The following is a 70,556-nucleotide window of genomic DNA, read 5'->3' as shown; positions in this document are numbered from 1 at the left end:
AAAGCTTTGTCTTTGAAGTAGCCTCTTTGTGCAAGAACTGAAATAAAATGACAAATAAGGAATTGTCAGTTACAGATGCACGAAAAAAAAATCTGCCAAACTTGAAGAATACATATTCACAAAACTATGAAGAAGTATTTTAGTCAAAATACAAATTACAAAATACAAATTACAATCAAATTTTGACAATTCAAAATGAAAAAAAAAAGCACAGGGAAATATGTATTTTATGTCACCATACTAGGCATAATAAACTAGTCTTATCCCTGTTACAGTAGGTATCTTTCATACAACAGCAAGGAAGATAAGAGCTTTTTAAGAGGAAAATTTGAGTGTAGCATCAAAATCGGCAAGGAATTCAAGGGAATTCAGTATAGAATCTGAAACTATTATTAAAATTAGTAAAATTCAGTTTTCAGATAAAGGAATACTGTTAACTTGACATTACTTTCTAACCACAGACTTGAACTTCTTTTTTCTTCCACCAGACAGGTGCCTTTCTTTTTTCATTTCAACCGATAAAATATTTTGCATTTTAAAAGCCCCACCTGTTAGAAATCTAGAAAAATTAAACTATTTACAGACTAGCTTTATGCTGTAAAAGACCCATTCCCTTTTCTTTGTTTAGCCTTCTCTCTCCCTGTTTAACATCACCAGTAATAATAAATACCATTAAACTGTATTCACTCCTCAGGATCCTAATATTTAAGTACTCACAGTTGAGGTAATTTGGATTTGCCAGACATTGAACAAACTCCAACTCCAGCTGGAACCGAAGTCGATTTCCTGTATCATCTAAGGCATGAAAAAAACAGTAAGAATTGGACCCACACAAAAGATTTGAAATTAATTTTCTCAGTTTGAGCCATACAAAGAGAGATAATGTGTTTAACCATGAGAAAAAGCAGTAAAACCCCATAGTAAATATGGATTCATTTACCAAAGCCTTCATTACGTGAATCAGTGTTGGGCCTGCATTAATAAACACAGTGTTTTGGGGTTTTTTAGCACCCAAGCAAGTGCAAAGCAGAGAGGAATGTCCACTAACACTTTTTTTAGAGAGTGAAAGAAAAAGGAAGAGCAAGAAGCCTGGCATATTTGTACAGGAAAAATTAAGGAGGTAAGAACAGGGAACCGCCAACAGCCCACTGAAATCCTAGTTGTATGTATTTTTAAAGTAGTGCAAGGCATTTTTTTTTTTTTTCAGCAAGGTATGTTGATATAATACACAAGTGAGAATACAGCATTGCTCCCATAGTACAGTGTACACCAATCACCAGGGATACGCTGTTGGGGCTGATACAGGATCCAGTGCCGTTTGACATTTGACATGACAAGAGTGCTCACCCCGATTGTTTGTAGATTACACAGAACTAGAGGAGTGGCTCTCACAGGAGAATTGCACAGCCATTCAGAGGGACCTCGGCAGGCTGGAGGAACAGGCCAACAGGAATCGCGTGAAATTCAACAAAGTGAAATGCAAAGTCCTGCACCCAGTGAAACAGCACAGGCTGAGGCAACCTTCTGGAAAGCAGCTTTGCAGACAAGGACCTGGGGTGCTGGTGGGCAGGTTATGACCTGCAATGGGCTGCTGCAGCAAAGCCGCTCGCAGCACCCTGGGCCACATTGGGAAGAGCATCACCAGCAGGAAAAGGGGGGTGACCCTTCTCTGCTCAGCACTGGTGGGACCTCTTCTGCTAGGCTGCACCCAGCTGTGGGCTCCCGGGGACAAAACAGGCATGGACATACAGGAGCGAGTCCAGCAGAGACAGAAAGATAATAAAGGGACTGGAGCTTCTGACAGATGAAGAGAGGCTGAGAGAGCTGGGACTGGGCAGCTTTGAGAACAAAAGCCTAGCGGATGATCTTATCAACGTGTATAAACATGAGACGTGCGGGAATGACAACAGAAACAAAGTGGTGCCCAGAAAGAAGACAAAAGGCAACAGGCAGACTGAAATAAGGGAAATTCCTTTTAAACATGAATTTGGGGTGTTGTTTTTTTATTTTTTTCTGGGGGGGGTGGGGGGTGGTTGTTTATTTGTTTGTGGAGCAGTCACAACCCACGTGGGCAGAAGCTGGGTGCTCTGTCCCCGGAGCTTCCAGTGCCCAGTGCGGCATCGACAGACACTAAGGCCAGACAGAAGGCTGCTGAAAGGGATGAATCTAAACAAGCCTGCCTTTTTCTAGAGAGCTACCAGGCACAGCCAGTAGCCCAGGGCTCGCGGAGGGCTGTGAGAACCAGCGCTGTCCTCAGGAACATAGACGAAGGACAGACTGGGATTGAGGGAAGGCCTTGTGCTTTCTGGCTCGCAGCCCCGACTCCTGACTCAAGGGCAAACGTCAAAAATGAAGCCGGGGTCCCGTACGCAGCACCAGCTACTGAGGAGTTTCGGGAAAGCGGGGTTTAGTTCTACAACCACGGCTGCGCCCTCGGGTGCCCTCCCGCCGCCTCCCGCCCACCGCCGCGGGGAGAGGAGGACCGCCGGTCCCTCACGGAGCAGAAGGCTCCGGGGCTGGCCTGAGCCGGGCGGACAGGCAGCAGGCCCCTGCCCCGATCCCCCTTCTCCGGGGTCGCGGGCTCAGAACCCGCCCAAGACCGCGCCGGGCCTCCGAGCGCCCGGGAGGCCGCGGAAACCACCACCCCTCACCTGTCTCCATGGCGGCCGCTTGGCTGGCCCGCTCACCCCGGCACAAGATGGCGGCGGGGGCGGCCGCAAGCCCGGCGGAAGTCGCGCTGCGCACGCTGGCAAGGCGGCGGCGGTTGCCTGGCAACGGGCCGGGCCGCTGTGTGGAAGGCCGCAGCGGGGGCGTCGGGCCTGCCCGTCGGAGGCAGGTGGGGGCCAGGAGAGCAGCCGGCCCTGGTCCCCACGACGCGGTGGCCGCCCGGGAGCCGCCCCGGAGCCGCTCGCTCCGGGAGCGGGGTGCAGGAGCGATGTCTCCGGTGCCGTTTCCCAGGGTAAAGAGCGTTCCTGGTGGTAATTCTCATTCATCGCTCTCAAACGTTCGATGGCAGGATTCCTCATCTCCCGATCGTATTTAGATACCGATATAAAATCCCTTGGACAAATGCTGATAATTCTAAATTTTAAGTTTCAAAAAAAATTAGTTCCATCAGTTTCAGGAGGGAAACGCACGCTGCCCAGAGGGACTGTTTTCCTCAAAACTGCTACACAGAAACACCTGGATGAGACCCTAATTCCTGCCCCGTAACAGGGATCATCCATTTACCAGGGTAGGTAAGGCAGTACCCACTGGTTTTAAGGTGGCAGGGCATGCAATACCAGTGGTTGGAAAGAATATTCAAATATTTTAATATTCAAATCAGAACTCAGACTGAATATAGTAAAGGAAAAATCCTCCCATTTCAAGTTACTCTGCTGTCCCATGCTGTGCTGCAGCTCACCTTGACCGTTGAAGTGGCAGAAATCAAAGTACTCAGAAATCAAAGTACAAACTGCAGTGTGTTTTTTTTAACTGACCAGAGTTCAATTTTACATCAGTCAGTGCACTCTGAAAACTTTGCAAGCAAAACAAATGAACCTCTGAAAACTTTGCTTACCACCTTTATGTACCAGTCTCCAACACTCTGCAAGCTTTCACCATCTGGAAAAAAAAAAAAATCACGGGCAGGGAACAGCAAACACGCCTTAGCAAAGCGCCTGAGAACCCACTGAATACATACCTACAGCAAACAGATGGAAATCTGGGTTGCTTTGTGAATTTGCTAACCAGAAGAGAGAGAAAAAAAAAACAAAAAAAAAAAAAGGGGGGGGGGGGAAGAAGAAAAAAGTCACATGGACAGTGCAATCCAGTGTAGGCATAAAGGTAACATCCTGACGACTACATTTTATAGGCTTGTTTCCTAACCATAAAATAATATTCCTTCCAACAGTAATATGGCTGGAAAGGTTAGAATTTTGTCAGCGTTATCTGAGTATTACAAATCAGCCATGTGACCTCTCCTCTTGCAGATGAGCAGGGAGGACCTTTTAAGAGACCATTTCTCATGGCTTTGTACTGCCCCAAAGCACTTCAGCAACTCAATTTGTACAGGACATCAGTAGATTAAATGCAACTGATCTTCCAGATGTGAGGGACTTGTTATCAAATGAGTGCAGAATTCTCTTCCAGATGTGGAATCAGTTTGGACCAAGACATTGAAAAGTTGGTTGGAAGAAAAGCCCTAAGAACTACTCATTTCAGTAAATAATTTCACACTTATGATAGCATGATAGCTTATGATCATGCTCTGTACCTAAAAAAAAAAAACCAAGCAGAAATTACTATTTGACATTTTGAGGTTACTCAAAAGAGGCGACTGCTTTTCTAACTGTACAAAACATTTTAAGTTAGAATTCAATACAAATGATTTTAAAAATCACCTTATTAGTATTGGGATGCACCAACAGAATTGAAAATAAACTAAGTAAATGCATGAACAGCAGAACTTATGAAATCTGATTTTCTGTGGAGGTTTTATAACGCCTGAAGCGCTGACTGAGCTCATGCAGAGCCCCCTCAGCAGGACAGTGGGTTTGTCTCCAGACAGTTTCACCCGGGGAGCAGCCTGCCCTGAATCCCCACTCAACATCTCAAGGCTGGCATTTCCCATTCCACTCACCTGCTGCTGCTGCTGCTGCTGCTCTTCTGGGAGGCAGCAACATGGCTCAAAGTGCTCATTTTTACTGTGGTTTAGCTGTTGCTGTCATTAGTGAGTCCTCAGCCCTCCATGTTTCTCAGGAAGGCCTCATGCTCTGGATCTGAACAATGCTCCAGCATCAGAGTTAGTGACGTACAATGTGAGTAAACAATCTTTTGAAGAAAATGCATGTTGGAATAATGATTTGTTCTGTCACATAAGGGGCTTTCACCATATGGACAATTCACTTCCAATTTCATTAGAAAGTAACTTCAGGGTCAATGTTCTAGTAATGATTTTTTTCTCCCAGATAGATAGATAAATGCTTGAGCTGGGAAGGATAAAAAGGTGATCTTGTATTTGCAGAATATTCTTTTTCACTTTGTGCTAGATAAGCCATTGTTGATCACTTCCAGAGCAAAGGGAAATGGAAAGGAGAGACTCAACCTTAAAATACTCAACTATGTTTTGATTTCTTTTTCTTTCTGCATATTCAACAGAGATTTGAGCTTGGACTTTGTTTTGTTTTTCATAGTAACTTTACAATAGGCCAAGTCGATTTCAGTCAACCTCTGCACTCAGTTCTTCATTCATTAAAAAAAAAAAAAAACAAAAAAAACAAAATTGTATCTGGGTGAAACCAGTTAATAAACAAACACCCCAAGGGTGCAGACAGAACCGTGCTGTTGCATCAGCACCTGGAGAGGAGCCTGGCTTCTCAGCCTGTAAATTTATTCCAGAAGGTGCATTTCTGCCTTGTGTTACAAACTACATTTTCAGAACTTGGCTGAAACAAAAACTGCAAAGTGTAGCACTGCCAAGCCAGCTTAGGTTCACTGCTGCAGCAATTGTGTGATTAGGCACTTGTGCAACAGTCACTGTATGCAGACTTACCTGAAACCTGACTGACTTTTTTCCTAACTTTTCTTTTTTAAACGTTTTTTTTTAAAACTGATTTGCTATTTTCATTTGTTGAACTACTTTCAGCATTTTAGATAGCAATTTTCTATAATACTATCTTTTCATATGCAGTATGATTTTTTTTCCTGGGAATTGCATTACAAAAACCCTCTAAAAAGGATTTATGCATAGTTTTTCTTAATAAAATAGGGTTGCTTTTTTTAGACAAGGTTTTAGTGGTTGTGGAACACTACCATTACTATATCAAAACATAACAAGTCACTCCCCAGTAAACACAGACTTTGGGCTAAAAGCAGAGATCAAACAGACCCCCGGGTCTGCATTGCTATTCTGGAATGTGATTTCTCTCCCAAGACTGACTTCAGAGCAGAGAATCCTAAAAAAAGCTTGGTCACAGGAAAAAAATTACTATGTAAGTTTGCCAGAGCTAAGTCAAACATCTCAATCCTTGGCCATCAAAACTAGGAACAAAATTGAAAGTCAGGATCATAGTATAATAACTAAGAACATTCTCTAGGAAAACTTGGAATTATTTTTGCTTTTAAAATATTAGTTGAGTCAAACTCTCAGGGTGTAAAGTGTTAACATATATGACTGTGAACCAGGAATTCTCCATATTGTTGCCAAATCAGGACCAGTTGCCTCAGTTTCTGCTTTTATAGGGACTAGACCGCCATCGCTGCTGCTGCTGCCTGTCTAAAAACTGCTTCAGATTTTTACAGAGGATTTATATATAAAACACATATATTATCTAGCGTTGTTAGATCTCGAAGGCAAACACTGGGGAAAGGAGATGTTGCAAAGGGTTTATCTGTGATGCCATAATATAGTGCATTTACACCAGGAAGAAAAGGAGATCCAGCAAGGCTTCATGACTGAAAACCCATCAAGTAGAACCGTATTTTATACCCAATGCAAGGAACTCAAGACATCCCCTCATATTCATATATTTTCCCATCTGCTTTGGAACAGAGTGCCAACTTGTATTGACCCAGATAATGACATCTTAAAGGATTTTACCCATAGAACACAAGACAGAATTCTGCAGACTGGAGAGTATCCTGCTTCAAATATGGTTAAATAACAGAGAACAGAGTATGCATTATGTTATTTTTATAACAAGCCAGTACAAAGTCTGCAATTTTTTTACTCCAATGTTATAATTGTAATTCAATAGAAACAAGATCATAGTTATCAGTGACTGAAACAATTGTCAGAACATATTTAATTAAAGGCTCAACTGTTCGTTGAGTTCTATTTTTTGAGGTCAAGAAACTGGCAGGTAATGTGCATTTCATAAGCCAGTCTATGAGAGTCACGGGAGAACAATCTTCATCTGAAGACTGTTAAACACCATCCAATGGAGCTGTAAATTTTGTGAAATGGCCTAAAAAGACTTAAAAGACTGTGGTTTATGGAATGGAGGTTATATATGCTGCAATGTGTATTTATGTGACCATGGTTCTCCTCTACCTTCAGACAACTGTTAGAAAGCAAAGATAAATTCAAGATTAATTGTCAAGTCTCAGAAAGCATTTTATGTTTTTCTTTAATAAATTGGTTAAAAATACATCAGTCTTCTCTTCTTAGGACATCTGGAAGCAGATGCGTTTGAGGTCAGGCATTTGTTAGGAGCCATATGTGTTGAACCTGAGAACAATGGTCCAGAAGGAACATCTTCACAAAGGTATTGCTTGTCATTTAAACTCTTTTTAAGGTGCTCTAAGGAAAAAGTTCTGCAGGAACCTGAGCTGCAAGCTCAGATCTGAAGGAGGTTTAGACTTAGACTTTGGCATGTCAAAGCTCTCAAAACCAAGTTATACTAATAATGTAGAGAAACGGACTTCAAAATGTTGGGCTGGTAGGTGCTAGTTTAATGCATGACACACACTCGTGTACAACAGTGATCCAGATTCTGAATAACTTTCCACAGGTATGAACTGGAGAAGCAGCTGAAGTTTATGCGCATCTGCCAGTTCATGTCAGCCAAGAATTAAGATATGAAATCCTAGGAATTGAAATGCAGATAATAAATGAGTAATGTTGATTAAATCATTGGGGCTAAATAGAAAACTCAATTTCTTTGTAATTTTTATATTGCCATCTCAACTGCCTGACTTAAGAGAATCAGGAGGGGAAAAAAAATAATCACATTCTCCTATTCTTGCGCAGAAACATCTAACTAAACTCGAAATAGCACTGCAGTTACTTTTATAGATTAAAAAAAAAAGTTGGAAATGCAAGGTCTCCAATAATGAAAATATGCTTAGTGAGATTCCTTCCTGCTGGCAAGTAAAACTAAATATTCTGTACACTCACCCACAACCTCACCCACTCATCATGAAAATAACTTTAATTCTTGGTCATTGCAAAGGGGGTGCACAAATAGTTACAGTTTCACTGATGCCTACATCAATATTTGGCAGGAATATAAACCCTCTCTTTAGTGGCACTTGCTAACCTGCCAGTGCTTACAGTCAGGATTATACAGCATCAGAGCAAAGGAAAGTGGTGAATTCCTTAGGGAGCAAATCTAAATATACTTCTTGTAGGCAAGGCCCGTAACCTTTGATTGCTGGGCCTACACCAAAGTATGTTTGAATTGTGTGTAGCACAGACCTCAGTAACACAAAGTACCCAGAGTTTATGGAAGCACCTCCTGTGCTCTCTTACAGCTCCTGCTTTCACACCAACGCCTCCCTCCCCATCCAGTGTCTTCACAGCATTTTTCACAAGTGCTTTGCACCAATATCGTCTGTGCACCTTCTCTGAAAACCAGTCGTTTGAACAGCAAATAGCTATAATTTTATTTGAGGTGTCACTCTGGGAGCACTAGAACTAAAGCAGCAGATTTCCTATAAGCAAATTTCTAGGGATGAATTCTGTGTAACAAAAATTCTCTTGTGAAGTTTCTCTGTAACTTTTCCCATCATTATGGCATAACAAGGTCTCTTCTCACCAGACACATTTTACCCCAAGACTGTCTCCCTGTCCAGGGAACTGAGCTGGAATCAACCAGCAGGTTCTGGAGATATTTGGACATACACATGGCTTTGCAAAAGCTGTTTCCAGTGGTCTGTTGAAGGGACCAGAGCGGGACATAAGTAATCAGAGTGGATGCTGCCTTGTTACCTGCTTCTGAATTCCTCTCTGCCAAAAGACCAAGCCTGGACCGTACCTCCATGTGACCACAGCCTGTGCTGAGATGCTGCAGTTAACCTTGCCATGAGGCAAATTCCTTGGTTTTGCACTGGTAGAGATCTCAAAAACTGGCTGTGGAATATGCTTCTCTAGAGACTGAGTCAGAACTGCTGATTTACCACAGAATTCTAGTTCAGTGAATGGAATACATCAAATTGCCAATGTTTTAGCTTCTGCCAAAGTCATAGCCAGGTTCTGAGAGATCCTTGTCTGTGTTCCTGTTCCTCCATCTCCAAGGCACAGGAAACTGGAACACTTTAAAAACACTTAAAGAATCAGTTGATTGCACTCAGATGATCTAATATTACTACTGTCCATGGCAACACAGACCTTTGTATGTGAATTTTGACACCATGACTCAGTCATCTGATAGAGACCAGCACATAAAACATTTTTTTTCCTTTTACAGCTGTTCAGGGCGTCACCTCATATCTGTGGGCCCACCTCTATCTCCAAACAAACTGTGTGTCCTTTGTAAGTGATCTTCAACAGCCCTTTCATTTTAAGGAGGATTTAGAGCTCAAATTCCACAAAGGGGAATAAACAAAAATACACCATCATTTTGCTTTATTTTTTAAAACCATGTGAGAGGGGAGATGCAGCCCCATACTCTTCTGGTCCTCAACCTGAACAGCAAAATGCCCAAGTGCTCAGGAGCTGAGCTGCTTCTCATCAACATTTACCAAAAGCACAGGATTATCTGGACACCTCACTTGAACTTTCCCCTTAGATTCAGCCCTGGAGCCTGTGGTCATTCCTTGGACACCTGGCTTCCCAAGGGGAAGAGCCATCCCTCTGCCCTGTGGGGAAACAGTGCAGAAAAAGGCTGCCTTGCTGGGAACAGGATTCAAGGACACCATTTTCTGTTGCTGGAAACACCAACATCATCTCTGTTCCTTGCATAGAAAAGCTCATTTTAGTATTTTGGAAAACAGAGAGAAAGATGGAGAAATCATTGCCAAACTTTGCCTTAACTCACAGCGTACTCATGGCAGTCACTCTGCACTTTCCTTGCAGGATATCATAGCTGTTCGGCAACAATTTTCCCTGTTGTTTTTCACCTACAGTTGTCTTAATAACTGCCACCAAGCACGCCAACTGAATCTTTACTAGCTCTTGTACAGAACAGTTTAGTAGAGAGAAGATGTTATTTGCAGATTGTTCTTTCCAGTCTGGGAACAGGCATCTCCTATATCAGGAGGATTCACAAAAGGAGAACATGGGTCCTGCACACTCATCCAACAGCCATATTCCTGGAATCTATTCTCAATTCTAGAAGAGTAGTCAAAACAGTCTTTATTCCTAAAATTGCTTGCCACCACCTTCCAAGTGCAAGAACTGCAGCAGTGAGTATTAGCACAGCTGTCCAGACACCGTGTACATCTTTGGTTCAGGTCTCCAGATTCTATTATAGGCTCTTTCTGAAGGAGGTTTGTTGCAATGGCCCCAGCACTCACTGCCAGAGGGTTTTATAGTATGCAGTCTTCTATTTACAGTGACCCTGCCACACAGGCGTTATAACTGCTTCACAAAGCATATGAACTTGGAACTCTCACCTGCATAACGTTAATAAGTAGAGGCATTCACACCTCCCAGTATTTTTCAGGGTCTTTTTCTGATCTGTTGACTCCTGCTGTTACAGGGCATCAAGCTACAGAAAAAAAAACCAAACACCCAAACCAAAGCAAACCACTTACCCTTTGTAGTTTCCATTCCTTAAATGTTCCTTGGGAGGCAGAAAATCCTGACTTTCTCCCTGACTTTAATTTATTGTGCAGATTCCACCCTACTGTTGGATCAGTTCCAGCTGAGTGGAGGAACCCCACACAGCCAGGACAGGTGCTGCACTGAGACATAGACGTTAGCAAACACTTGAGAAGTGTTTAATGAAGGACACCTGTACCTAATTAACTTCTAGAATGTTAGTCATCATAACTTTAAGTCACCTCAAAATAAAAAAAACAAAAACCAAACAAAAACCAGGACGAGAAGAGTTGGGTCAAGATAACCTGCCAAAAGAATTCAAGTTTTATTTGACCACCCTTCAAAGAAGGCTGAAGTTATGCCCCAATAGGAGCTCCCAGAGGGTTGATTTTAACTTGTGTGTTTTCAGTATCCAGGGTGACACGTGCAGGTTTGCTTCTGTATTGATCTGACTTATGTAGACAGACATGAATGAGAACAGCCACAGGTGAGCTCTGAAATGAGGCCTGGAGAGACAATCCTGTGTGTGGGTAGGATGCTCCCAATAAAGTTTTTGTTGTTTTTCCCCCAGCTTTTGTTATTCAAAGAGGAGCTCAAGTGTCCTGCCCTCCCCCCCCCACCTCCCCCAATCCCCACTCATCTTTTTCAGAGGAAATTCTGTTTTCCCCAATTGAGGGATAACTATTCTTAGTGATGTGCACAAAAAAATCCTGGGTTTCTGATTTTGACTGTACAGCCAAGACAAATTATTTAAGTAAAATAGATACTTGCTCCAGAAGTAATCATTCTTTAATTGAAAGATTTTGTTAACTTTGTTTCTGATGGAAAATTTGATCTTCAACTGGTTTGCTAAAATATTTACTAAGACCCAACCCATGTTATTGTTCACAAAGAATAGTTCACAAATGAAAATACAACTAATTGGTTTTAGTATCTGGAACATTCAGTTCTTTCAAGAATACGGTTTGTCTATAAAAATAATGTTTTCTGAACACTGTAACGAGGCTCATGTTCTGACCTGGAACAGTTCATAAAAACTCATTGAAGAGCTGTGAGCCAAATAAGAGTAGCAAGTAACTTCACGTGGGTAAATACAGTACTGAAGGAAACACGGGAAGGAAAACACCTTTTTTATTACAGAAAAAATAGTCTCTTTTTTATGACAAGAATTTACAGTCTCCATTTACACTGTAATGAATGGGCAACTATTGACGTAGTGCTCCGGAAAAACCTAAATGGGCAAAGAATACTTTCAGTATAGTCAGCTCTATTTTTGCAGAGGTCCCAAATGTTCTATTAACATTTGATCCCTGATCACCCCAGAGCAGCACCTTACACCCACGTTCTACTCCGTGCTTCCGAGTGGCAAGGGCTGCACTTACCTCTGTTACACATAGGGCACAGAAATGCCTTAGAATTTCCCTCTGGAAGAAGCAAGTCCCCCTTCACCATGAAAAGCTACAGGAGTGAACTGCCCATGCAAAAGCACAGGATGAAGTAGTATTTTATTTTCAGCATATGGAGTTCACAGTCACCACACTGGAATGCTAAAACCCAGATTAAATAACAAAGCATTTGAGAGAAATCTACTACAAAAAGATAAATGAACTGTCTCTTGATAAATGTTGTTTAATTTTAAGGCTTATATTCATGTGCCGGTACAACAAACGGCACAGGGGTTTAACAAGGGAAAAGCAGGGATAAGAGATAGACAAGAACCGCCCCATTTTGGCAGCAGGGGCTTGGCGTTGCTTTGCTCCCAAAGCTGCTGCGCAGGATCACTAGCCCGGCCCTCAAAATGGCAAGTCTGCATTTAAAACCAAGTAGTTCAAAATTGAAACAGTGAGTTCCTATTACTTATCCTCTGGTTTTTGAGGCTTTAGAGTTGATATTCAAAGACTTTCCTCCCACGCTGTCACAGCTTTAGGGTTACTTACTGCTTCCAAGAAAAGTCGGGATTCCTACATGACTCAAAGAGGTAGAACTTCCAGAGTCACAGCAAGTTTCGTACGATTTGACTAAACTCACAGACTTTAGCAACATGGTTTATTCATTAGGGAGGCAAATCATTTAATCTTTGTCTTCATGCATGAATTAGCAGGACATATTTCTAATTAATTTTGCAGGTTGATAAGCATGAAATACAACATTTCAGACTGAAACAGGAAAGTTAAGCAACTTGCTTAAAGTTTGAGTAGTCCAAAAAGGCCTTAATCAACCATTTTCTGGCTTCTTGCTTTATGCTCACATTGTATCCCTTTAATATATGTACTTTCACAAGTCTTTTCACACAGTTTCCCAGACTGATTTATACACATGCATTTAAGCAATCTAGACTCACATGAAACAGAATCACTTAAGGATGAGACTGTTTTTGTCTGGGTGCTTTATTCAGCTTGGTGACTTCCAGATCATATAGTGAACGATGAAGGGTTTTTCTTCCCTACTCCACAGATGTAGATGTTCAACGTAGGCAGGAAATAGCTTTGTCCTCCCTTTGTATCTTTTCCTGTAGTTTGGTCTTTCATGGACTCACACACACACGTAACCCTGTGCTTCATGGGAATGAGTGTGCACAGAGAATGAACAAAGACGAACAAACCCTGTGTACATCAGCCCTTATCATGGCTCTGCAGATTTGAGACATCCATGGTTTGCAGAAACAGTATCAGCAACCTGCTGTGCTGGGAGGAGAAGGATGTCAAGGACATCCCATAGAGAGAGGACAGAAACCAGGAAAACACTAACATAGCTCCTCAGGAGCAGTACTACCTGCTGCTTTGCTGGCTGCACCGGGACCATTGGGCACTGCACGCTGCCCACAGACCACGAACCAGGAGCTGTTGCTCCTTCACGGTGCTTGGTCACCCCTCCTGACCAAGTCCACATCAGAGATCCTCAAGTTCTCCCCTGGCTCTGGTGGTGCATGTTTTGAAGTGGGGCACAAAGGGATTCCTTTACGCCACTACCTTCAGACCATCACAACCTCTGAGCCAAACACAAAACCCCCCTTGCTGAGAAGAAAAGTAACTGCCAGGCAAGAGCTGTATCTCATGACACTGACCCTGCAGCGCTGGAGGGGATGTAACCCAGCTCCACTACCAAAGCCATTGTGGTTGCATTACCCAGTGCAAATAACACATATATTTACTCAGGGAACTGGAACAGGACGTCATGCACGCTTGGTGCTGAAGAAAAGCCCATTTGTGCCTGTTGTGCTGGACAGTTTGTACAAGATTGATTCTTAAAAACTAGTTGTCTTTATTAGGTTCTCACAATCTTTTACTCTGCACCGAATAAGACAGCTTGTAGGGTGAACCACCTGATTTGGTCCCACCTGAGCATTTTCAAAGATGTAAACTCGAGTTATCACTCAGCTGAGGAAAGAGAAGGAAAGAACCATTGACATGTGGGTCTGAAGGTACTTAAAGAAGTATTCAAATGCCTGCTTTGCACTGGTTCTCTACAGTGCATACCCCCTGGATCTTGCTGGAGCAACACCATGCTAGCAGGGAAGCTCATGGAGAAAACAAGTGGCCCACTGGGTTACACAGGAAACAATCCATGCCCAAGAGGAGACAGTTCTTGTGAATTTTTATTTGCCAGGGTCTAATTCTGCAACTCACCCATTTAAATTAAATACAAATCAGTCACAGGATTGATTTATGTCTCAGAAAGTAACGTTTGCCATTAACAGGACAGAGAGGTGACATGTCCAATACAGCACGGTTATAATAAAACCAGCATTCTTTATTACCCCACATGTACGCTCCCCTGCCCTGACACTCCTGTCGATAAATCACCCTGTGTGGCCATTGAGGAAAATAGCATTTGTTTTCTATCTGCACAGCAACCCAGGGAAGCGCTTCCCTAGTTGAGATGAGGGCACTTTCCCCCTTCAAGACATTTTCAGAACATTCCTCTCTGCACATGGGACAGGGCAGTGTCTGTCCTACGTCTGAAACCAGGTTGAGAGTTTTGATGTATGTGAACCGAGACGGATGAGCCGAGCGCCGCCCACCCCCGCATCCCGGCTCTGTTACCTGCAACAGTGAGAAGCAAGCACTGTGAAGCTCCTGGCAGTGGTGAAGTGTCCAACAGAAGGCAGAAAAAAGTCCCTTTCTCAAATGCATTCAGATACCTGCCAAAGCACAGGAAGGGCTTCACTGCTCCTGCCTTCAGCTTCCTCAACCAAATACAGTGATAGGCTTCAGGTGGTGACAAATGCCTGTCACCAAGCTCCTTCTTGGCACTAGAACTGTCTCTTCCTCAGACAGACTGCGGGCAGAGCAGTGTTTCCCCACACGCTCCACCGTTCCATGGAAGAGGCACGAGGCCGCGCCAGCTGGGCAGAGAGGGTGCACCAACAGCCAGAGGAGAGTTCATGGTGCCCAGCACCTTGAAAGACCACAGAAGATAAAGGCAAGAAAATCAAATCAAATCAAATCAAATCAAATCAAATTAAATCAAATCAAATCAAATCAAATCATTCTTGAAGTAGTTTTCTTCTCAGAAAAGCACATGGTCATTTTGTGGATAAATACTTTTCTCACTTTTAAAGACAAACATGTGAGTATTTTTCCAGTTCTATAAAGAGCATTCATGTTAATCTATTAAATTTCCTACACACACTACTATGCAAGAGGCCAGATACTCTGGCCAGAATTCTACGGTTCTGTAGCTTCTACCTTGCACTCCTTATCATGGAATAAGGTGGGGAATCCCCATGGGTGCAGAATTTGACCCTTATGTCCTCACAACACCCCTGTGAGGTAGATAGGTACCATGATATCTTCTTCAGGAGGGGAAACCGAGGCAAAAAGAGGAGAACTGTCATGAATGAGGCTGCACAGGAAGTCTGGGAGCAGAATGCAGGCCAAGCCCGCAGGTCTCTCTCACCTCCCACCCAGCCTCATCTCCAGGGCTGCATAGAAAGCACCCACGTACCACTGACCAAATACGCCTGGTCCAACACCAATCTTTCTGTAAACTACTTCTGCTTCAGAAATGACATAAACAGTTCCTACAAAATACTTTTCTCACAGGACCTGCAATCCAAAGTACACAAGACAACTCCCATTCCTGTCAGCCAGCACAAGCCCTAATATCTGGGCCACTGCATTTTTACAAATTCAAATAGAGCCTTTTTCATGCCTTGTCTCCACTCCAAAATTCCAGAGTTACTTAATAAGGCACCTCAGGGGCTAACCCAGGGACTTTCACAATAGGTGTGAAGTCCTGTGGCTGAGAGAGGGAAAGGCTCCTGTCCCTGCCAGTGCCACAGTGCAAGGAACACAAAGCCAGCCTTAAGTCATCATTGCCCAAGACATCACCTGAATCCATCATGGAATTATGTTATCTCAACCCTCAATAAACGTGTCTATATGCAGTGAGATCTGGTAGTGAAAACAAGGCAATGGAAAATGTGTTGGATATTGACTTAGAAGGAGTCTACCACATGGTTGAGGACCAACTAAAATATACTGTACCGCACCCTACCATACCATAATAGTACCGTACCATATTGTACTGTATCACATCACACCATACCCCTTCTTTCAGTAGACAAGTGACAAGGATTTCCCTGTACAGCTGCTGAGTTGTGGATGTAAGTGTTAGTTAATGAATTTTCAGCTCCTGCCTGAGTGCAGTGTTCAATGCTAACGATGTACAAGTACATACCAGTGATATGACGGTTCAAACCATTTGATACAACAGCCTGCCCTCTCTTTATTTAAAGTTCAATAAATGCTAAATCTCAACATTGGTTGGAGGTCCAGACAAAAGACCAGAATAAATTTGAGTTGTTTCATGCCTGAACTGATGTGTGATGAGACTGTATAGAGTTTCAGGCAACAGGAAGTAGTATTAAGGGTCCTTTCCTTGTTAAGGCCATGAGTTCTTCACTGCTCACTGGTTAGCCGTTGTGTTTGCCCAGGCTGGGAATGTGTCCAGCTCAAACATAGATCTTCCCCATGTGTTGATGGCCAGTGTGACACAGAGGACTCCAATGATGTTCATCACTATTCCAGTTTTAACCTGTGAGGACAGAAGTTCAAATCAACAACAATAACCAAACAACAGCACGGCAAACTGCAGCAAGGCCTATTTGTACATACACAAGACACACATGGTCAAATAAATCACAGAAATAGCCGTTGTACTCACTGCCCTGGGTTCTTGCTTAGGTAGAAATACCAGGGAACACGCTGTGCAAAACCTTTGAACGCTGTTGTATAACTAGTCTAGGAGTTTATAGGATGTACAACAAATTGCTCTTATTAGTGAAAGAACAGTTTCTGCCCCCTTCAAGTCTCCAGTTAGAAACCCGATAACGTTTGGGTGTTGGGGACAGAACCTGGCACTGTGTAGCCTGTCAGGCAACCAGAGGAACAGAGCCCCGGGCAACTGATTGTCACCTTCTGCTTTCAGCTCTGGTAGAAACAAGGCTTCAGCTACACTCACCAAAGCCCCAGAAGACTGGAAAGCACTGACTGCATTTTAACTCTTCAGTGTTTAAAGATACTTACGACTTGTCAATTTTTAATTTCAATTAAAAGTGTAAGTCTGCCAAAGCCCGTGAGAAAGGTGCTTTTACTTCAGAGATGCAAATCTTTATTGCAGTATTAACACCTCCTAAGAGTTCCAGCCCATAAGAGCTTCCTGGGACTTTGGAAATACTCAGCTAAGAAAATTAAACCTTTGCTGTATTTCAGGATAAAGGCAATGGAGAGCTTCAGATAAGAGACCAGGTAATTCTCATCTTACCATATCCAAAACACGGATGTGGCCATAGGAAAACACTATCGCATTCGGTGGTGTTGCAACAGGCAGCATGAAGGCAAAGGAAGCGCTGAGAGTACACGGCAGCATAACGTACAGAGGATGGATCTTGATAGATGTAGCCTGCAATGAAATGCAAAGAATATCACACTGGAGGTGTTCCAAAAGAAAAGCATAAAGAACATTTCCCAGACCATTAATACACACCGGCTCATTTTGTTTCCTGGTGTATCACCAGGGTAATTTACAAGCATTTTATTCTTAAATCCACACATGCTTAAAGATAACTTTGGTCTCGCTTCCTATCCCACAATACTTTAAAACAATGCTTGGTTCTTTCTTGTTGTTTGTTTTGCTGTATGGTGTAATTTGGAGTTCTGGTCAAATTTATCCAATGATCTTTTCTTTGACCTCAAACCACACTTTTTCCAGGGTAACACAGAAATAAGATTATAATTACTAGGCATGTGGAGTAACACTCTAAGATGTTACATAAACTCTGTGGGACTCAGAATTTAAGTGCCAGTTTAAGTCACCAATAGCTCAGCACCTTGACTGGGATAATTTTACTTTGATGAAATGGTCCAGAATAAAGTGGTTGTACTTTCTAAATTTAAAAACAAGTAACCTTTTTTTCCTTTATGCTACAATTTCAATTCTGCTCAGAAAAGGCAGCAAAACTTACCAGGTTTTCTTCCCTAAGTTTTAAAACTGTTCTGGCTTCCTATGGAAAATGGCACGTTTCTAATAACCAGGCCCACAGCTTTCTGTATTCTAGCATAAAACCATGAAGATGAAGGAACAGTTCAAAGGGATAAATAGAAAGTGCTGGATTTTGTTTTGGTTTGGGTTTTTTGTGTGTGTGTTCTTCCAGTTCTGAGTTGATGGTTCACATACAAAATGACCAGAAGTAACTGATGTTTGTTGATCTGTATTAAAAAAGTGACTCTCACTTCACTTTCTCCAGGGCCCAGGGACACACTGCACAGAGCTGGCTTCCCTTTCAGCAGGGGGGGGCATGGGACAGGCATCCTGAATCGGCATCTTCCCCCAGGAGCTGGGTTCTCAGGCTCCAGGTGTAGGTGGGTCAGATGAAGTCTGCATTCCCACTTTCTATCTACACATGATGCTATAAACATAGCAGCGAACATGAGCTAAAATTACTGTTCATTATGGCACACTGTCAGATGGACTGTTTCACTGCTGGCTTTCAGATTAACACTGGAGCAACATTCAAGACAATAAATATGATATTGCTCTGCCACTAGAGACTGTCAGTTTAACTCCAATCTCCTGGTTGACAGGATAACAGGATGGAAGTGATCTTACCATGGATGAAAAGACAGGTAGGAAGAGGGTGGCTGTGGCGACATTACTGGTGCATTCGGTGAAGACAGCTATAATAAGTGAAAGTACTGTCGCAATGGCCCAGGGTGGGATAGATCCTAGTGGAGTCATTTGATGACCCAGCCAAGCTGAAAGCCCAGAGTTCTGGCAAGAAAAAAAAATATGTTTTTCAGTGGGGCTTAGAACGGCTGGCTCATGAGCAGGGAACTTAAGTTACATGCAATGTTCCTACTAAATAATGCTAAAGGACTCCTGAATTATAGAAACACCATCTGGGAAAGTACAATTATCTGTCACAAACACTAAAAGAAATTCCTTGCTAACTAGACATAATACTGAGCCCAACTTTCCTGATTTTTATGAAACCCAAATACTTGCTCACACCGTGGTTACAAAATTACATTTTTTTTGCTAAACAGAAACAATTATTGCTGAGACTATTGCAAATACTTAATGTATCACTTCCTGCCTTGTTTTTAAGATACTGATGCTGTACAAATGCTGTGTTCTAAGGACACAGGCAGTGGTTGACTCAAACAGCTTACAAAACCTTTCAACTGATGGCTTCTAATGCTCTAGAGCTTTAATAATGTATGTATAACGTATGCAGATGAATGTAAGGCCCTAGAGCTTTAATTTGCCCCATGTTTTAAGTGAACCTGGCATCAAAACTTAGATTTGAATATCAATTTCCCAAAGCATGGCACTGCTGATAGCTAAGACTTGCTTTGATTTAGATGCATCTTAGCAGTGATGAAGGAAACAATATGGTTCACCTCAAGAGTCTTTCCTGTTTTGGGAATTCAGCTGCCTTTTCTGTGAATTTATGAACACAGGATCAAACCACGGGCTTATGGACTGCAGCATATTGCCTGGCAACAGCTACTGACAAGAAGTGCAAGAAACCCCACTGTTCACAATTTTGGAAGATATCTACCCACAATGATTTTCTTCCTGACCAATTCAGTAGTGGTTTGTGTTAAATCTGAAGACATATAGCCTTTAAAAAAACTTCAAACGGTTCTGAAAATCTTACAAGTGTTATCTATACTTCTATTTTTCTAGCCAGAAATAAGAAAGGCTGCTTTTCTGGTCTGTCCAGTGATGATCCCAAACTATTCAGCAGCCTCCAAGAGGTAAGATAAATTGGAGAACTTTGGTCAGAGCACACAAATTCCTGAAAAAGAGGCACAAGCTTTCACCTCTCCTCCCAGTTTTTGCTAATTTGGATCTGCCTCCAGATATGAACATCTTGACTGTGTTTGCCTTTGAGTGCATGCCCAGTAACACCAGACCAGATAACAAAACAGGAAAGTTCGCCTTTGAGTCAGAGAAAAACAGATGTCGGGACATACTGCGCTTGCATCGGCCAAAGCAAAACCTCCTCCCAGCAGCAGCACAATGCTCCAGGGCATCTTCCTCTGAACCACATTCCAATCCAGCAACGGGGCTGATAAAAATGTTTTTTTTATATCTGAAGTGAGAAATGAAACGCAGAACATGTTTTAGGAGAGTGAAGAGATCTTGTCTCCTGTTCTATAAGACCTAACAGGCAAATGAATATTACTGGGAAATCTGTACAGGGTAAGGGAGATACACATGAGCAGGGACCATGCCCCAGCCCTGCCCAAGAAGCAAGGGAGATGAGCTATCCCGAAGAAACGCATGCAAACCCAGCACATGTTTCTGCCATGTTAGCTGGAGCTGGCTAATTGCCTCCCAGTCTTACAATCCTCTTTAAAATACCTTCTTCAGTCTGTTCAGGGTCAGACATGCTTGTCTTACAGCCTGTGAATTTGGGTTTATTAGCAGGAAGGATAAACAGTAGCAGGGCAACAAACACAGCAGGAGCAGAATCAGAGATAAACCTAAAAAAGAAAAGAGAATATAGCTCAGAAAATAGACATCTTTCTTGTAGAAGATGGCTGCCTTCCAGCATTGCGGTCACTACTCTTTGTCATCCTGTTGGGGCTTGTACATTAGCAAAATGGGTCATTAGTTCATGACTGAGGTCTCTTAGATCTGCCATGACACAAACACAGTAATAAAACAAACTAGCTACAACACATTAATAACCAGTGTCACAGATGACAGTGGCTCCTGGGAGCAGGGTTCCTTCTCTGTGGTGAAGCCAAGATTCAAAAGTGGTATCTCAAAGAAAGATGTGTAAAGAAATGGCCTGAATAATAGTCCCATCATGCATTTTGTGTTCTTAATGTGCCACAGACATTATGTGAAAAAGCCATTTGAAGCACCAGATCCATATCCCAGTGAGTTCTAAGATATTTTTTAGAGGTGATATTACCAAATATTCAGATGACACCACAACTAATTGGAGTTCATACAAACAAATTACTACTGTGTACATCAGTGTGACTGAGACCAGCATTACAGAAGTTTCTCTTCCTGTGGGAGGCTCAGCTTGCTCCACATCCCAGTCTCCAGCCTTCACTGCAGTATGAATTGTCAAACAATAGACCGATCGGTGATCTCAGGCACAAGCCATAGGATCAAGCCCAGCAAATGTCAATTCAGACAAGGTTGGAGTGAACGACCCTGCACTCAAAATGGAATGTAAGAGCAAGGGAATTTGATTCACAACAATCAGATCTGTGAATCTGATTCACAAGCCGTCATTTTACAGTATGAAAAAACCCCTAAAAACATACTTTTCTCCTCTTGGGAACAGCCTGGTGGCCCAGCCTTTTACAAAGCCTGGGTGTCTGGTAAACCACAAGAGAACCAGCAAAACAAACATTAGGAGGACATTGAATTCAGCGTAAGAGATAGGGCCTAATTTCTTCATTTCCGCCTTCAGCACGTCACATGTAGCTTTTTCTTTAGCAGATCTCTCTGTTCCACAGCCCCAGCTTTTCTTAAAGCTTTAAGGAAAAGGAAGAAGAAAATACTGTAAGTATTAACATACTAGAGGGATTTAACATGCTTTCCATTCTGAAGCTGTCACTCATGGGGACAGACACAGACTATAGCAGAGGCCAGGAACACAGAAATGACAACAGTGTGAAAGCATTTCATGGGCACATGCCAGTTCTCACAGAAGAATGGGTTCTATGAATGGAAGTAAGTCTCTGTCCAATTTGGAGCAACCTGGGATGAAAACCCCAGTTTTGAATCAAGGGTAGCAGAACAGATATGCTAGCTCTGCTAGGGCTGAAATTCTCAAATGTGAAATTGAAAAATAAAAAGGCAATTCTGTCAGAACATTAAGAACATATAGAACTTTTCCTTTAATGCAACTCCCATGAACACAAAAGGTTTCTAGGCCTCAAAAGTTGCTGTGAAATGGAACTGTTCTCTGCTACAAAACTAATAATTTGTCAGCGCATTTATTTTATCCAGATTTCTCAATAAACTGATCTGCATTAGCTGAGGGGTTTGCATAACATCATGTAGGTAAATACTCACTTGAGTCCCATGAAGGAGCACTGTAGCCAAAACCACGCTAGTACCAACATCAGAATCATGTTTGGGAATGCAAACCCAAACCAGGAAGCAAAATTCACAATGTCATTATTGTCGGGATATAACCTGAAAAGAAAAATGCTTTCTGTACGAAGATCAAAACATTTTGTAATCTACTCTCCATTTAATATGCAATTATACATCTAAATCAAGGACAACCATTGCAAGTAACCATAAGCAACATCCCTAGCCTAACTGAAGTCAATAGGAAGGTGGCCTGGATTTCACAGCAGAACTTAAATGATCCTTAGTTTTCCTTGTCTGTTACTTTAATGCATATAAGAGCTCATGTTGATATTTTAGGTCTCAGTAAGACAAGCTCTGCTGAAAGGTCTCCTACACGTTCTAGGTAACTTTCACTTGCAACATGCCTGCTCATTTACCCCAAGACAGGACGTTCTTTCTTCCTCTGCATTCATTCTAATAAGAGAGCAAGAATTGTCTTTCCTGAAATTAATAGCTGCACTTCTGTGCAATAGAAGACAAAGTTGCTGGTTGGCTTAAAAGAATGAGGCCAGTGTTTCAAGAACAGCGTTTTTTATTCTTCCCTGTGTCCCCCAATAATGACTGGAAGACAAATATCAATAGCAAATTTCCAGCTGGGTGTTAAAACCAGCAGGTAGTGTGGCAGCTGAGGCTGAAGTACTCCCAACAGAAGAAAGCAAGTTGAGGGAGTGTTGTGGAGTCTGCAAAACTTCCACTGTAGATTAGGTTGCGTTTAAATCAATTGCCAAACTCAGTTTAGCAAAGAGAGTATTTTGTGGATAACTCCTTTGCTTTATAACAGTATCTGCACAGTTTCCACAGCCACAGCATGGAGGAATAATACCACAGGAGAGCCTAAGCTATTTTTAGCTCTCTTCAGTGTGCTTACAAGAAGAGTTAATCACACATTCTTCTGATGCTCTTCACTGCTGTTCCTCTGCTAATGTGCTGCATTTCAGTTGAAAAAGAGGTGGCTGAAGAACCAGTATCTCATGATCAACCAGCCGGCTGTCAATTACCAACAAGTATTTCCAAGGTTCTCAGGAGACCTCTAATACCAGCACAGAGCTGCCTAAAAAGGGCTGAAGCAGAAAAATGAGGCCCGCCACTTCATACACATTCCTCGCTCTCAGTTCAACTGTTTATTGCTTAAAGTTGGCAACTGAAACTCTCATCTAAGACTAGTCACAGAAACAGTAGGATAGCCTAAGTAAAAGAAACAGCAAGAATGACTTACTGATTCATCTGGCCTTTCAACACAATGTTTGGTCCCGTTCCAGTGAGTGTCGCAGTTCCTCCAATGCTGGCGGCATAGCATATACACAGTGTCATTCCCTTACACACGCGTTTCCTCATTTTCCTTTCCTCAGAAGATCTGGGGTCATCAGGGACTTGTCCATTGCTTATGACTAGACAGAAAGAACATGACTTGCCTCAGGTAAAGTTAGGGAGGCAGAGAGTTCAGGGCCTGCAGGCTCAGTGCTTCCAGTTTGTGTATACCATTTATCTTACTTCAAAGAAAACACAGATATGTTCATGGGGAGCTGAAAAGAAAGGTCAACAATCTGGTCTACATGATCCATGGATGCTGTTGTCCATACTGGTGCCACAGTTTCTGAGCAGTAATTTCCTGTTTCACACAGAGGCTTACCACCAGCCAGATATTGTCACTGAACTGTTCCAATAGCACAGCTGTGAATATGGGCAGAAAAAAACTCACTGCCCAAAACCAAATTCTTTCCTGGCTTAACTATTAAGATCAATATGCTATGTCAGTTTACATCAAGTGTGAAATTTTGCTGCTGTGTCCATTGCTCTCTGAGGTTAACAGTGGAGGGGACAGTATGCACTACCAACATTTGCACTCATTCTTGCACACAGTCACACAGAGAATTGTGGCAGATCAACTTGCTAATTCAGTGAAATCACATCTCTGTGAAAATTCCCAACACAATCCTTCCTCCTCTGAAAGAGAAAGGCACCGTAGATCTGATGTTTAATGGTATTTAATAATATACCCCTCTGCAACAGCACAGCAGAGCAGTGAAATCAGAGGGACTGAGTCTTTGCACATGGTTCAAGTCAAGTGAAACCCACTGCAGAACCACAGCATTGACAGACAGACCTTGTGGAGTCAAGCAACAGGGTAAGATCAGACTTTAAAGTGTTCCAAAAAGTAGTTTGTCTGCTATGAGTCAAATGATACCAGCTCCTCTTTTCCATGTAGCTTTTAAAGTGTTCCTCTTTCTTCTCCCCACTTCCACATACAATCTGGTCAACAGAGAGATATTTATACCCCAGAACCCAAATAGGTTGGTTCCTACATGGCTTAGAAGCTGAATCCTCACTGATAATCATGAGATTTAGAAAGTGGGATGCTGGGGGGATGTAGATATTTCCCTAAGGATACGCTTTTCAGCAGACAGTTAAGTCTTGGGAAGCTACAGGAGGATGACCCTAGTTTGAAGGAAAGAACATAATAATCTGCATTTGGTTTAGCACTAAGCATAACAAAATGGCAGCTAACAAATTTGTAAGCCATTTTGTAAAGCCTAAATGTTACGCATATATGGATTTTAAGTCAGGTTACCATCCTCTTTCCTTGTGAAAGGCACAGAGAACTCCTAGCTCAGAAGCTCTGAGTGTAGCACGTTCAGTAGCATTAACTCACTGCTGAGCAGGCCCTTACCATGCACTGAAGGTAGATTTGATGCACCCTTTTCCTCCAGCTCAATCACTGTATTTGTTTGCCCGGTTCCTTGTTCCATCATGGTCACATCATGCTCTGTGTTGTCCATCTGATCCAGGACAGCCTGAACAATGGGAACCATCATAGCAGTGGTGGCTGTGTTACTTATCCACATGGACAGGAAGGCAGTGACTATCATAAATCCCAGCATGAGGCTGAAGAGAGAAGCAGGCAGAGGAGAAAAGATGAGAGAACACGGACACTGCCAGTCGTTGCAGACACTGCAATTTAGGCAGTTGAGCCCAGGCAGGAATATGTGTAGCGTCTAGCAACACAAAGTAGGGCCAGATTCTCTTCCAGGACACCTCTGCCACCTTCACTGAGGGAATCCTGGAAAGCCATTTAGCTCCTTAGTCTGCACATTATTAAGTCTGTCATCATTTTGTCCCCAACGGCAAGCATCTAGAATTTAGCCAAAAGCTGGTTTTGGCTAAAGGACAAATAAACTGCTCCTGCTGATGGACTTCACTTCTAGAAACTCTGTACAATGCAGTTAAAGAGATTTTTGAAGGTTCCTTTCTCTGCTGACTGTTAAACACTATCCCTAGGCCTCTGCTAAATTGACACAGGCAAAGAAGAAGAAATGTAATAGTCTTACAGTGCAGGTTTCACCCCAACAATCAGCAGGACCCTCAGTGCAATCCTTTTGTGAAGATTCCACTGTTCAACAGAAATTGCAACAATAAGCCCTCCCACGAAGAGCATGTTTGTGTCATTTAGGTACTGCAAGCACACCTGAAAGACAGAGAAGGCAGGTCAGGGGCCCAAATGTTGCCTCTTGTGAGCTTCACTAGTACATGTTGTCTTCCGTCCTCTCAAAGCCATTTACTGCACCAGGTCCCATCCCAACATGGGCAGAAGGAGTAGCTGCAGCCTCAGAGCCACCTCCAGTTTCTTGAACCCTGGATCCCCTGCTCAAGTGCTGAACTGTCCACTGCAGGGACTCTTTGTGCATCACAAACCTTTTTGGACCATCAGGAGTTAATAAAGTACAAAATGACAGCAGTTTCCTAAAACATTGTTAGGGGCTCAAAGTATTGTGTAGGTACTAGAAACGCTGAGCTCCAAAATGGGTTTCTCAGCACCTTTAGCAACCATACCTGCCCTTAGCAGCTCGTTGGCCAGCAGTGAACTTGCGTTACAGTCCCTAATACAGCTTCTCCCTTGGACTAAAACACGAGCACAACAGCCAGGATGAGCTTTGGAGGGGACACCATGCACTTGCCAGCATTGTGCGACCAACCCCATCAGAAGCAGCTTGTCCCGTGCATTTTGAGATCTCCCAGAGGATGTGTCAGCACTGCTCTCTCATGGGATGGGTTATGAACACACAAGCACTTCTGCAGCGGGATCCACACCCAGAAATGGACCTTCCCCTCTACCACCTCAAGCTCCACCTCAACCTGTAACATTTTGGGCAAATGCGTATTTAGTTCTTCACGTTCCCATACAGGAATCCTGAACACTGCTCAGTATGTTCAGAAACATTACCACAGAACGGGAGCACTCTCCTAGCAGGCTTGTTTGCCAAATATTGATGGAGGACCAGTGCAGTGGATACCCCTGTATCAGATCTTCATTGAGCAAGAACTGCTCCTTACTGATTTAGAGCTCCGAACTCCAAGCAGAGGGAAAAACACCACAGGCATGAGGGAGGTCACAGCCAGGGGGATCACTTCAGTGCACCAGTATACAGCCATGATGATGATGATATACGCACATTTGGCCTCCTGCGACAAAATGGAAGACAAATTTAAGCATAAAAAACTATTCTTAGAGGTAAGAAACACTTTGGTAGCTCTTATAAGGGGCCCAAACACTCCATTGTCTGTAGCTGAACAAGTTATGCTGAAATAGGGAGCAGAGATATGAGGATTTAAAATTGCACTTTTAAACCTTGTTCTGAAGTCCCTTGCATAAAAAAAAATCTTTTTGACCACACTGTTTTTTCTAATGCACCCCCACAAAATGTAGGGTGTGAAAAAAGAAACCTTTCACAACTAGGTAAGTACAGTTTGCAGTATGCAATTACCTCTGCGCAGTTGGGAAGCAGAGCCAAGGTTTTTTAATAGTGTTGTAGATTTGGGCATTTCTATTTTGAGTTAATTATTTTTAAATGGATGGCTGAATTTCCCAGTGTGGGTGATCAGCTTGTCTGAAATTCACAAATCTTTGAGGTGTGTCCAGTCATACACCTGAGCCCAGAAACTGTATCACTGAATAATTTAAAAGTTTGTAACTTCTTTAACGTAACTCTTTTACCTTATGTTTGGTGATTAAGCATGCTAGAGGTATTTAATTACTTTCCCAGATCTCACTGTGTTTATGTACTAAGGGAATTCCCTTGATTAGAAATGTTGTAACTTGTCTTTTTATGCTGTTGATCAGGCATTTCCATAATCTAGCCTCCCTTGGTTTGTACTTTCAAAATTGTTAGTAGAAGCAAGCATCCATTAGCCAACATTAAACAGTGGTTTAAAGCTTAAGTCAGTGTTCCGTAGTTCCAACTTTGCTCAAATTTAGAGTATGTATTTATAGGATTTTATTCTAATACAACAAACAGGACTTTATTGCAAAAATAAATGGTGTCACAGTGACATTTAAAAATTGCCGTAAGGTGATATTTATAAATAGGGGTGTGTTTTCCTTCATTTTGTTGAGAAGCTTAAGAACCAGAAAACAGCCTTTGTAAGTAATTTGATTTTTTTTCTTCAGGTTTCCAGATTAATTGCAGCACTTTTTGAAAAAAATATGTCTTCAGAGACTAAAAGATATCAGGTAGATCAAATTTACATCTCTTCCCTTAATAAATATGAGGTCATCTCATGATATAATTTATGCTGTACCACAGTAACTAAGTGCTAGAACTGACTGTGGTTAATCTGTTGCCAGTATGAAAGACAGATAAACAACCCCAAGTGAATAAAATTCACAGTACAGAAGAAACACTGGCTTTGTAGTGTGGAGAGTAAATAATTTATGTGAAGTTCAAAAATACAACCATGCTTATAAATTAACTCCAAGAATCACAGCCAATTCAAACAACCAAAGATCTGGAATTAAATATATACCTGCATTGATACCTATATCCACCTGTCATTTATAGGAACAGTCACAGAATGCTTCTTTGGTGTCTCTGGAGCAGTTAACAGGAAACACAGTGACCTGCCTTCTCAGCGGGAGCTGGAGACGCAATCACTGACAGAAATGTTACTCTCCCATTGTGAAATACTGTAGTTTCCCAGATTAGACTGATGACACAATATTCTTACAAATACCGGAAAACTAAAGACATACTTTTTTTTTTTAAGGGAAATTATTTTTCCTTATATTGATCAAAGTAGTGCCTAACAGTCAGGAATTCTTTTCTATAAAGCATCAGCATTCAACTTCAAGGCAGGGCTGATATTACTTAGACAGATAAACCAGAAGAGCTGGCAATTCTGTTTATAAATATGCATGGCATTTTCCTGTCCTTTAAAATACACTAAGCAATACAGGTCACCCAGAAGAAAGACTGTTTTTAGCACCAGAATAGCCTCTAAAGCTCTAGTAGGATAAATACTATAAGCTGAGCTTTGATATTTTGCCATAAAGGCTACAAGACATTAAAGACCAAACTCTTCATTGGGTTATTCCAATTTTATGCTGGTATAGCTCCACTGAAAGCAAAGGAGTTGTCCCATTGCCATCAGCACAGTAAGAGGGATGTGAACTGGAGGATATTGCATTTGAAGCCCTGCTGGGATCACTGCACGTCACACAGCGCACAGCTTCCCACCGCACCACCAATGAAGGATGCCACTCAGCAGCACCCCTTCAACTATCTCAGAGCCTCAGCAGCAGCACGAGCTGGAGAACCCAGGAGTCCCGTCTTTCAGTCCACTGCCAGTGGACTAGACAGTGCAAGACACAATCCTAAATGTGCAGGCCAGTTATGCAGGTATTTATCTTTGGCCCAAGAAGAATTGCATCTAATCTGCAAGTCTGGTTGGGTCCACGGAAGCCCAATGTCCTGGCAGTGGCATAACCCTCAGGATGAACAGAAGCTCCTTCTGCAAATTCTGCTCCTTGCACCGGTGCCTGATGGTCACCTGGGAGCCAAACCCGCAAAGCGCTGCGAGGCCTGGATCCCACTCCAGGGACGGGGTGTCAGGGTGGCCCTGCGCCAGCCCGCTGTGGGACATGGAGGGACAGGGCACTGCTCGCTCAGGTGGAAAGGAGATGCTGTGGCGAGGGTGATCGGGTGGCCAGTGGGCAAGCAGGCTGGGTGCCCAGCAAGCCTGGAGGGGCCCCGCGCGGCTGGCTGGGAGAGGGGCTCCTGGGCAGCAGGGCCCCGACCGGGGGCGGGGGGGCTCCTGCAGGGTGGCAGGGCCGGGCCGGGGGGGCTCGGGTCTCCGCGGGCACTTACCCGCGTCTGCACAGTGACCGGCAGAGGCAGCAGCAGCAGCGGCGTGAGGAAGAGGATGGCGAAGGACCGGTACCTCAGCAGGGGCCGCAGGCACGTCGAGGCCATCTCTGTGGGGACAGGCGGTTAGGGCGCGAGCGGGAGCAGCACCCGCCGCCGCCGCCTTAAGTACGGGGCGCGGGGCCGCGGCGGGAGGGACATGGCGGGGGGCGACTCGGCCCGCCCGCGCCCTGACAGGACACCGGGCCCGCCCGCGCCCGGACGGGGGCCGGCCGCTACCGCCCTGAGGGGACACGAGGTCCCTCCCGCCCGGACGGCGGGGCTGGCCGCTGCCGCCCTGAGGAACACGGGGTCCCTCCCGCCCGGGCCGCGGGGCAGCGGCGCGCACAGGGCTGAGGAGCGGCAGAGCCGCTGGTTGCGGCGCCGTCTCCGCGCCCCTGCCCGCTCCCGGCCGCGCCGTCCCGCCCTCTCCCGGGGAGCGGCAGCGGCCCCGGGGACGCGCCGCCCGCAGCCCTTCTCTAGCCCCGGGGGGTTTCCTCGGGCTGAGGTAACGGCCCGCTTCGTCGTGTGGGCGCCGCGACGTGGCATGGGGCCTTTCCCCGCTCCTTAGCCCACCTCTGTGCTCCTGATCTGCAGACCCTCCCTCAACACGGAGAGCTGCTCAGTGGCTGTGTGTGGAGCTACACACCGGTTGTGCGAAGGTGTTCAATCTCCGTGCTCATAGTGCCCATAGAGAGTTGCCGGCCAGCACAGAGTCTCATAGTAACATATATTGTAGGCGCTGACACACGGCTTCTCTCGGGTGCTGGGCGTTCAGGGGGTGCTGACGATGCCGGGGTGGGGTGTGTGTGTGTTTTCTCTCACTCATCACGGAGGTGAGGAAGGACTGAGCTCCTCTAGGGGAGTGGAGAGTTAAAACCGCTATGGGGGTCTCCCCAAAACAAAGGTCTGTGCGGTCATGCATGGCAGTGTTTCACTGCCTATTATTTTGTGAGAGATTGTCTGCGATCTGGGTTAAAAATAACCCGGAAAGGTTAACGTGAAAGGTTATTTTTAATGTGGTTCATTTCAGTGATCTGGTCTACAGTGTAGCTGCAGAATCAGAATCAGAAGTGAAGGCACTACTGAAAGGGTGGCAAGCACCATCAAGGTGGCAGAAAGGTACAACTGGAGGGACTGGAAGACAAATAATTTGTTGATATTTTATATTCTGCTTTTGGGATGCCAACTGCCACCTGAAATTGAAGGCAGCATAAATCATATCTTGACAATTTGATCCTGCAGTCTCTTAGCACAGTCTAACCAAGCAGTTACAGAAATAAAGAATTTCAGGTTCCACAGCAAGTAATGAGGGAGCTCAAACTACAGCTTGCAGTATTTGTCCTCTGCTGACCAGAGGAACTTGAGTGACAGAAGTTCAAAACAAGACACTCCAATGTTGCTGTTCTGTTTGTAAAAACAGTGAATGCCCACTAAGGAAAATAGTAGCCAACCGGATCTGGACAGATTCCAAATCTACAGACCTTTAGCAGCAGTCCTTCTGGGTAACTTACCAACACAGAGGAAACTTCACACCAGCTCAAAGCCTAGCTGAAAGCGGGGAATCAGCCAAAACTCGCATTCCTGTGGCCAGTCTCCAATGAAAAAATGGTCCCTAGTCAACAAAGAAAAAGGATTACAAGCACTTAAATAGGAAAATGCAAAGAATTAACTCTCAAGGAGTTGTACCAAGGTTCACTTTGATAGACCAGTGCAAATATGATTTGCTCTCTTCTTGTTTAACTGAGATGCAATGCAGAAAATAGAAATAAAAAGAAAGGCCATTAACGTGTTGATACCTTCAGATGGACTAATCCTGTGAAAGGGGACTTGCTTGCTGTACCTGGGAATGAGATCAGGCACTCCATGGGCAATTCAATTAGCCAGCCCATCCCTCAGCATCCTCTTTTATCGAATATGGAGAAGGGAATCAGTATTTCCTTATTATGCAGAAGTATTGCACACTTGCTTTCAGTGCAAAGTACATTCTATGATATGGAACAAAATAAAATAAAATAGGATTCACAGAAAAGAACAAGCATCTGAATAATAGGAAATTAGATTGAAAGATAGTGGAATACCCTTTTCTGCTGTTCGTATAGCAACTGCCAGCAGGCCTCCCAAGAGATTCTAGAGCAAAAAGGAAGGAGCAAAGGAGGAAAACAGAGTGGTGTCAGTTAGGACCAGCAAGTACCTGACCCTTGGAGATAAATACGCAATTCCCAGTTCTGCCAGTGGACTTGCCTGATCAATACCTCTCCAGTTGAATGAGGATGGAGATCCAGGAGCAACATTGAGTCCAGATTTGAATGAAAGCATGTCTAAATCTCCTTTATCTGATCATGTTTTTATCTGAGACCTATGTCTTAAAATCAGCAACTGTAATCTTTCCATGAATCAAGACCACCACTGATAAACTGAATTTACAAAACTAAATTTAAAGCTTGATCATTCCCAGAACTTTGACTAAAGCAAAAGCTGGGAAAAATCTTAAGCGTGACCATAGAAATGAGCAACTTTTATTTCTTTCTTTCCTTTTTTTTTGCAAAAGTAGGCTCCTTTTCTAGGTTTGCTTCAGGAGGAGAGCAGGTTGGTTTGTTGGAACGTGTGTGAAATACTTATTGACGAAAAATGTCTGTGCTGACTCTGCTGAGAAGAAATCTAATAAGTGCCAAGTACAGTTCCTGTGGAAGTCTGCTGGAATCCAGCTAAACCCAAGCAAAGCAGCTGGCTGTTGCAGAGCAGCAAAGACAAAGTCCTGCACTGAGCTGAACCTCTAATCTTGAAAGGCAAATTCTGACCTTGTTACCCCCTTGCTCAAGCCATCCTGCCACTGCACACTTCATATTTAAGATACCTCTATCCCTATTTTAAAATCTATTGCAGGTTTACGTGTGTCAATTAATGCTCTACTGTAAGAGCCAGGAGGCTGAGAAGTTCACTGAATCCAGATGGTAGAGCCACATGGTCACATATCATCAAATAGCTACAACATGGGCAGGAAGAACACCGTGTAAGGGCAAAAGAGAAGATGCTTACGTTCAGGTAAGGAGTGGAAAGTCCGTGCCATGCATCATCTGGATGCAGGAAGGGGAGGGCATGGATGACACGGGAGAAGAGATCAGTTTACAATGCAGGCTCTCTAAGGGATCCGCGTGCACCAGCAGAGCAGCACAGAGGAATATGTTCAATTCGGTGAGTCTTCCAGCTGTTCCCCATCTCCCCCAGTCTACACTCAGAGAAATTTGGCACTGGCCGGATAGGAGAGTGCTGCAGGAATGGCAGCTCTTTCACAGAATTTGCCCATGAGTTTCCTCTTCACTGTGCCAAGGAGAAGGCGGACAAAGCTTTGGCTGCTTGCTTTGCAGAGCTAGTCTGACAGTCGGGCAAAAGGAAGCTGCAGAGAGCCCATCGTGCTTGCAAAACCTCCAGCAGGAGGAGTTTTAGATGATTCAAAGACAGCATTCAAACAAAAACCTCCCACAGCCTGAAATTCAGCTCATGCTAATTGAGCACTGACTGCAGGCCTTAAAAAAATAAAATCCTTTCCTCCAGTCAGTTCTGCTCTGAAAGTAGCACAGACCAGAGCAGGATTTACAAATATGTATGAGATGTGTGGTTTCATGGTCTTTAACTACTGCTTGAAAGACAGTAAGTAAAAGTAGCTTTTGCTTGCAGATGCCATTTAGAAGCAGGAGACTATAGCAGTCTCTGGGCTAAATTTTGATGCTCTAACATTGAGTAATATGCTGCTTTTGTTCTTCTTGGTAGCAAGTTTCCACTCAGTTTACAAAGGAACTCAAATCTTTGTGTTATGAAGAGACTTGGGCACACGTAGTGACATGAAGTGGAACCAGGAGCTGGGTCACGTCTCTTGTACCTGGATCCCCCTTTCCCTGGTCACTAAACACCATTGCTCCCATTTGCTGCTGTTCTACCCTAATAAACAGGTATTTTAAACCATATCAAGAACCAAAAGTCTGATGCAGTAACAGAACCAAGCCCACCTCATGGCTCACTGCCACTGACCTGCTCTGCCTTTCTTGCCATTTTTCAGCTGGTGGCTCTGGAGTTTCGGGGTTTACCTTGGCAAAGAAAGCAGAACATTTTTCTGCTGGGTTAGTGAGCTGAGTCAGTTCAATGAAGCGCACAGTGAGCACTGGAGCCAGCTCAAGAGCCTGGGCCGCTGCTGGCTAGGAGCAGTAACAGCTGGGACAGGAACAGTCGGACCGGACCTTTCAAGACAGCAGATTCATAGATGAGCTTGACAGCGTTGTCACACCACACACAGAGTCTCACAGTCTTCCCTTTTGTACTTCGGATAGCAGATTCAACGATGTGAGCCACTGAAAGAGCTCCACTCGGAAGTGGGACACTGCTGAAGACTAGTTAACAAAGGCTGACCCGCATTGTTTGGGTTAGTAGAAAGGGACTTGAAATCAAGTCCTCTTGGAAGGCAGGAATTCCAAGGTCATCAGTGTGGGTGGAAAAAATGGAAAATAAAGATTTTAGTATAGTTTAGGTCATTCCCAAGAAGCTGCTTTTCTGATAGATCTTATTCACTACAAGCCAATCATCCCAGTTACTCCTGTTATTGCTGGATGGGAATAGTCTGAGGCAAGGAGGTTTTACAGGCAGCAGTTTATTCATTTAATTACAGATATACATATTTTCTGCCTCTAATTCCAATGCTGTCCAAGCACACAACTACAGTTTGCCTGTTTGAAAGCAGTTCATTTGACCTAGATAATTGCTATTCCCTTTCAAGACAGAAACTCTCCTCACATTCTTTTTAAAGTTCTTTCATGTTGCAGGCTCCGTGCAACACCCAGAAGTACAAAAGTTTTAACAAAATTACATTAAACAAGGACTGTAAGACCTATCATTCTTGACACTGAGAAACAAAAATGAAAACAACTGACCCTGAGACATTCTAGGACTTAGCAGAGAAATAAGTGTCTTCTACCCAGGTTTTGAAAATCACATTTGAAAAACAGCCAGCTCAGAACTTACCTCTATGTGATGCTTGACTTAAAAAGATGCCTAGAAGAGGTCTTGCACAATAATGTTATGCACTGGAAAGTTTACACAGAATTTAAATGGAAAGAGTTATTACCGGCATTCAGAGAAAATCACTTTTTCATTACTTTCTGTTTTCCCTCCAATCAGTACTTTCCAGCCACTGCCAGTCCACTGTGTTGCTTTAGGAGTATCTTTCAGCAAAGTTCCCAGTGGAGCATCTGATATTTTTCCAAGAAAAGCTTTTGAGGCTCTGAACGAACAGTCCTTGCAGTACAATCCCTGTGCCCAACAACTTTCTACATAAAAGCCCTCATTATGAATTTTGAGTCAGTGGGGTTTTCTCACTCAGTGTGTGTTGCTGATCAGGCTTTCTTGACCTAGAATTGGTATTTCGCGTACACTTTGTGTGAAGCCCTAAAGCACATTCAAATGCTGTGCAGGCTAATGACTATAAATGAAAACCCCAAAAGAAAATCACATTAAAAAATTTGATTCAGACTTGGCAACTCTGTAACCTCCCCCTTAGCTGCCATCTCATTAACATATTTGTTCAAAAGCCTTTTCTCTGCTTCATTACATAATTTGTGTTACAAAATCCAGATAAACACCCATTATTCCCAGGTCTCCCCGCACCAGCTGGCTGTGTTTGAGTGGACAGTGTTGTACCGGGGAAGGCTTGGGGGGCCGACGTACTATGACACTGCTCTGGAGGTGGAGGGGCCACGGTGAGTCCCTGCCCCTCCCTGTGACTGCCACCAGCCCCTGGAGATGGGTGACACCACAATGGTTGCGGTGACATCAGCCAGGCAGGGGCTGAGGCCAGTGGGCACCAGCCGAGCCTGCTGCCCGTGGGCAGCCCTTGGGGTTTGGACCGCGGGACCGAGGGGTTCTTCAGGGTCCTTCCCCTCCCTTCTGCCACACCGTGTCTGGGACCACAGTGCTTTGGCTGCCAGTAAAATACCAGCAATGGTGAGTTCAGGGGCAGGGTTGCCATGATCTCTGGAGGTTCAACCGCCCACTTTGAGCTGGGCAGGATAGGGCGACGGGCCCAAGGGCTCCCCACAGCCATCCCTGCTCCGAGTGTGAGAGGAGTTGGTGGCCAGAGGGCTCCCTGTGGCAGCAGTCTCCCTGGGGAGGCAGTGACGAAACAGTGTCCCACTGCCTCTGGCGCCCCTGAGGTGCGAGCAGGCGGCCTCCCTCCGCAGGGAGCCCCTCGGCCTGCAGCTGCTGTGGGGGCAAAAGGCAGTCGTGACGGGGTGTTGGAGAGCAGAGGCCACTATTTGCGCTGGTTTTGTCTGGGATAGAGTTACATTTCTTCATAGTAGCTGGTATGGGGCCATGATATGGATTTGTGCTGGAAGCAGTGTTGGTAGCAGAGGGGTGTTGTCGTTATTGCTGGGTGGCCCTGGCACAGCGTCAAGGCCTTTCCGCTCTTCTTGGCCCTGTCAGCTCTGGGCTGGGGGTGGGCAGGGGGCTGGGAGGGCACACAGCCGGAACAGTGACCCCAACTGAACCAAGGGGCACCCCATACCATGGGGCATCATGCTCGGTACGTACAGAAATTCAGAGTGATGGCATTTGTCTTCCCAACTCACTGTTAGGTGTGATGGAGCCCGGCTTCCCTGGGTGTGGCTGAATACCAGCCTGCCATGGGGAGCAGGGAATGAATTCCTCATTCTGCTTTGCTTTCACTTTCCTGATTAAACTGTCTTTACAGCTTTCTCACTTTTAACCCTTCTGATTCTCTCCCCATGCCAGCCATGGGGAGTGGGTGAGCAGCTGCGAGGGGCTCAGTGTCTGCCAGCCCTGCTGCAGAGAACATCTCTGCCCCCCACTTCTTTGGGCAGCACTGGCGGCAGCCCTGCCTGCTGCATACACCACCGCCTGTAAACTAAACTTATTTGGGAAAGAAGGAGACTGACACCCTGAAGTTCCTCTAAGGACTAGCAAACTAATCTGTATGTGGAACTCACACTAAAAACTAATTCTTGCCTGGCAATACTGCTGTTTCTCCTTTAAAGAATTTTTGGCAAGCAGCTGTTTGGGGTGGAGTTACTGCAATAGAGGCTTTCAGTTTCGTTTTTTTTCCCCTTCTCTGCTCTTAGAAGAAAAGATATCCAGCAGAATAAAAAGAAAAATCATGGCAGACGAGAGCAAGTTCTGCAAAAATTGGTAAGAGATTTTTCTCTCTCTCTTCACCCCTACAAAGTGTGAGGTTTTCAAGAGTTTTGTGGGATTTTCCATAATGTTATCTACGTCTCCTGTAACGGGGAGAAGAGGAAGAACCGCATGGTAGGATGGGCCTACACTAGCCATTGAGTAGTAAACAAAATTATTGTGTATGCATTTTCACATTCCAGGTTGCTGCTTTCTTGTTACTTTGCTGTGGAGAGGTTTCTTCTGTAGCCCTCTCCCATGCTGCATGTTCTCTTTTTATATAATATTGCTGTGGGTAATTTTGCAGTATCTGGCAGAGGAGTCAGTGCATGGACCATGCCGAACCCTGCAGCTGCCTCAGTTTTCTCTCGTGGCTGATGTTGCTAAGTTTGCACTTAAGTGATAAAATACCCATTTTTTCACGGCAGTTGGCACCTCTCATAGGATAGAAGGCTGAAAGGGGCCATGAAGATAGCATAGCTTGGTGTGTCTCAACTAGTAGTGAGGCCATTGGGCAAATTATATGAACAAAGACTATGAAGCACTGCAATTGAAAAAAAAAAAAGGTCAAATTTAGAAACATTAAACATGAGCTTAGCCTCAGTTATATTTGGTCACAAAGAAAACCAATGCATAGCCTTGCACAAAGAGAGTCTGTGCATTATATTCTAAAAGGTTGTAGGGGATGCTTTGAATAAAGAAGTTGCTGCACCTTGACTCCTTGGCAGACCTACTTTGCCTAAAACTTCCAACAGATGCCGCTAATGAACAGTCTGGTGACAGAGATGACATGTTCCCACAGGAAATCCATTCCATTGCTTATCCATCACGATCACGGGAAAGTTCACCTCATGTCTAAGGCAGATTTCTTTGAGGCAACTTACCTTCTCTAAGAAAATTAGAAGAGTTTGCTGCACCAGGACTTTTGTGCTGTGTCTGCTCTGTCTGGGTACTGGGCTGTTGGTAATTTATGTGACCTCCTGCTGGCCATTCCCTCCACATTGAGCAACGAGCCCCTATGGTGCTGTGTGTTGTATTTGTGACTAAACCAGGGTTGATAATACACCAATGTTTTGGCTTTTGATGAACAGTGCTTGCAGAGTGTCAAGGTTTTCTCTTTTTCCCCACTTTGCCTCCCCTCCCACGTGAGCAGTCTGGGGTCGAGCAAGAGTTTGGGAGAGGACAGAGCTGGGACAGCTGACCCAAACTGATCAGAGAGATATTCCATACTGTATAATCTCATGCTCAGGAATAAAAACTGCATTAGAGGAAGAACAACAGGATCAGGTTTTGGGTTTTTTTTGCTTCCAAGGTGGTTGTTCTTCAAAGGCTGGTTGGGTATAGGCAAACTTGTGAGAGGCAGTGATGTTGTTTGCTTGACTTTTTTTTTCCCTCCTCCCCTCTTTCCTTCAACTATTAAACTAATTCAACCTACAAATTTTCTCACTTCCATTTTTCTATTCCCCCCCCATCACACTGTGTGTGTGGTGGTGGTGAGTGAGCAGCTGTGTGGGTGCTTGGCTACTGGCCAGGGTCACCCCATCACACCAGTTCATTTACTCTTCTCTTTTTCCTATTTATGTGCTCTGTAGTAAACGAGATGTGTCTGCTGCCAATTTCTCACTCCATGAGACCCATTGCTTGCGATTTCTCACTCTTTGTCCGGAATGTGATGAACCAGTTGTCCAAAAGGATATGAAAGACCATCAAAGAGAAGCACACAAGCAGGTGAGGAATGCTACAAGTTCTTCAGGGTTTTCTACCAAAAAGCAGAAAGTGCTGCCAGCGCTGAAGTAGTACGTTGTCTTGATGTCAGCTGGGAAAGAGTTAATTTTCTGTCTAGTGATTGCTGTGGAAGGAATGACAATAATACCTATTGTTTTTACTTGTTGCTCAGTGATATTTACACTGTTCAAGGACTTTTTTCAGCTTCCCATAGAGGAATAGACAGAACAACTGTAGCATCTCAGTTTCCCCAGAAATACAAATTACAGATCAAGTATGGATATGCCCCTAGTGCTTGTGAATTAGCCAGAGCATGCAAGTTAAATGATTTGACTAAAGGAAGACAGACAGTACCTGATGTGACATAAACGTTGCTTGTACAAAGTTATGGCATCAATGCACCTTTTTAGCAAAACTGAACTTGCAGAGTAAATTTATCTCATATAGTGAGGTAATAGCATTTTTAGTATGGCATTAAGAACCCTGTAGCTAGAGGTACTATGTTGAAGCATGAGTGCACAGGCATGACTTTTTAATTCTGTTTTACTTGTTTTATTGTTTTAGCAGTTCCATTGATTTCAGTTACTTAACAGAACACATGAGTAGCTCTTGAGGCAAACCTATAGAAAGCGAGAATACCTCTTATATTTTCAGAGGAGCTATTATGACTTAGACTACCTGAATATCAGAGCTATGCTTCTAAGTTAAACCTCAATCAAAAATTTGAATACACACCCTTTGTTTTACATCACACGGGCACCTTTGAGAACTGCATCCCTGCACAGAATGACAGCTTCTATCAGAATCATCAGATACCTGTTTTCCTCAAAACCTCATCAACACAGCTCAGGCCTGGCAGCAACCTGAAGCTGTATTGACATATGAAGCACTAACCACCCTTCTGTGCTCCCAGTGAACTCCTGTGTGCTTTGCTTGCAGGTCAGATGTAATCTTTGTCACCAAAGCATGCAGCAATACCAGTTGGAGCATCATGAGGTACGTATGGAGTGCGTTACTCTTTACCTTCTATGCTGATCCCTTTGATCAGCCACCAAGAGTCGCTCTAATGGGTTCAACTGCAAAAACATGTAAATCCCTGACTCCTGTCCTGGACCATGAAGAAACTTAAACCTCTCAACAGTTTCAGTGTGTTGGCATACCTTTTCCCCTTGCACGTAAGTATATCCCATGGTGGTTGCTTATCCAGTTTTGATGGGACAGTCTGTTCCAGGAGATAATCTATTACTTTCTCATCTTTGGCACCTCAAGGTGATGTTCTTTGAGGGCTTCTCAAAGACATTTCTGTCCTACCCCTACACTCATATTACCTGTTTTTCCAGTGGAGTGGTTATACAAAGCGAGAGTCAGCTCTCGCATGGGAGCCTTGCATGGGAACTACATGAGTGCAAGGCCAAGAACAGGTAAGGAGGAGACAAGCAAAAGAATTAGCAGAGGCTGCGAAGTGAGAGAAGCCTGTCCCTGCTAGCTGTAGTCTAACCATTGCAAGGAACCAAAGCAGTGAAGACGCTGCAGGCTTCCCCTGGTGGTGGTAGCTGAATTTTTTGGAATTTCCTAGGTGGGCTTGTGCTCTGTTGCTAACCTGTACTGACAAAGAACATCTTCATTGCTATTGTTTCCCGTTTTGCCTTATATTGCCTAAATCATCCTAAATTAAAGATAGCCTAGTTGATAGGTGAACTCCTAACACAGCTAAGCCTGCATTTGGTTATGTAGATACCCCTTAAGGAGGGCATTCTTCAACATTCACTCACTGCTCTCACCCAATGCCCTCTTTTAGTCTTGACAGAAAATTTGCAATAATTTCCTCTCTTCATGTGCAGGCCAACGAATGCCTTGAACGAGCAATGAAATGCAAAATCTGTGAGCTTGAAATGCCCTTCAAGAAGCTGCAGGAACACCTGAACACCTGTGCCAGCCGAACAGAGCGGTGTTGGGAGTGTAACAAATACATCATGTACAAAGACGTGAGCAAACACAAAGAGATTTGTCAGAACAGCAGTCTGTCCTGTCCTAAGGATGTGAACTTTCAATCCAGTGAAGCATCCACTAATGCAACATTTATTTGCCCCACTGGTAAGCAAAATAACTCATTGTCATGGACTGGGTCAACTCTGTTAAATCTCACTAAAATTCTCCTGCCTTCTCTACAGTTCTCAGTAATCCAGACTGGAGGGATTGTTGTTTAACCAACCACAGTGAAAGGGCCAGGCCTTGCTATCTGTTATACTGGTTATTGTAAAGCCAGAGTGGTTCCACTGACTGGTAGCTCATAAGCCATATTCTTTTATACTTCCCTTGTGTCCTGCAAGTGAAATAAGTGGAACTTCTTCCTCTTTCTATTTGTTGCACAAGAGAAAATATTATTTAGAATTTTTTCCTACTTCATATATAAAAGCGATGCATACTTTGATTTCTTGAAGTTGAGAGCGACTTTATTAGGCCTAAGGTATTGGACAGAGTATGTCAAGACAAAAAATTCATGAATTCTGTCAATGATTCTGGAAAAGAACAGGCATCAGTAGGTTGGCAGTGGTTGGCAAAATAAGCTATAGAGAAAAAATCCCTGGCAACAGAATTAGCTAGGCCAGGGTAGAAATGAAGCATCTTGAGCCATGGGGCTGGAGTGGAACTTCAAATATCCTGAAGTCTGCAAGAAGGAATGGTGGATTGGTGGTGCCAAAAGCAAAATGTAGTCACAGCTCTAATTCCTCTTTGGCCAGTGGAATCAGCTTCTGTGCTTCTCTAGAACTGGTGACCATAAGTGGATCTGTGCACCCTGTCTAGATGACTAGTGTCAGTATTGTGTTTCTCTCCATTTTTTTTTCCTTCTGAAGGTACTGGTGGCAATTTTTGTCAGAACTGCAATAAGTCGTTCCCAGATGACCAATACTCCCAACATCTGGTAAGCACATTTGAAACTGAACAAGAAAATTGACTGTGCTTAATTTCTAGCCAGGTTATTCATCTGAAAGGCTATATATTAGATAAGAAAGGGCAGTGTGTCTTGGCTCTTCAAACTATAGTTTCACAATACAATGTATTGAGCTGAAGCATCACAGTGAGGTGGTGTCCACTGTCCCTCCCCATGACTCACCTCGGTCACAAATCCCAACATAACACGGTCAGGTGTAATGCCAGTCTTCACCTTGTTACGCATGCTCTCTTTCAACAGAATAAATGCAGTGCAGCCCATAAGCTGATGGAAGTTCTTGCTGGCCAGTCAACTTCAGAACTCAGCGGTGATCCACCACAGTCTTCTTCCTCCCTTGCTCCCTCTTCCCGCTCCGAGAATTCAACAGCATGGAGAGATGTCCGTCCCAAAGGGAAAGAAAGGGACCAGCCACTGACCTCCAAAGCCTTGCATAAACCCGCAAAGAAGAAGAGTGGCTTTCCTTCTCCCACAAAAGGCAGACTTTGCACATCACCTCAAGATTTTAAAGAGACACAGTCTTTTGACATGCTAGTGACTTGTGCTCATTGCAACATTCTTCTGCCACTTCCAACCCTTCGGAAACATGAGGTGAGAAGTGACACATTGAGTTCTGCCTCCTACATGCAAAGAGCCATACCCACAGAATCACTACTTTTCTCCACGCTGCCTGGTGTCCAGTGCCTGCTTCTGGATTCAAAAGCTTCTTGAAATGCTGGCCATAGGTACTCACTGTCTGTAAAGGATTTGTTAATTTCCACTGAGTATTTGTGCTCACATCTACACAACAAGATCCACTCCCTACAGTCTGCTTGAGTTTCAGGAAAATAATAACCATGACTCAAGCCATTAATTTTAAGCTCCAATCCTGGAAAGTCTTCAGCAGCTCTCCTTATTTGCTGAAGGCTGATACTGTTTCTGCTGAGCAATCAGTATGATTATCTCTCAGCTGCATCAGAGAGGGAGCTCTAGATAATTTTCCATCCCAACAAAGGGACCCAGTTGCCTCCCTACTGAATATGATTGCATGTTGAATATAATGTTAAATTCTCTTCTGATATGACTGTTACTTATTTTTCTAGATCAAATGTCTACGTTTGACATCTTTGAAAAATGCTAGGATGAGACGAAGATCAAGCCGTGGAGAAAAAGGTACCGCAGAATTTCAGAAATTTAGAATAGAATTTGTCATTCAGGATTATTCTACACTGGGTTAATAGGAACAGTGGAATATTTTGCAGAGGAAGTGTGTCTTGGAAAGCTAATACTCAGAATATCACAAAGCTCTTTAGATTCCAACACACAGTGGTTTCCCATGAGGTTGCATGAAGCAAGCATTGCTTCACAGCCAGTATCTTTTCACTCTCTCGGCTCAGAGTGACGTGTACTCTCCCTCAAGTTATGCTCCTCTAAACAGTGCAGAACCTTCCCTACTGCAAGCAGAAATCAGCACAAAGGATTGCACAGAACAGATGTTCTGTCCCAGGTCTGTCTGCTCCAAAAGTGAATGGAGACTTACAGAATAGTTTCAGAAGAAGTAATTTTTTTTCTCCATAGTAGAAATTGCATATTTGTTAGAAGCATTGATACAATGATGCCAGACAATACCTCCAGTTGAGCTTGCTCCAGTAAGTCTCGTTCCTCGCCCTGTTCCAACAGGCTGTGAATCTTAACACTTCTCTCTTTGCTAACATCCCCCTCTGCTTCTCAGTTCCTAAGCAGAATTGTTTCCTCTCAGTCCAATTAATTGAGTGAAACTGAAAGCAGTTGTTCTCAATCTGTCCTTTCTCTACTTGGTTCAGCAAATGAGATATTCTCCCTGTAAAACTTTCCTCTCCTGGTAAATGAAAGAGAGAAAGCACCAAAGTGAGAAATAGGAGGTTTGTCTAGTTTTGTATTACAGAACTCTAGTCTTGAAATGAAAGTAAGTACGTGGTAATTACATGGATTATTTGTCTTGCACTGTGTTTTTTTTATATTGTTCAACTGAATGATGATATAGGAAGGCTGTAAAACGGAAACTTTAAAATCCCTCATAATTGGGCTTTGTTTGTTTTACAGAAGACTCTTTCTAAGATGCTTATGATTAAATCTGGAAATAGAGGCACGTCTTCAGATGGAAGCTTCAGCTCAACTTTTGCAAAAGGCACTGAAAGTGCAATAGCCTTATTGACAAATAAAAGTGACTTGCTCCTCTGGACCGAGAACAAAAAAAAACATTAAATCCTGCTCTCCTTCATTTCAGCGACCCACTGAACCTAGGGCTGGCACAAACAGCTTAGTCTCGGGAGATTGCAGACAGATCAAAAAATAACTGGCGGCGTTCTTCTGATACACAAATGGAAACTGATAGATCCTCATGGTGGGAAAGTTAGACATGGGGAGTGAGTGGATGCTTTATGCTAATGTTTGTGAACATTTGTGAAGCAGCCTTTGCTGCTTGGCATCTTACATCAATAAATGCTAAAACAGAACAGTTTTACTACAAGGTGCCATTTTCCTCTCATCCACCTTTAGCAGTGTTCAGTCTTACAAGCTGCTGTGGAACTAATGTACATATGCTGACCTATAATTTAAGTAATATCTTGCTTCTCAGATCCAAACATGGTGATATCTGCATCATTTATGCACATGCACACATAGGATGTGAAGTCAAGCTGAGTTCATAGACTCCGGCAGTGATTCAGCAAGAGCCCGGGCTGGTCTATGTGTGTTGTAGACGTATCCATGTGGGCAGGACTGAGCTGAAGTGCACCAAGGGACGTTCCAAGAGCAGATACTGCCATCCTTGTGCCCACTGGGCCAGTGCAAGCATCATGAGTGGGACAGTGGCTGGTCGTGTGGTCAGACAAGTGTCAGCTCCCTTAAACTCCAGCAACAAGACCGTAACAACCAGCAGCTATTCCTGCATTCACACCCCGCTAATCTCAATCTGAGACTCTGCTGCTCACAGGCCAAGAGCCCGTAACTCCACTCCCTGGCTTGTTTTGCTGATCAGTGCCTGGTGAACTGCATTTAAAGCTTGCGGGGGTTTGTCCCCGACATTTTTTCCCAAACTCTGTCCAGATTTAAGAAGGGATTTTCAAGCACTAAGACAGTACTCTCACTGAGGATCATTTAAAGTTTTTTAAAAATTGTTCTGAACTGGTAAGGTCTAACATTGAGCATGGTGCTATGACATGGAATTTTCTGTATTTGAGGGCAGAGAAAAGGGCTGTGAAAGCATGTCCGTTAAAGCCATATCACTATGCATAAATTTAGCCTCTTTTATTCTGCACTCATTAGACTTTCACATAGCTTAGTATTCTTATTATTCTTTGATACATATCACAGCAATGGACTTGATGGATCCTCACACAAGCACAAGCTCTCTCACTGCTGGTTTAGGGGTCTGTCCAGGTTCCAGGAAAGCTGGACTTACCAGGCCCCAAGGAACTTTTCCATGTTGTTTTTCAAAGCCTGTTTGAAGAGGGCTGGCAAACATAACATGGTCTGAAAAGAATCCACAGTAAATGAGTAAAACAAGTTTGGAGACAAACTGGGGAGGCAGCTTGTGCGCTACATTCTAAATCTTTGCACAGAGAAAGGCATGAGAGCATTTTCATCCCTTCTGAAAAGGAACTTTGGAAGCTTTGCTGCCCAAATGCCAGGCAAGGTGCTTTGCACCTAGAAAGAGCCCAGTTTGCCAGAGAGGAGAAGAAATGTACAGAGCAGGCTGGTGAGGGATGCTGGCACCGGCCCTGTCCTCACAGGCCATGGGCCATCAGGGGTCACCCCGACAGCTGCAAGGTCACCATGTACTGCCTGACGGCAACCAAAGTGGCTGTGTCTGAGGACTGTCACAGAACTCACAGTCCTTAGCACCTTTGCTTTTCTTTTGGGACGGTGGTGGAAGAAGGCCTAGCATACTAGAGTGATATTTCCTCTGCTCTGAAGAGACCAGCAGTGCTGCTCTCGGGGCTGCCGGCTGCCATGTCACCCTGTGGCTGCTGCTGGTTGTGAAGGAGCCAGAGGGGGTGAGGAGCCGGGGGGTTCCTCTGTCACTCCTGGGCTGTGCCAGACTTTGGCACAGTTACCATTTGGTAACTAATAATTTCAGGCTCCCAGCAAGGTTAGAGCCACTGCTGAGCCCTGGAAAGTACCAGCCAAATAAAAATGCCATTCGGAAGGATCTTGAAAATACCTGAAAATAATCTGATTCCTTCCTTCTCCCAGGGCGAGGAAATGGCTGTTACAACCACATGGGGCATCATCCCAGTCCTGGCAGTGCTGTGCTCACCCTGTCCAGCAAGGTGACCCCTCTTCCCAACAAAGCTATTCATTTTTGCAGAATGACCTCTTTAAATTGCTGAGCTCCAGAGGGAGAATGAAGGACCCATGCATTTGCAGAGACAAAGGACCGTGTGGAAGCAGTGGTGGTCCCCACTTACCACAGTCCAAGGGGCCGTAAGGGACATGGAGCAAGCAGCACTAAGGTAAGGGTGAGAAGCAGCCTTCCTTTTTCTTTGCTTCCCTTGGTTTACAAATTCCCCAGATCCGTAGCCGTTTGGTGTGACAGCAGAAATAGCTTTGGTCACTAGATGGCAATAAAGAATCAACGTGCTTCTCCCTGTTCGACGGGGACAGTTTGTGAGAGCTTGGCCTAGATTTTCCCTGGGAGAAAGAACTGGAAGTTGCTGGAGAGACCATGAAAATAAGTTTGCAATCATTCTGCCTGGTAATGAGGATTTGATTTGTTATTGTCTGTTTCTTAAAAAAGAATAGATAGGTTGTATTTACCAAGCAGAAAATGATTATGATTTTAAATGATTAGAAGTATAATTCTGAGTAAGAAAAGGAAGCTCAACCTCACCAGGACAAGTACTCAGAGGATACAGTGTCATCCTCCTGAAACACTGCTGATGTTTCAAACACACTGGCATCTCAGTGTTTTACCCTGGAGCTTAAGACACATCTTTATTCTTCAGCAGCGGCAGGAAGCAATCGATTTCTGTAGGACTCTCCTTCCCTGGTAAAACCTTACCTGCATGCCTCTCCATGCACTTTTTTAAAACAATCTTTTATCATAGTGAAAACTACTGCGAATCTTTGAGGTACCAGAGTGCAGCACACCCTGTGTTTGCCTGTTTCTCAGGGGCCGTGTGCTGGTGGCATCTCCGCTGCCCCGTGTGTCCCTTGGTCTTGCTTGAAGGTTAATCACCTTCGAAGGCGGGAGTTTTGAGTGTACAAAAATTCACAAAGCCGGCTGGCATATCCTGCTCCCATGTAGCATTGTGATCTGAAAGCAAGTGTTACAGGAAGCAGAAGGAACTAAATGAAGAAATTAAACTGACCATATACCCTGCAGTGTGCTGATGGAGAGAAGCTGAATGACCTATTTTTGCATTTGCCCACTGCTGCTTCTTAGTGGTTCTGTTGCAAAGGACAACGCAGGATCTCAGTACTTATTGCTGTCTTCTATGCGATGTAGATTTTCAATAATCCAGGTGGTAAAAGTCAGCTGTTAAGAGCAAACACAAGGCCTCCATACCACTTCAGCATGTTTAAGGAAAAAATAAGCAGCATTTTTTTTCACAAACCATACCCACCTATGTAACTTGCATTATACCTCATGACTGACAGTTCATTTGTTGTTGAAGGGCTTTCTGGGTTGCTGGAATTGAGTTACAAAAATTGGGCAGAAACTTAAGCCTAACTACTTTTTTGATTATTTAGGGAAAAAAGACCAACACAAAAAAGAAGCAAACTATTAGACAGATGACCAGGACTGGTCATCTCCTATGGTGTATGAGTATTTTTCCCAGCAATTCAGAAGGTAATGTAATTAGAATGGAAGTAAACAGTGGGGGAGATTGAGTGTTACAAGTAAATGAATTGGGTGACTGCCAGTAATTTCAGAGCTGTGTGTTTCTTTGGTTTCAGAAGGCAGGTCTCCCGCAGCCGGGACGCTGTCTGTGCGAGAAGCAGGCAGACCTAGATCAGCTCGTATTAACAGCTGTCAAGAACGATCCTGTTCCCCGGAAGGCAGAAGAAGATGTTAAAAGGGTAGCAGCCTTACATATAGCTGTGCACCCATTGCGTTCTTGAAGTGGTGCTGGCAGATTCCTCCTTAGATTTAATGCAAGCCCTTTAATGCAGGCCCCTTGCAAGATGCGGGCAGGGAGCAGGCTGATAAACATGCCAGTCAGTAAGGGCAACAGCTTGGTTTTAAAAAAAGATTTCAATAACGTATTCTTGGCTTTGTAAAAATATGGCATTTCATTTCTACACCATGAAGTACAATGGTAGCGTTGTGACTGATGATTGCAAAGGCCTGTGGAGATGGTTATTGGACTGCTGGTGCCTGTGGCTGCATGTCTCTGAATCCCAGTGCAGTTCTGGGCACCTCTCTGCTGTGCTTCCACATCAACAGTGGCTAGTGACCATCTTGTGTGTGAGGAATGTGTGGAAATGAGGTTAAAAGAATGGCAGTAAAGTACTGCAATTTGCATCAATTTAGTCAAACCCGCTGGCAAGTCCATCTGGGGGTGGGCAGGAGGCGGTGGAGGCTGTGGGAGACCAGGCTGGGTGCTGTGGTCAGCATGAGCAGCTCCTTTCATCTTTCACTACTTTTGTGCCTGTACCATAAAAATGAGTGGACTATGGTAGGAAGGGATCTCCCTACAGTGACGGCAAACCTTTTAGAGGCAGCAGAGCAGAAAGAAATTAATCCATGGGCTGTGGAAATCCTGCAACTGCACAAAATCCCAATGAGCCATGTGTTGGAGCCGAGGCAGGACACAACCCGGCAGGATTTGCAGCGGCAGGTGTGTGGGGATCTTCCTTCTCTCCTCTGCTCTTCCAACAGAAAAATGTCACTTTTCTTTCTGTGAAATGGATGCTGCTGCTCCCACAGGCCTGCACAAGATATTGAAAACTGGTTTCCCATGACTGCAGGCAGCGTGAGGAAATGAGATTTTGTGCTTTGTGTTGTATTCCGAGACCACAGAGTGGGAGGATGGGGCTATAACAGCATAAAGTTCTGTGTCAAATTTTGACTGGGGCACCATCCCCTCTAGTGCCTCTAGATATCTCAGAGGAGAAGGGTGGTGACTGGACTTTTTTCTAGCAGTCCATTTACTGTGCTCAAAATAACTTTTTTCTACCAAATACACTGCAAGTTTCATATCTCTTCTTGATTCTTGGTTGGGTTTGTTCTGCCTTTACCAGCCAAACTGTATTTCCCTTTACATCACCATAATTAATTTATAAGCTCAGAAGTGACAGATAATATTTATTATGGAGATGACTTCCTTGAACAAGCTCCCTAAAATAACCTCCAAGGATTTGTAAGGAACCTTACATTTGGTAATTAATTATGCAAACCTACTTTTAACATATCTTCAGGTAATCAGAACAAAAGAAGACAGTTGTCTTCGTTAATTATCATGAAAAATTGCTTATGAATATTGTAATTATACACATTACTGTGTCTGCTGTCACTCATGGCTGGGGTACCTTTAGGCGGTATTATTTTCCTCCCATTGTCATTGTAACAAAGGGCTAATGAAAAGGGCTGGAAAAAAAGCCTCAAAGTTAGAGGTGCTGTATTTTAATTCCAGAAAACATTATTTGCTTGTTTCCATTGGAAGCTCAGTGCAGCGGCTGCTGGGGAGGTGGGTGTCTCCAGAAATGGAGCAGTGGGGTGTCCGTGGGCAAAGCCCCTGATGTGGCCTGTGCCCGGCCTCTGCGGAGGAGCTGTCTGCGCGGTGGGTAGTCCCGGCCAGTGGGAGTGCAGTCACACTGGCCATGCAGCTTCTGGTGCTGCTTTGACATTTTCTGTACCCTGGATTAAAGTGACACACCAGGTAAGCAGAACTTCTCCATGACCATCTAAAATTGCTTTATTAAATGAGCTCTTTCATCTATCTTTGAGATAAAGCTGTATCTACCCACATCAGCTAGGAATTTGCCTACTAAGTTACACTAATGTGTGTTCATGGTTCAAATTCTCTTTAAGGTGATAAAGTCACAAATCTGAAGATCCTCCAGCCGGTTCTTGAGAGCCGAACAAGTGTAACAGTTAATTATGGACTCAAATTTAGCTCTCTGGCACTTAACATGGCCAAGTGCTTGTCCTTCTGCAAAAGCAGATGATCCATCAGAATGGGCCAGCTCAGCCTTTGGCCCTTGCTTCTTCTCCAGCAGACAGCTGATAAAGGAAATTGCCGTTAAATTAACTGAAGTTTAAGAGTTCACTTTACAGTTGCTCTTTATAGTACAGAGAAAGTCTTTGAATTTCCATAGCTTGACACTCACCAGAGGTCAATAATGTATCATTAAATATCTTTGTATGTGCTGCTAATACACATTTTGTGCTCTACCTAGTACTGAAAATGTTAAATAGTTTTGATGCCTGATTACAGGCATGTCTAAAGATCTAAGCTTTAGATCTAAACAAACAAACAAACACTGAGAAAACTGGTTGAAACATGGGAGCTGATGCTGGTCCTTGATTTCAGAACCTGACCCCGAGGACTCTGATCTCTGCAAGCAAACCTGCTTCACAGGTATGTGCAGGTGCTGCTGCTGCCCCGTGCTCATCATCTTACTGTCATGCAATTAGGAGCTGTAACTCTTGATGTCACTTCAGCTTTGTAGTTTGCCCTTTTAATTTTGTCTGTTGCTATGGTAGCAATAAATGATTGCAATCACAATCACTGCTGTTTATATTGCAATCCAAGTCACACCAATAGAGATCGTGGAAACGAAACAATAACTATCTGACTTAACTGTATATTGCATTTGCTGTTGTATTTAATAGTTTGTTCACAATAATCAGGACTTATTGAAATCTTTTGTTCCTGAAGCATTTGGAAAATTCCTTTAACTAAGGGGTTGTCAAACGATAATTTATTGCCAATACATACTTACCCAGTGGTCTTCACACAGCTGGACAATATTTCTTTGCACTGTATCCTGAGTATATCCTTGAAAATTATTATTTTTAATATCCTTTCTAGTTTTGAAGAATGTCTACTTTTTTTTTTTTTACCTTGTACTAATCATAGTAGTATCTTGGGTCTAAAATAATGTATCTTTAAAAGATAATGTAGTACTTCCTCTCACACTTTGTCTTCTCTATTTAGATTATACAGGCTTGTTGAGAAAGGATTGTCCTTATTTTGTGCAAAGACTTGTATAAAGGGACTTCTATAAGTTACAACATTAATAAACTGTAATATCTATGAGAATGGCCGAAGAGCAGCCCTGGGAGGAGGGACCTGGGGGTGTTGGTGGGTGAGAAGCTCCACATGCCCCGGCAATGTGCGCTGGTAGCTCAGAAACCCCCCATACCCTGGGCTGCATCCCCAGCAGCGTGGCCGGCAGGGTGAGGGGCTGGAGTCCCTCTGCTGTGAGGACAGGCTGAGAGAGTTGGGGAGGTTCAGCCTGGAGAAGAGAAGGCTCCGGGGAGACCTTAGAGCCCCTTCCAGTCCCTAAAGGGGCTCCAGGAAAGCTGGGGAAGGACTCTTGATCAGGGAGGGGACCCATAGGACGAGGGGGAAGGGTTTTACTCTGAAAGAGGGGAGATTAAGATGAGATCTAGGGAAGAAATTCTTTGCTCTGAGGGTGGGGAGAGCCTGGCCCAGGTTGCCCAGAGAAGCTGTGGCTGCCCCATCCCTGGAGGGGTTCAAGGCCAGGTTGGAGGGGGCTTGGAGCAACCTGGTGTGGTGGGAGGTGTCCCTGCCCAGGGCAGGGGGTGGGACTGGATGATCTTCAGGGTCTCTTCCAACCCAAACCATTCCATGATAGCAGTTTCTGATTTTGTCTGGTGTCTCTGCTGCAGCTGGGGATGGGGTGTTTCCTGATCTGTCTGCGGCAGAGAGCTGAGGTTGCAGGGTGTGAACTTTATTTTCTGTGTGGGTGAGCTCTAGAACCTGCTCCTCCGCAGGCAGAGCCACGCTGCCTCCTTGGGTGTCTGATGCCTGGGCACAACCCAGCCCTTGGAAAGGCCAAGGCTCCTTTGCTGGTGGAGTGTCTGCTCTCACAAAGCTGAACCCAGACTGTCTGAATAGGAGGCCAGTGAGGCAATTTGCTGTTTAAATGACCCAATGCACATTGGGCATATTGAAGAAAAAAGCCATTTCCTAGTAACTAAATCTCATTAAAAAAGCAATTTTCCAATCAATTACAATGCAATTTAGCTGCTAACTGTTTAATTATCAAAAAAGAAGCTATTTTGTTCTCTGTTCCTATATTTATGAACCATGCTTTAAAAATCTCATCTTCAGCGTAGCTGTTTGGAGAAATGTGACTGCTCTATGGATGCAATTATATTAAAGTTATCAGTTCAATGTATTGTATTAGTTCAAGGAAATATTGTTTGCACGGAAGCTTTTGAAATAGGAGATTCATTGATTTCTACAAAAGCTTGAATCTTTTTTGTTATTTTCATGCACTATAAAAATTGCATTATGTAGGTTTTATTAGAGGAGCATTATTTCTTTTTTTTTTCTTTTTTTTTTTCTTTTTTTTAATCCTGTGCAAGAATTTCAGTCCTGGAAGCATATACTGAAAATAGAGCAAGGTTCCTCTCGAAGAGACTGAAAAAAACAAAATGCAGAGGTGATTTATAAGAGCTGGGATGCTGGTGCCTGGCTGTGACTCCCTGTCTCAAGGTAACACCATGGTAAAGGATGCACTTATGGCTCAATTCTGAGAACAGGAAGCCATTAAAGCAGCAGTGCTGCCACATCATGAATTTTTTATTAAAAATCTTGCAATACTTGGTGTTTCTTCTTAAAGCTCCAGCTCCCAGATTTATCTGAGACTTTCACAATTCCTTTTCCTAATGCTGTTTCAAGTCTTTGTAGTTTAAAGAAAATGTCAAACCCACAAATTTTCCAGCCTTCAACAATGGATGAATCTGAAAAAGAATGAAAACCTATTGATTCCTCGCAGCTCCTGCTTTTTAATGTCCTTTGTGGGTAGATCCTGCCTAGGTGTAACTCCCAGCTGCCATCTGACACTCTCCTGAGGCCGCTGGATAAGCCACATGCATCGGGACCCTCAGTGTTTGTCCCTTTACTGGGGGGTCAGTGTGGTGCTGTGCTCTGAGACAGCCGAGCTGGGCTCAGTGCAAACCTCAGTGCCGCTGTGTCTGCTCCTGGGGGCATCTCGGGGAGGTGAGCTCGGAGTGAGGGGAGCTCTCGGGGAGGCGTCTGACACCTGCGGCGGGGTGGGACCCCATCCCCAACAGCAGAGTCTGTGCTGAAACCTGCTCTGGTCACAGCGGGCACTGTTTCTCCCTCTCTCACAGTTTTTAAACCACTACAGGACCGTTGTTACACAGAACTCCTGAACAGCACTGCCGTCCGGCCACAGCCACCGCTTGGCTAATGTTTGTGTGCCCTTGTGCGTGTCCGGTCAGTGCTTAAAATTATGGTGCAGAAATAATACCAGATGAGGTAATTATGAATCTGCTATTGATGTAATAAAATTTTCAAAAGCATGTAATGGTTTTAGGAATAATTATCAGTTTACAGCTCAGGAACTTTGCAAATCTCACCCTGAAGCACTTCGGAAAAACAGTAGTTTTTTCTGAGGAACAGCTGTTTTTCCTTTTTCTTACAGATGTTTGTATAGTTATTGTTTATTTCCAGTATTTCTAGGTCTGGAAGGTTCTGTTTATGAGCGCAGTGGTATGGCACATATAATTATTTATTGATTTAGCTCAAATGATTAATGATTCAGCTTTAACAGGCCTCTTTTATTGCTGTGCACAAACAGTATTGAGGTAATTAAAACAGTTTGATTGCTTTGTAAGGTGAGACCCACCACACGCGTGTTGCAGGGCTATCCTGGGGTGATGCTGGGGACCCCACGACGCAGCCTGGGACACCCCAGAGCCGCTGCATCACTTGGGGCAGCGATGAGGGACATCTCGGTCCCATGGGGAGCTCTTCAGGCACCGCGGTGGAACCCATCTGCTGGAGCTGGTGTTGGCTGGGAGGATGGAGTGCCTTTGGTCACCAGTCTCTAAAGGCTTGTCCTCAGTTTTCAGATTTCAGTGTGGGAATCACCCAGCATGTGTGAGCAGGATAAGGCTGTGCTTAATGCAGGGGATCAACTGGCTGCAGGATCAGGGATGGAGCGATCAAAATGCTTGCCATTTGGGCTGGGGAGCATGACTGCACGAGCTGCCTCAGCGCCATCACCCCGTGCTGCTTCCTAAGGAGTGTGGAGCTCTGTTTGTGGGTCCAGAGTCTGCAGGAATCCAGCCTGGCAGTGCTTGTTGCCCTCCCTGCGAGATGTCGGGGTGCTGGTGCTGGGTTCCTGGATGTCAGGGTGCCGGCTCAAGGGCCCAGGGGTGTTGGGGCCCTTTGGCCACCCTGTGATGGCACTCCCTGAGCCCCATGGTGGCCACAGCACGCTGGGGATGGTGTGTGCTCCCCTGAAGCATGGAGTGGTGCTTTGTGATTCTGCCCCTGCCATTCCTGAGGGGTGGCAACAAATTTAGAAGATTAAATGAGTCCAGCAAATGAATTTTAACTGTGAAATGAGACTTCTGCTAACCCTATCTATTTAGATTATAGAGCTGTGGATTGAAATGGTTTCTTCCAGCTTCCCTGCTACCAAATGCCTGTTTAAATAAAAGAAGTTTGCTGAATTATTCAAATAAATATTATTCAATTATTGATAAACTTTGCAATAAAGATTGAAGCATAGCCCTGTAAAATCTCAATGTGCCTTTATGGTTTTTATTAGCTGATTCTGCTGGGGTAAGAACTGTTTCTGTGTGGAGGCTTTTGTGGGGTTTGTGTTTGGTTTTTTTTTCCTTCCACTGGCCTAGCAGGAGGCAGGGATTAAAGATTTGGCATCTGTTACCAGGGAAGACATGACTCACAGAGAGGATTTACTCCATCTCTGCAGGATCACCACTGTGAGCGCCAAACACCACGGCCTCAGCACAGGCTGGCAGCTCAAGGGCCCTGTTTGGGACCAGCTTCCCTCTAAAATTCCACAGAAATAAACCTGTAGGAAAATTGTGTCTTTGGATAACTGAGTAAGAGTGGAGGCAGAGCTGGTTTTGGCTACAGGGAGGATCTTGGCTCAGTGAAGTCTCCACCTCTGTGGTGAGGGTGCCCCTGGCAGTCGTCTCCATCTCCTGGACCACAGCTCTGCCTCTTGGGCCATGTTTTAAAATGCAGAGTGCAATGGGGCTGCAGCGTCTCATTGTCAGAGAAAGAAGGAATATTTGCTGTCCTCTCATCTCTGAAGGCAGGTGCTTTGTGCTGGGGGTGATAAAATGTAGCTGGATGCTTGTGAGAAGCTTGGAGTCTCTGTGCTTGTGCAAAAGTTTCTCTGGATAACAAAGAACTTCAGCCACCGGGGCTGCTCCTATGGGGCCTCATTGGCTTCCAAGAGATTTGGGTTGGGAGGAGAATAATAATGATGTTGGCAGTAGAATAGTGTACCGGGGTACTGAAAAGTATTTACTAGAGCTTTGAATTTCTGGAATGGAAGACCATTTCCACAGAATGAAGAATTAACTGATACATTTTCTCGTGCTAATGTATCTCTCCAAGACTTGCCCAAAGAGTGTGTGCAAGCGCAAGCTTTTCCTCAAGAGGAATGATGAATGAGAAATGGATTTTCAGTTAATGCTGAAGTCTGCCAATATATGCATTCAAAACCAGTCACCTTAATACTGATAAGAACCAAAGTTTATTACTGAATTAGCAAAACAAAAGCCAAAAGAGGTGTAGGAAGTTAACCCTTTCAACCTATAGGATTTTTTGGGGATGGACTAGAGAGCCACAGGGCTTAAATTTCCAGGTTTGGTGATGATGCACTATAGTAGGCACATACATGAAGGAGCAGGTAGGTGTCTGTATATAAATAAAACATATAAACTTGCATACGTCCTTGTGAATGGAAATTATATGTTTTCAAAACAATCAATTACTATCTAAAATTTAACTGAAATGCCATTCTGCTCAAGTGAGTAATGCTGGAAATATTTGTGATAATTACATACCTGAGTTGGATTTACAAAAACACAATTACTTTATACATAGTTTGGGATGACATTGATAAACTTGTTAAGTTTGTGCTATGAATTTAGAGAAGACAGGGACCATTTGTGTATGAAAGTTACCATAAATAAACAATGGGACAAGACCTAGGTTTATGGCTTAGTATTGTAATTGGGTTTTGCTGAAGAAAAAAAAGCCTTTCAAAACAGTGAACTTATAATTATTTGTGTACACAAAGGAAGTGAAGTGTATTATAGATGGCTCATCAGCCTATTTATGTAGGAATTGCATTCAATGCCAAGCTTACTGGGGAGATACAAGCCTTAACAAAATCCATTGCAAATGATATAAAAAGATAAAAAACATGCAAAGGTTTCCGTGAGCAGCCATGTGAAGATCCATGAGCCAAGGCCTGGTGGTTCAGAGCTCCTGCTTTCCCAGCCTGGCAAGGGGCAGGACACAGCTCTCCCTTTGGTCAGGAAGGATTTTATTTGTTGTCTTGTAAATGTGAGGGCCCAAACGAGGGGCACCGTCCTGGGGGGGCCCGGCTCTGACCCTCGTGTTTGTCAGGGGGGGAGATGTTCAGCAGGGTGAGGTCCTTGATGAAGGCAGTGAAACTGCTGGTTTCCAGTCAGTTGGGGTGCTAGCAGCAGGGACATAAAGGTCAGGGTAACTGGGCGGGAGTTGGTCTTACAAGGAAATAGTGTTAATCTTCTCAGTTATAGCTGAATAAACGCTGCTTTTTATCCATTAAATTGATTTAAGTATCTAGAAGGAAGATATGTCTTGGACTGGCAGAGAAATATTTAATTAAATGTTTAAATCATTACATATATACCTCATAATGAAAACATTTTATCAGACTGTCTTTTTGAATCTAATGGATTATTTTTTTACTTAAGCAAACCATACATTATTTGGAACATTAATATCTAGGCAGATTTTTAATCTGCTATCAGAACAAAAAAATAAATTTCCCAAACAAAGATTAATATTTGTTTTTAAGGCAATTCATCAATGATAAATGACCTAATTACTACATCTATCACTTTACTGAAGCATGCTTTCAAAGGACTGCATTCGATAAACAAATATTACTGTTGGAATACAGCTAGGAGAAAACAAAAACAAATTTTAAGAGACCCTCCTTTGAAATTACCTTGAAGCAAAAACTTTGTAGTTAAATTCTTAAAGTCTATAGTATGTTTAATACCACAGTTAAAGCATCTAACTATAGCTTGGCTGTGAGGTTTGGGGGCTCTGAGGACAGAGACCATGAGCAGGACCACATGAAATGCCAGTGAGGACAGGTTCCTCTCTGGGTGATAATGAGCAGCTGGTCGTTGCAGCCCCCGAGGCTGTGGAGTCAGCACAGGCTGTGAGGCAGGACCACAAATATCTGCAGGGTAGGTGAAAATTAATATTAATAGTCTGGGTCATGAACCAATACAAACTGGGGTTGTTCAGCAGAAGTCAATAAAGTTCCATTGATTTACATGGGGGAAATATTTGGCTCAATATTTGCATTACTGGGGAGGGATTACATTAGCAGAATGGGTACTAGTTGTCCCATGACCTGTGCTGATGTGGGGACACTTTTTTCTAAAGTAACATGTAACATCCGTCTTCCTGAACTGAAAATGTGATCTTATTTTGTAACATACCGGAGGGAGTTAGTGTCCACTACATGCCTCCTGTCACCAGCCTTTAAATCCCCCCTCATGGATTTCTGTGCAATTACAGCCTGCTGGGGAGCTAAGAAAGGGAGAATCTGACAAACAGGCTGTAATCTGTGTCTTAGATGAATGAAGAAGTAGAGCCTTTCTCCTTCTAATTTATCCTTTATGAATTTTAATAAGGGCATAATTTGCAATAAAAAGTGTGCTCTGTAATGAAATCCTGCCCTGGCTTTCATGGAAGGGTGCTGTTTCAGAACAGGTAATTTGTAAACGACAGTAATGACAAGGTGTGCAGTGTCTTCAATTTGGGGTGGAATAAGCAGGAATCGTGTTTTAGGGACTGACAGTGTGGGATTAGCTGGTCTAAGCGCGGTCCGGCTGCTGGAGTGCAGTGGGTAGACAGGTGCTATTGTAAAGGTAGGATTTCGAGGGTGTGAAGGTCCCAAAATCGATGCTGATGTTGGGTGAATTAGAGACATTTATAATTTTGCAGATTAGTCATATGTTCATTGTATGAATGATGCCTATGTGTGATATTTTCTGCTGTGCATTAGGCTCGATTCTGTGCTGTTCCTCAAAGCCACACAGAAAAAGAGAATTTACCTGGTTTTGTACTGCCAACTCATTCTCTGGTTTCTGTGAGCAGCAGCAGCACTTTTCTGGGCTAGTTTCAGGCGTGTGTGGTACGTGTGTTTCCCGGGCATCTGTATTTCATGTGGGGTCACAGCTGAGCAGGCGGGTGACACAGCAGAGGTGTTTCCGAGGGCTCAGTGCATCGTCTGGAGCGATGGCCAGCCTGTTGGGTGGCCGCTGGCTGTGGCCTCGTGCCTGGCCTGGAGGCAGCCCTGCCACCCCTGCCGGGGGGTCGGGCTCTCCTGGGCAGCCCCCCGGCCCTGAGATCGTTAGCAGCTGCGTGGCCTCTGCCGGCACCACTGCTCTGGGTCACCCCCTCGCCCACATTTTTATTAGGAATATGTCATCTTTGGAGAGGTTGTTACTCGCAGTAATTGCAGAGGGTGATGTGTTTGACACCACTTCCAGACGGTTCCCATCTCCCGTCACGTCTTGATTTCCTCTTAGTACAGAGGTCTTGCCCAGCACAAATTTCCGAGAGGCCTTGCAGGTTGTCTGTGCTGTTTGGGGAAGACTTTGGGAATGTGAAAAATGAATTCTTCACATCCCTGTGGGTTGAAGGACCGAGCAGCTGCTGTGGGGCATTGATGGAGCGTGGGACGGGGTGCCTGGGCTCCTCGTGGAGCCTGTGGACCCTCCAGGGAGCTGCTGGGTGGGTGCAGGGTCTGGCCTTAGCCCTTGCTCTTGTCTCCCCCAGCGCCTGGACCACCTTCATTGGGAGAGTCTGAGGAGGAGGAGGGATTTGTGCCAGATTAAGTTCTCGGGAGCCGAGTCCTGAGCACCACCAGGGAGGGAGGAATCGGCAAAAAAGGACTTTGGAAATGTCCTTCAAAAGTGGGGGGGAATCTGCTCAACATAACCCCTGCAAAACTTTATAACCTTTCTCAGAGGCTGAACAAAAGCTATTACAGTCTGGTGGTTACTGCACATTACAAAGGTTATTTCCAAACACTTGTCTAGCACCCGGGGAGAAAATATATGCCTTGTGGTTGACTAGCACCTGAGTGCTTCCTTCCAGAGGATGTTCGGCTCCAGTGTAATGAATACAGCAATCATCAGGTGCTGTGAGAAAAGGACAAATATTATTGTTATGATTAAACTGTGAAGGTTAAATGAATCATTTGAGAGGGCTGAGGCATACTGGTATTAGCCCCACTGGGGAACACAGAGGGAGGAAAATGCCTTTGTGAATTCTCTCCCTCTCTCTTATTAATAGTGTTCTTCCCCACATAGGTGTGATTTATGCATTTTGGTACTTTCTTACCCTTCAAAACGAAAACACTGCTGTTACACATGTGTTCCTGTGAAGGCTGACATTGCCCATAAAAACACCTGGCATTCTTGAGCAGAGAGAGTGGAGATAATTTGTGTATAGGTCAAGAAATACCAATGTTCATTCCTTAGTTTTTGACTGAAGTGCCTCAGTAACACCCAGAAACGAAGCTGAAAACAGAAGGGAGGGAGCCGATTCCTACTGTAGGCTCAAGTAAAACAACACAACCTCTTTTTTTGCTGGCACATTATAAAGCATTAGGATGCTGTTAAAGCAACTTAAATCAGAAGAAAGTGAAGTCACAACAGGAAAATAGCACAGCATTGTGTGTCTGTAATCATGTTAGTTCTAACTGGCCAATTGAGTTATAAGTTAGAATTCGCTTTGCACAGCTTGAGGCACACATCAATGCAAATCAGCATTATTTGGTCATCACTAGCTGTTTGAAGGCAGAGTAATCTGATAGTAACAATGAACTAGTAATGATTTACTAGATTTATTATAATTTTCACCCTATATGCCTTCCAAGCATTTAATTTGCAAGGTTTGTCAGTTAATACCTCCATCTGTGCTGTCAAAAATTCCCTCTCTCCTCTCACAGTTTATTAATCTGGCAAGAACGTCCAAGACAGCATCCTGTATTTTAACACATAATCATTGCAGAAACAATTTTTTTCATAAACAGAAGCGCTTTGGAGAGAGAGTGTCTGTTTCATTTGCAGTCATTGGAGTGATCAGAGCAGGAGAGCTGCCCTTGCTCCCTTGGCCTCTGTGTAGAGGAATTGCACATGTTGCCTCAAAAATCACGTAGTGTTTAGTCCCAGACCTCTTGAATCCTGATCCAACCTCTTACAAAGAAGTCTGGTCTTTACATTTAAATCAGGTGCAAGTAAAGATGATTAAAAATCCCATTGAAATTCTGATAGGAAAAAATATCTTGCTTTTATAAAAAATAATCTTTTAAAGCAGCTTTGATGAGGACAGGAGTCTGTGCACCTGAATTCCATGTGGGGAAATTTCCTTCCTTGCCATTACCCACAGGGGTTTCACTGTGCAGGCTGCAGAATCGAGCCACCAGCCTCTCCAGGGGGCTTCAGGTATTTGTTATTGCTCTGCCACGAGCCAGGGGCAGCCAAAAAAACGAGACAGCGGGGAAAAGGCAGGAAGGGAGGGAGGGAGGACCTGTACTGCAGACATCAGGTGGAAAGGGCTGGGCTTCTGTTTTAGTTTCCTTGCAGCTTTGGGCTTGGAGTTTGCTTCGAGTTTTGCCACCATTGCTGGTCCGTGTTAGCAACAATGCCAACAATATTAATTCAAATATTCCTAGGTGTTCTTGTGCGGTGTTTAAGGCTTATGCATAAATTATAGGCCAATGTATGAATGCCACAGTGTCCCTGACCACAGAAAAAAATGCGTTTGGGACCTGTTGTCATTTCTGTTTCAAGCTGTTGGGAAATTCCTATTTCCTGGAATTAATCTTTTTCTTGTTCCGGGAAGTGCAGAAGGTGACCCACGTTCAGGGCTTATTACCAGCTCTTTGATCAAAGGATTATCCTGTGTCTGCAGCTCCGGGTGCAAAGAAGCAAACGACGAAATAGAGGGGAAAGCAAATCTGTGGCTGCGAACAGGCGTAAGTGATGACAAACGGCCAGAGCCAAAGCCGCCCGTGGCACGAGGGGCCTCCCCCATCCCTCTTGGGAATTCACACCATTTCCTCAGGGCACCCGCGAAGAGACCGGAGCAGGGAGGGAGGCTGTGGCATTAGGATTCCCAGCTGCTCTCGGAGCTGCTGGATTCCAATATGTTCTCCCATATGCTTTAACACTTTTGCATTTCTTCCATCTGTTTCTGGGAAATGTGAAGGAATTTAACGATCTTTTCTAGGGTTATTAAACCAACAGCTGTTGTCATTAATAGAGGACATTCTTTACGGCAGCGTGCAAATTCCAGTGATAAATCCAGCCCTGCCACCCTATATTTCTTTTTAATGAATACAGCATTTGTACTGAAACTGAGGTTATGAATACAGTGGGTTCTTAAACTATTATTTTATGATATAGCTTTGGCATAAAAATAGGGTGCATTTTTTCTCCTCTTGTTCCTTATTGCTTTTGCCATGAAATACATTTTATGCTGTGTGAAACAGAATTTTTTTTCTTTTGTTTTCTTTTTCCTTCCTCCTCCCTTCTCCCCTTTTTATTCTCCCTCACAAAAAGCAGACTGAGTAACTGTGAAAAAGTTACTAAAAAAAAGAATGGAATACATCACAACCGAATAGCCATATTTTGGTGAAGTTTATTTGCAGGAAGAAATCATATTTTCCTGTTCATTTTAAAGGTTCCTGTGTCATGCAAAATTGATGGTGACTTTTATTCTATTTGGAGCGTATTTTTGCCTCCAGTGACTTATTGTCCTGCATCATAATGAAGACTGTAAATATCTGCTTGGATACACTTTATGTCTAATTACACACTATTCTGTTTTTCAATACTTTCACTTAATACTGTATAGTAATGAGCTCTTTTCCTGCGTCACTCTGAATTTCCTACTATTTTCAAGTAGTAACATAACCCAACATAATAATTTAAATTTTGAGGTCAGTGAAATACATATTAGGTAATGATAGTGTATGTATTTGCATAGTGGCCCCATATCTAATAATTAAAATAACTTTTCTTGAATATTTAATATTCTCTTGAAGACATTAAGAGCTGCATAGCACCTGCAAGTGGGAAAGACAGAATATTCCAGGGAGCAGAATCTTCTTTGGGCAGTCGTCTTTGTCAGGGATGGCTGTCATTCCTGGCTTGTGAAACACAGCAACATTTGGTGTCCTGAAATAGGATTCAAACTGAGATGGGATCTGAACTTATGTCCCATTTAGTCTGGATTCATGGAGTATCTGGCTGTACTATAGGAGTCAGAATAAATAGGTTTCAACACATTCATCTTGCTGGGCTGCAAATCTAAGTAATTAAGTGGTGGAACTGTAAAATATACCTGTTTATTGTCAAATACTGTTTGTCACCAAACTAATTTCATTCTGGAGCAGGACAGGTGGAGTCACAACTTCTCCAGTTTTAAGACTCCAGCAGAGACTGCTCTAGTCCCCTTCCCCACCTCCCCAGAAGCCTGTTCTGCTCTGAGATCACCCTCTCGGTAAAGAAACGCTTCCTCATGTCCCTCTGACCCTCCCCAGGCGCAGCTTGGAGCCATTCCCAGGTGTCCTGTCCCTGGGTCCCGTGAGAAGACCTCAGCACCTCCCTCTCCAGGAGGAAGCTCTCCCCCCTCAGGAAGCTCTAGAGGGCCATGACTTGTTTTCTCAGCCTCCTTCTCTCCAAAGGAGACCAACCCTGAGCCCTCAGCCCCTCCCCAGAGGATGTGCCTTCCAGCCCCTCACCAGCTTGGACATGGTCATGGACCTTCACGCCCTTCTGGAATGGTGGCCCAGCACCGCACACCAGGGCCTGGTGGGGCTGCAGCGACACTGGACACAGCGGGACAGTGACACCTTCCTCTGCAGCTGATGTTCTGGTGTGGGAGGTATTCGAATTAAAGCAATTAACAGTAGAAAACCACAGTCTTCTAACATCACTTTAAAGTGTTTGAAGTATTTCAACTAGTGTTGGAGTTGTATACAAACAGCCAGGAGCCTTCTGATGAATTTCACTTATGAGTAATCACTGCATTTGTGTCATTAATAAATGAAAACAAGAAGAAAATGCGTTTCTGTTGTCTTCTGTGGCTTACTCATCCTGCACCTTAAAAAACAAAGCACACAACAAAGTAGTTTTTCATCTTGACTGAAATGCATTTTAAAATTAATTGTTTTACTGGGTTGAAAGCTTCCTAAATTGGATTAGAATCCCATATATATACACCAGCCACAGGTAATGGGTGATCCGGCCTGTTTGTTATCTTTCTAATGATTTTCTCACCTAGCATTTTAATTAAAATAATCCCTCCACTGACATCATAAGCAGAGATGGGCAGGAGCTGAAATATTCTCTCTGCCATGGGAGAAGATTTGGGCTGAAATTACCAATTTAAAGGGGATTTACCAAACCTGCTCAAAATGCAGATATTGGAACCTGAATTAATTAGCATGGAAATGACTGAGCGTGGTTAAATGCATATGTCTTGTTAGTATTCAGCATAGCTACCATAAGAGGAAAGAATAAGAAATGAAAAAGATGGGATAAAATGAACAAGAACAGGAAGAGAAAAAACAGATTTTTCTTAATCTGTGGTAGTCCTTTCAATAAACTTGCAGACCAACCCAAGGAAATCATGCTACTAATTCATAATAAATGGTTTCATTGCAGAGTGTCTATGTCCAAGGTCTTCTAGCTGCATTAGAGGTAATTAATAAATGATTATTCATCGGTCTAGGGGCTCCATGCTGCCACTTAGCACTGCAGTCTGTGCCTTCTCTGGGAAATGAAAAGCGATAACTGAAATTTAGGGGTCTTCACAGACTCTTTAGTATATATTATATGTTCTTTTTTTGAGACAAACTCTACATTAAAAGCAGCAATCCTTTTCCCAAAGAGCAGGTGCTCAGATATTATGATTATTACCATCCTGTAACTTCATGGGTGTATGGATGGCAGGAGAGATGTACAGTGACACAGATGGATGGATTAAATGCTTGACATTCACCTCTGCAGAGAAAGATCTGGGTTCAGTGGAACTGAAATAGAAGTAGAGCCTGTGTGAAATTTCAGCCCTGGTGTGCATAGTTACTTTGAACAGAAATATTTGCTACTTTTTTGACAAGCTGCACTCGCAGTCTTGTTCTTTTCAAAGGAGAGAGAAAGCAAAAGAAAAAGTGCAGCTTGTCTTTAAAGAGCAGCAGGAACTCTGGATCATTTGTTCCTTGTAGCATTTCCCCTTAAATGGGAGTTTTCTGCGGGTATTTCTGGCTGAGTTTTTAAAATTGGTTCTGGGCTTTGTTTTCTTGCCTCGTTTAGAGGCAATTTTTCTGGCAAAAGTGGGACACTCAGAAGAGGGTAAGGCAAAGACTTGTTCCCCAGGGACCCTTCTCCCCTGCGGCCGGTGGACGTGCCCGCTGCTCGCTGGCAGGGGAAGGGGAAACCTCTGGGCACCGACTGCTTCCCTGGGAGCAGAGCTCGCCTCCGTGCCCCAGCCAGCACGTGAGTAATTTCCGTACTTTTATTCTCACCTGCTCGATTAGCCGAAGGTCTCAGCAATGCCCATCGTGGCATGTGCCGAGTGGTGCTAAGAAGCCCTCTCTCTGTGGGGTCCCGCCTGTGTTTCTGGAACACAGAGACTAATAGCGGTGTTGGTATCCGAGGAGTGGTATTTCTTTCCAGCTGAGGAGCAGTTTGGAGAGAAATAATCTTTTGCATTACGGTATTAAACAAATATCTTTGTTAAGTGAAAAACAGAAGACAGATTAAAACCGTCAGCCCCAATGTGGGAAGAAAAAAGAATGTGTCCACTGGCTGATCTGATTAGAGAAAAGGAATCAATGCAGTGTCAGACTCATTTTGCTCTCTGATTAAAACACTGAAGTATAGAATATTCTCGAGAAGAGCATTTGGAGTCTTATCCCTCTGAGTTGAATTCTTTTGCCGCCTTCATACTTCTGACACGAGTGTGCAGCTTGTGGAGACAAGAACCATGAGTGATAATCTGGAGGCGGATGTTTAGAAGAGGAAAAGTAATCAATGCTGCATTTTATCCCTTCTGGCTTTGTGCTAATTAATGGAGTGGGTAATGGCGTGGCTATTGCCTGAAGATGCCTCGGGTGGAGCGGGGTCCTATGAGCCCCCCGAGCTGCACCAAGCCCCAGCATCCCCGGCAGTGCTGGCCGCCAGGAAACAGCACCCCGGGTCCCTCTTGGGCAGCGATAACAGCAACAAACCCCGTCCGACCCAGCCTGTGGGTCCAGACCCGGGGAGGGCTGTGAGACTCGGAGCGGTGCCTGCTGCAGAGCTGATGCTGTTGCAGGGAGGACCCTCCAAAGTTGCATAAGATTCATTGCATTTGAAAAATGGAGAATCAGTCCTGAAAGGGGAGATTGCATTTGAAATATATCTGGGCTTGGTAATGTTTGGAGTGTAATCCCTCCAGCATTTTTCACTTTCGAGGTGACAGTAATTGAAAGATGGATTCCTGCAATTTTGACATTTATAATTCATCTGAGAAAAGGTCAACTTCTTCATGGAATCTTGTTTAAACTGGTAGAACGGCACAGAAATGTCACATTGTCTTTCTGATAGTGTCACCAGTGCTTTGGTTAACAATAGGTTCAATCTGTAGTGCAGAATAAAACCCAAATGCCACAAATAGCTTAATAAGAGCCTACTCCAAAGTGTCTGAGAGATCAGTAGAAAGATTTCCCTTGATTCCACTGGTTTTGGGATTCAGTCTAACTGAAACACTAAGAAAAAAATCAGTGTCATTACTCAGAAATGCATTATCTAGGCCTGAGGGAGTCAGAACCCCTTCCCCCTTGTTTGGGAGCCCAGGAGCTGGAGAGGATCTTTCTGTGGGAAAAGCCCACAGGTGCCCTGGGTTGCTCATGGCCCATCTGGCCCCAACCAGCATCACCTGGACCCCCCCAACCTGCCTGGCCCATAGGGCTATTTAAGCTCAGCCTGGGGCCATGTTCCCTTTCTCCTCTGCTTTGGGAGCACTGGTCCCAGCTCCACCACAGCCTGGCCGTGGGTGTTACAGCTGCATTGTCTGCTCTGCTGGAGGTTTGTCATGGGAGCTGGTGAGTCACTTGAGTCTCCTGCTCATTTATCCTGTTTTGGCTAATGCTTCCCCTGACAGTAGTGGCACTGCGAGGTTAAATCTGAGAGTGACTTGTAAAATCCTGTGCTGGAGGCTACTTAGCTATGTAGGTCTAGGAAGCTGCTGTGATGCCCCTCATGTGCCCAACTGGCTACAAGGCCTGGGCTCCCCCTGTAGACATGTTCAGTGTTAATTTGAGTTCCATTGATTCTCCCCCTTTTCCTGTGAGGTTTCAGTGTCTGTTTTTCTGAGGAGAGCTCATGGGGGGAGCGTGCTTGCTGCCTAGCACCTGCATCAAAGTAGATTTCTGGCCCCGGAAACATTTCTTCAGGTGTCTCAGCAAGGCTCTCTCCCATGCAGCTCTTGCTGTTTGCATCTCCTGTGCCATTGCAGCAGGAGGCTGCTTCTGCCTCCTGCTCTCTGCAAATTGAGTGTGTGCTTGATTGACTCTTCTGGCATGTGATGGCATCTGAAATGTGGCTATGTGTTACTGGATGAAGAGTGTAGTGGTGGTGATAAAGACTGTATTGCTATCTTTGGGATCAGAGATCTGGATGAAAATCGGTTTCTTGGGTTTGTTGTTTCCTGGGAGGTCTGGTGGCCAGGCCAGACTCTGGTAGCTGGAGGGATGGGCCCCACTCTGCTTCCCGTGCTGTGGGAAAACTGGGATTGTGGAGTCACAAAGCCTTCAGTGCAGGTGGAAGTGGAATTTGCATAATATGATGTTTGTTTCCCATAAACTTCAGGAAGAGCTGAGCAGTTTGAAGGTATCTGGCGAAGCAAATATCAACATTGCAAAGGACCAGGCTATTAAGTTATTGCTGGCTACGCAGAAAAAATACTGTGGCACCCTATGACAGCTTATGCCAGGAAACTGTACAGTCTTCTGCACATGTACCTTCTTTGCTGGAATAATTTTATCTGACAAAAGTCGACCTTCAAACATTTTCAGGAAAGAAAGTAAAGTGCTGCCAGATAGGGGAGGCTCCTTGCTGCTTGAAATAATCACTTTAGATAATATTTTTCATCTTTTATGACTTTTATGAAAGGCACTTTCTTGTTGCAATTGTTTATCTTCAAATTCCAATTTTCAGAATGATTGTGAACCAAGTATCACATGTTGGGAAACATTTTCCACTGACTTAGTGCTGCATGTTTCTATTTATAGATTCACTGTTTATTTCTAATACACTTTGCTATCAAATCCTTTCAGTAATTCTGGAAAATATAAACATCAAAAGTTGCTGGGCATGTTAGAAGCATGATGTCAGGAACAATATATCCTGGACCATCAGTCTTAAGGGTTGAAATGTTTTATAAGGAAAATCCCCTAATAATAGAGTAGAAAAAGCTAAAGTGACAGTTTAATGGGTTAGAAATTTATATCTCAATAGAGTGGAGGTCCCAAGAGCACATTGGGAAAGTATCACTATAAACTTGTTACAGCTGTGCGCTCCTTCTATTGGTATCCTGTGACCCTCAGTGTTGCCAACTTCCTTGTCATGAGTTTTTTACTTGCTTGAGTATTGTGGTAATCAGCAGAATGGATGGATAAGTACAGGTTTGCCTGTCAGCACCAGATCAGGAGAGCTTTGGGCTCCTACTTCCTTTGACCTAAAAGGTCTGAGACTTCTTGCTCCTCCACGCTGTGAACAGGTCCATTAACATGTGACTTTCACACCTAGCATGTATCAGCATGACAAAATTCTTGACAGCTGCTTGCTCAAATAGTAAACCAGCCTTTTCTGTTAAATTGTTGAGAGGTACTTGATGTTGAATGTGTAATGAGACTGCCTCTTGTTGCATGTGGGGATGATTGTTCCCATTTTTCTTCTCAGTTAGATAAAATGTGAAAGTCCTGCTATTATTCATTTGCATAGATATCACTTGAATTGGAGTTAAGATCCTGAAGTGCAATTTGAATTGGTCTGAATGTAAGTCTGTTTACACAGAAATAAGTGGTTTGTGTGCTTGATGGTGAACTGAACGTGCCACTGTCCCTAGGACTCTGCTCAGGGGAAGGATGGGCTGACCTCTCAGTCTCGTTAATTAGCGTCACTGTTCCTTGGGGACACTAGTTATTTGCAGAGGAAGGCCTGCATTCTTCTCCCCTGCCTTAATCCCTTTAGGACAAGCCATTTTGTTGGATTATCTGTATTGCAGCAGATACTCCTGAAACTTTCTGGAACGGACCATAGACCTTGTTATTTTACATGGTAGAAAAGCTGTACCTTGGCTTGTCATTGGATGGGCATTTTGGTTTACAGATATTTCTAATAGCATGAATATTCATTACTGACTTGTAATGATTTTAAGAATCCGTGCAGTCTGAATAAAGCTGCCTTTATTCAAGATCAGTGTGAAGTGCCACACTACCAGAAAACCCATATCCTTACAGGTGTTCTGCCTGTAACCAGTACAACCTGTCAACTCAGCAACAGCTTGGATTGTCTGCTACAGTGCTTTTTATCTAGGAAGCTCTTTTCTGTGTGTTGCTGACTTCCTTATTGCTCCCACTTTAATTGCTGGATGTTTCTATCTCCTTTTCATATTCCAGCAGGATTTCAAGTACCCCCAGTGATGCAAGGTGGTGGTGGGATTCAGGAATACACAAAACTTGATAAAACTTTGTGAACTGGAAACAAATTCTGTCCTGCAGCTCACTCAGCTGGAAACATCTGAGCCTGCTGATCATGAAGTAAACTAATAGCTGAAATGTATTCCTCAAATCACCTGACAAATATCTTAATTAGAGCTTTTCCAGAAAAGTAATACTCTAAATGAGCTGCTGATAGCAAGAACACTTCAAAAAAAGTGTCTCAGTGGTAGGGGGTTAATCTCTCTCCTGCTCTGATGGTGTCAACTTCTTAAATGGGCAGCACATAAATATGCATCATTACATGCTTCTAGTAGAAGCTATAAAAATGGACACCATGCAAATATTTATTGGGGCTGAGGAAAAAGCACCCTTTCTATTCCCCGCTGCTGAGCAGTGAGGGATGGATGCAGCATCAGCTTCCACAGGGAGCAGCAGCAAGGGGGGGGGGGGCAGTTATGAGGAAATAAGCACCTGCAGTGGAGGGAAAACAGATGCTTAAGAGGGTGTCCTGGGTCTGGCGGGGATGGGGTTAACTCTCCCCAGGACGGACACAGGTATTCCCCAGGTGAGCCATGCCCGGGGGCAGCCGGAGCCGCCGGGGAAGTGGGGGGGGAGGCGGTGACCCCCGGGGGAGGAGAGCGGTCGGGGGCGTCCGGGGGGCGCTCGGCGAGCGGCGGTGTCGTGATCGCGGCTGTATGTTCCTCTGTTATTGTTGTTGTTATTTCTTGCTCTTTTGTTTCCTGTTCTGTTAAAAATTGCCTTTGTCTCAACCCACGAGTTTTGCCTTTTTCTTCCGATTTTCCCCTCCCGGCCGCGTGGCCGTGGGGGCTCTTTGCGCGAGCGGCTGCACGTGGTCCCGTGTCGCCGTCTGAGGCCAAAGCACGAGGGAGCCCAGAGCAAGGACCCACTTTGAGCAGCTTTTGGCCAAAGCACCTGCAGTCTCTGGATAAATGAAGAAACGATCATTTAATGACATCACAGTGAGCTTGAATTATCTTAGTTTCTGTTTTATGTCCATGGTTTGATCAAAGGGACACCAGTCTGTGACTGTTAGATGCTACGTTAGGAAGCACCATTAACTATTAGTGACTACATTTTTTTGTGGAAAGCACTACCACTGTTACTGCCAGCTGTTTTCATTCCTTGCTGCTGTTTCTAAATATTTGAGCAAATAGAGGATAAAATAATCCACAACTTAGTTACTTTTAATAGTCGTTTTGTGCTAACATGCAATGGTTTGAATGTAGGTGAAATGAAACTTCTAGGGAAAAGCCTTTTCATCTATGGGATGACTAGTTAAAAAAAAAGAAAAAATTTAGGGTATGAAACAGAGGTATCAAATCTGCTTTTAAGAGAAGGCTAGAAGTGCTTTGTCCTGTGCTAGCACTTGAGTACTGTGTGCTCTGTCTGCAGTTTTGTTTAACCTCATCACCTCTCCTCCAGCTGGTAGTGCTCTCTGCTCTTTGCTTTTCTCCATAATGCCCTTTCTCTGAGATTATCCAATTAACACAGTGAATTTAAACACAGAAAACTGTATTTGAGGTTTGTGGGTCCCATTTGTACCTGGGGATGCTGGGCTGCTGTCGCACTGGTGCATGTATGTAGCTCCATTTTAATCTGTCATGGATTAGTGTCTTGCTGCAGCTCTGTCTGGGGTAAATGACATTTTTTTCTACTTTCAGTAAAAGTGTGATCCAGACCTGAGCCTGATGTATCAAGTCACTGAGTTTTTAGTATCTACAAAGAGAAATAAACTCTGTCCTGCAGCTCATTGCATCCTAAGGTAGACCTTTAAATTGGTGAAATGACTTATGCTCTAGTGTGCCACGCCTGTTTCTAATTACACCATTGATTAGGAATTCAGTTGAGCTAACCAGCTTGGATGTAGGTTTGTGTTACTGGTGATTTGAAGCCAGATTTGAAGCCTCCACTCCAAAAGGTACTTGATGCAAAACATTTTGGTGAGTGGAAGATTCCCCAGGTGGATCCCAGTGTTTGTTACTGCTCCGGGCCCTGTGCTTGAGCTTTTGGAGACTTGTGGCAACTGCGCCAGCAGATAAAGGGTGGAATCTCCCAGCAGGATAACTACTTGTGCACCCACTGATGCTCTCATGTGAGTTTGAGTCTGTGAATAGTTGTTAATGGTGTGGAGAACACGGAATTCGTAGCACATACTGAAGTGTTATCAGTAAATATGTGCTATTAAAATAATCAGCAGTTGGTATAGCATATTTGTGTGGATGGGTAAGATTGAACAATTGCAGGTCTTAAAATAATGCTGAAATATAAACCTGCTTTTCTGTGATCCTCTTAATTACCATATGTAACTTCTATTACTGAAGAGTATGTAAATGTACATGTGCTATGTAGACATCCCCACATTTCTGAATGTTTTCTCAACTGATCAACAAAATAATGGTGTATTGAGATTAGATACAGGAAGCTTGACCCTTGAAGGGTAATATTGTTTGAA

The 70,556-nt window shown here is 43.9% G+C and overlaps 3 protein-coding genes across 5 annotated transcripts in view; 1 reads left to right on the top strand and 2 right to left on the bottom strand.

Moving 5' to 3' along the window:
* MED31 (mediator complex subunit 31) overlaps positions 1-2,975 on the bottom strand; it is a 4,189-nt gene extending 1,214 nt beyond the window's left edge. Inside the window, exons 1-3 of the mRNA XM_014966411.1 lie at positions 2,652-2,975; positions 718-795; positions 1-37 (exon numbers count right to left, since the gene is read on the bottom strand). The exon at positions 1-37 is cut by the window's left edge and continues 60 nt beyond it. Of these exons, the coding sequence (XP_014821897.1) occupies positions 1-37; positions 718-795; positions 2,652-2,661 (125 nt within the window). The 5' untranslated portion in view covers positions 2,662-2,975. The remainder of the gene's footprint in view (positions 38-717; positions 796-2,651) is intronic.
* A 9,106-nt stretch (positions 2,976-12,081) lies between these two features.
* SLC13A5 (solute carrier family 13 (sodium-dependent citrate transporter), member 5) lies at positions 12,082-34,474 on the bottom strand. 2 transcript variants are annotated; one of them, XM_014963765.1, is made up of 14 exons: positions 34,276-34,474; positions 30,777-30,877; positions 29,227-29,333; positions 26,417-26,545; positions 25,414-25,550; positions 24,756-24,970; positions 23,304-23,475; positions 22,025-22,147; positions 21,268-21,480; positions 20,345-20,466; positions 19,954-20,072; positions 18,581-18,742; positions 17,237-17,374; positions 12,082-16,507 (listed from the first exon to the last, which is right to left on the bottom strand). In XM_014963765.1, exons 3-14 carry the CDS (start codon positions 29,329-29,331, stop codon positions 16,379-16,381), a joined length of 1,764 nt encoding a protein of 587 aa, XP_014819251.1. In that variant the 5' UTR covers positions 29,332-29,333; positions 30,777-30,877; positions 34,276-34,474; the 3' UTR covers positions 12,082-16,378. The 2 variants fall into 2 exon arrangements, with proteins under 2 accessions (XP_014819251.1, XP_014819343.1); XM_014963857.1 differs by lacking the exons at positions 29,227-29,333; positions 30,777-30,877; positions 34,276-34,474 and adding an exon at positions 27,887-27,910.
* Positions 34,475-34,983: 509 nt separating this feature from the next.
* On the top strand, positions 34,984-43,340 carry XAF1 (XIAP associated factor 1). Of its 2 annotated transcripts, none has more exons than XM_014955415.1 (9): positions 34,984-35,253; positions 36,390-36,456; positions 38,034-38,169; positions 39,106-39,162; positions 40,008-40,260; positions 41,022-41,089; positions 41,360-41,707; positions 42,199-42,268; positions 43,181-43,340. In XM_014955415.1, the coding sequence occupies exons 2-9, from the start codon at positions 36,425-36,427 to the stop codon at positions 43,189-43,191; spliced, it is 975 nt and encodes a 324-aa protein (XP_014810901.1). In that variant the 5' UTR covers positions 34,984-35,253; positions 36,390-36,424; the 3' UTR covers positions 43,192-43,340. The 2 variants fall into 2 exon arrangements, with proteins under 2 accessions (XP_014810901.1, XP_014810832.1); XM_014955346.1 differs by having other exon boundaries at positions 34,988-35,253; positions 43,178-43,340.
* The last annotated feature ends 27,216 nt before the right edge of the window (positions 43,341-70,556 follow it).

The sequence above is a fragment of the Calidris pugnax genome, unplaced genomic scaffold, assembly GCF_001431845.1.
Source record: "Calidris pugnax isolate Ruff unplaced genomic scaffold, ASM143184v1 scaffold45, whole genome shotgun sequence".
Lineage (NCBI taxonomy): Eukaryota > Metazoa > Chordata > Aves > Charadriiformes > Scolopacidae > Calidris > Calidris pugnax.
Note: the sequence above shows the minus strand (reverse complement) of the source record. Positions and strands in the feature narration are given on the sequence as shown.

Excerpts from the sequence above, each read along its gene's own strand:
- XAF1 (XM_014955346.1), top strand. The coding sequence starts at position 36,425 with ATGGCAGACGAGAGCAAGTTCTGCAAAAATTG. Across the intron at positions 36,457-38,033 it reads AGCAAGTTCTGCAAAAATTG|TAAACGAGATGTGTCTGCTG; the intron begins GTAAGAGATTTT and ends TGTGCTCTGTAG. Across the intron at positions 38,170-39,105 it reads AAAGAGAAGCACACAAGCAG|GTCAGATGTAATCTTTGTCA; the intron begins GTGAGGAATGCT and ends CTTTGCTTGCAG.
- SLC13A5 (XM_014963765.1), bottom strand. The coding sequence starts at position 29,331 with ATGGCCTCGACGTGCCTGCGGCCCCTGCTGAGGTACCGGTCCTTCGCC. Across the intron at positions 24,971-25,413 it reads GTTGGGGTGAAACCTGCACT|CCTCATGCTGGGATTTATGA; the intron begins GTAAGACTATTA and ends TTCTCTCTTCAG. Across the intron at positions 20,467-21,267 it reads CTGTTCCCAAGAGGAGAAAA|GTTTATCTCTGATTCTGCTC; the intron begins GTATGTTTTTAG and ends TTTCTTTTTTAG.